The following is a 72089-nucleotide window of genomic DNA, read 5'->3' as shown; positions in this document are numbered from 1 at the left end:
GTACTGAAATTGTACAGATTCTCATCAAAAACTGGAAGACAGTGTCTAATAACAAAATTGCCCCCAAAATGGCTTGGTGGAGGCAATTTAGCTTCTGACTGGTTATTGACAAGAAACCATTAAGAAGCTTTTTCACTGTGGTTTGAAGAATTCAGTGCAGTACTGACAATGGCATTCAGGTTTGAAGGCTGTGAACCTAGCATTCACTTACTCCTGTACTTAATCTACTGTGTGTCCTGCACAGATTTTCCTTACCTAATAAAGAAATTTCCTTTCAGTCTTACTCCATAGGTGCCACACTTCCTTCTCATGACTTTTTTAACAGCTTGTTTGAAGTCTTTGTTCCTGAAGCTGTAGATAAATGGGTTCAGCAATGGGGTGACCACGGTATAGAAGACAGAAATGATCTTGTTGATTTCAGGTGACACATGAGCATTGGGGCGCACATACATAGAGATCATAGTCCCATAGTAAATAGTGACAACAGCCAGGTGGGAGCCACATGTAGAAAAGGTCTTCATCCGTCCAGAAGCTGAGGAAATTCTCAGTATGGAGGACACAATAAAAACATAGGACACAAGTGTCAGAAAAAAACAAAGGCACAGAACAACAACTGAAAGGATGAAGATGGCCATTTCAGTAGTATAAACACTGGAACATGAAAGCAGCATGAGTGGCGGGAGGTCACAGAAAAAATGGTTGATCTCGTTGGGCCCACAGAAATCCAACTTGGAAATCATCAGGGAAGGCAGAAAGCCTGTGCCCACCCCTGTCAACCAGGAGATTGCCACCAACTTTGTGCAGATTTCAGGACTCATGAGGAAGGAGTAGTGGAGTGGGCTGCAGATGGCCAGATATCGGTCATAAGCCATCACGGCCAGGAGAAAGCATTCAGTAGCCCCAAAGAACACAAAGAAGTATAGCTGTGCCATACAGGCGGAGAAGGAGATGGCTTGGCCCTGGGAGAGCAGGTTGGCTAGGAGAAGGGGCACAGTGGTGGATGTGTACCAGAGCTCCAGAAAGGAGAGGTGTTTGAGGAATGTGTACATTGGTGAGTGCAGTCGCTGGTCCTGGCTCACCACTGTGATGATAACGACATTCCCTGTGATGGTGAGGAAGTAGATGACCAGGAAAATGGCAATGAGTAGGATCTGCCACTGAAGAAGGTTCTGGAATCCTAACAGTTGAAACTCAGTGACACTGGACACATTTTGGTGCTCCATTGCCTGTGGGTGGGGGGTGGAAAACATTTTGGAAAAGCACAGTACACAAGCCATAACAATATTTAGAACTATCTGTGTTTGGAACTTCAGGAATTAATTTTTTCCTAATAGTTTAGAGTTTTATTTGTGGCTATTTAGAAGGGCAAATGCATAATTCCAGCTCTTTTCTGTAAGAATACATTTTGAAATCACAAGCTGATTGTGAAGATTAGATCCTGTAAAGAGACTCAAGTTTTCTGTGTTGGAATTGTCTGAAATCTAGAAGTCTCAATCCAAAAAAAATAGAAAAAAAAAGGACTCTGATCAGTAGATCTTAAGTGTGCTCACCAGAAAAGAAAAAGAAAAAATTTTAATTATTTGAGGTGATAGATAAGTTAATTAGATCGATTGTGATTTCACAGTATATACATATATCAAAACATCAAGTTGTACACCTTAAATATATACAATATTTATTTGTCAATTATACCTCAATAAAGTTATAAACAGACCTCACAAACTAACAATAACAACAAAGGTCTTTAAAAAATCACACACATATGGGATCAAATGTCTTTCTTTTCTCATATATGGATTTTGTCTGGAAAAGAGAACAGACACTTGCATCTTCTATGACATTCTGAGAAAGTTTATTCATTCTTCTCTCAAACAATATTTATCAATACCTGCTGTGTGTGTGTGTGTGTGTGTGTGTGTGTGTGTGTGTGTGTGAAGCCTTGTGCTGAGCTAACCTGTATCTTATCCACCAGTGTCCTTTCTTGCCCAGTTAGATACTGTACTTGTGTTCAGCCACTGCAATCACTTCCTCGTGTACACCTCTCCTTCCTTTCATTTAATTCATTGTCTAACACAGTTTTGGATAAATTCACTGTCAACCTGCCATATGTGAGCTTCATGCAATGGAGGGGGTGAGACACAACACATGATATTGCCACCTTAAAATTCCTAACCAATAAACTGGTGTATTCTTTGTGCTACAGAGCAATCATTCTCCATTTCCCTCATATACTCACTTTTCCAGTCTCCTAAATGACTATTTCATTTATGCTCTTCTCTTTCCAATCTTTCAAAACATCCTTGTCTATCTGTACCTTCAACAAGAAACCTATTTTACTAAATAAAACTGAAATCTTCTAACGAGAATATCTGCAAATTCCCCCACATATCACCTTTTGTTCTAGTGCATCCACTTCCTCCATCTCCCTCTGAATAAAGTCTGTGCCCACCCCCGTGGGCATGAGGTGCCACCGGAAGATACTGCAGGTGTTACACCATCGTCATCCCCTGAATCAAGAGCCCTCTTTCTGCTGGTCATTTCCTCAGCAGGCCTACTGACTGGTTTTATCTCTCTTTTAAAAAGACAAAAAGGAATGTCTTGATGCTATCCTGTTCTCCATTAAATGCTGCCTGTATTGTCTGCTCACTCTTTTCTTTCTTTTTTCCCTTTCTGAAAGCATCTGTTTCAGCTCCCCTATTGCTCTGCTTCCTATCTCTCCTGAATCCAAAGCAATCAGGGTTTTCTTCTGGCTACTACCACAAACTGCTCTGCCATGTTGTCCTCACCCTCCAATCATGCATCCTCATTCCTAATTGTTGTGATCTGTCAGCAGCATCCACAGTTGTTCTGTCCCTCTTCTGGGATGACTCTAGTCACCTGATATCCATGATCTACAGATCTGGATTTTCAGGTTTATATGACCCCAGGATTGAGTACCTTAATCTACCTCACTTCCTTTTTGGTTTCAGGCAGTCTTTTGACTTTAAATGCCATCATTTAGCTCTCAACCATTAAATTTATATATCAAGCTTGAATATAAGCTTTCTGTAAACCACAGCCCTATTTGAAAAGCACTCACATGTCTAAGCTGCATCTGAAATTTAAGTTACCTACCCTACCTAACCAGCATTATGGATATACTCAGCCTTCCTAGTGCAGTACCTCCATCTATTTAACGGCCACTCCATCCTCCTACTTGCTCAATTCTTGTTTCTGTGAGACCCAATATCTAATTTTTCAGTGAAGTCAGCTGACTCCACCTGAGAATATAAGCACACTCTGATCCGATCACTATATCACTATTCACTAACATCCCGTGCTCCCTGGAAAGAGCATCACTATCTCTCACCGAGATTGTTGCAACAGTCTCCTTGCAGCTCCTCCATTTCCACACTGCCTGCTCAATAAAGCAGCCAAAATTAAATTCTTTGAACATGCAATAGCTTACACAGGGAACATGAAAGTACTATGAATTGTTCCTGTAAAGGAATAAAACACTATGACCAAACAATCACTTTATGCACCTATTAGGAATCAACTGGTCTGTTAATTGGCTGTTTTTGTTTTTCATCTCTGTTGTAGTTTACCATTTTTGCTGTGTTCTGTTTTCTCCTCTCCGACTTGGGCAAATCACTGGGAATATTATCTCCATGTGATCATGAAATGTTTACATTGAGTGAAATTGATATCTTAGCAAATCTATGCATTGGCTACCAAAACCACAATATTGAATATGTCATGCCATGTATATTGAAGTCTATGGTACTCAATTTCTTAAATAAAGCTAAAGAGAGAGAGAGAGAGAGTGAGAGAGAGAGAGAGAGAGAAAGAAAGCCATAGCCTTAACAGTTTTCTGAGCCCTATTTGTTCTTTCCTCCCATTGCCTCTCCAATCTCTTAGTCTACTTTCCTCCTTGTCCATTCACCTCCCAGCACTCTGGTTTCCTTAGTATTCCTCGAACTACCCAGGACATACCACCTTTTCCACTTAATAAGTTCAGTTCCCTGGGATGTTGTCTCTGAACATTTCTATGGGGCTCATTCTCATGTCTTTTCAGCCAGCTCAGATGTCACCTTCTCTGTTCTTAGAGCTTCTGACATGGATTCAAGGTAAAAGTATTCGGTGTATCTTGGTTTGAAGGCAGAATATTGCAACAATTCTAGCTTGAAACCATTGGTTGAACAACTAACAGATGCTAGAATACTGTTATTTAATCTACATAGATCATCTTGTACAGAAAGAGGAAGATATGATAGCGGATTTCTGGAGACACAGCTATGCTCACAGACTCTCTTAGTAAAATAACAATGTTATCTTGCAGAATGGTCTCCCCCCACCCTCTCTTGGCTTTCTCTCATTTTTTGTAAAAATGTTACCATGAGACTCAATTTAAAATGAACAGTAAATGTATTATATTAATAAAATAAACATGTGGAACAATGAGGGCTAGGTTTGGAAGATGGCAATAAAATCAAAACAGCAGTGTAATACAATAGACAATGTTTACAGGGCATTTGGCTGAATGTCCTGGTTAACTAAAAGTCCTTTGCTCAGTACACATTCAAATGCACGAGAACACCCAACTTTGTTAATCACCATTCATTGCTTACTTTCAGCAATGAGTAGCTAATCACATCTTAAAATATTAACTACTTAAACACTCATAATTACCTTAATTATATAGAACTGAAAAAAAATCTGCCTCCAATAATACTGAGTCTGCTTAACTATAGTAAACTAGATTTAATATTGTGGAATTCTTTAAAACTATATGAAAATAAACATAATCAGGAATGCTATTGTTCTTCTATGCAGTCTTTCCTAGAGTGAACTAAGTGACCTTTTGACTTTTCAAGAACACTTTCTTGGTTACTTTTCTGTTACTATAGTTTTATATGCTAGCCAGTTACAGGCAAAATCTTTGCACTGTTTCCATATAGACAGAGCATCTGTAGAGTCTAAAATTGCCTTGATAAGAATAAGGAGGAATAATTTATTAGGTCGAAGTAATTTTAAATTTAACATCTTCAGTGACAACAACCAAAACAAGAAAATTTATGTCATTTGACACTAAAACATGTAACACTTTGATTTCCTTCTGAAAAAAAATTGCATTTATCTGTAGGAACCACCCCTACCTCTCCATTTTCTCAGTATCCAGAGCACTAAATTATTCCAGGATCTTCCTTGCCTTCCTCTAACCCAAATTTGGACTGTGCATTCACTGTGAGAATAGAATTTGCCATCTTCTGCTGGCATTTGACAGAAAGCAGACTTCTTTGAACAACCCTGGGTTTCTTGGGGACCTGTCCCTTCCATGAATCCTGTTCCCCAGATGTTCTTCTGTAATTTGCTAGTCGAGTTAGTAAACAATGAAATCAACCTTCTGAGATTAAACTCTGCCCACTGAGACTTAGATGTTGCTAAAACACCTGGGGTTGATGTGATTTTTACATTCTTTGTGAAATGGATTTGTTTATTTAACTTAGTATAAGTACCAATAATGTTGAATAAAAACCGAATCAAACAAAAGGGTATTTCTCTAAAATCCAGCAAGCAGGCAATTAGTGATTGACCTATTCTGAGCAATGAAAGTTCGATGGCTGCTTTTATTGGCTGCATTTCACCATCATACTTTAATTACAGGTGTGGCTAAATTTAAGAAAAAAATGATCACTGCAAGCTAATCCATTCATTCAATTAAAGCAATCTGTACCAATGTACCAAAGCTCATTCTAGTGTCAATTTGTCAATTTAACAAAGCAAGTGCAATACATGAATTGCTCTGAAAGGATATCTCACTTGGAGTTTTAGAAGATGAGTTGGAAAAGAAAAGATTCTGTGATATTTTGAAAATATACATTTGGTTTTCATCCCAATCTCCTGACATACAATTTATAAACTTCTTAGAATCTCCAAAGTGATAAGTTAGTTACAGTTCTTTTCTTATGCTAATGATGGCTGCTAACCCCTAGGTAGTTTCAGGATAGGGGGCTGGTCACAGAAAAGACTGAGGTGTCCGGCCGACCCGTGGCGCACTCAGGAGAGTGAGGCGCTGGGAGCGCTGCAGCACTCCCGCCGCGGGTTTGGATCCTATATAGGGATGGCCGGTTCACTCGGTGTGGCCGGTCACACACACACACACAAAAAAATTTGAAAAAAAAATTAAGAAAAGACTGAGGTGTGACTTTTAGTCCCATCTCCAACCTCTGAGGAGGGGTGAGGGGCTGCAGGTTAAGTTCACTACCAGTGCCCAGTGATTTAATCAATCATGCCTATGCAATGAAGCTTGCATAAAAACTCATGAGAACTGGGTTCAGAGAGCTTCTGGACAGCTGAACTCACCCTTGTGCTGGGAAGGTGGTGCACCTCAACTCCATGAGAAAGGAAGCTCCTATGCCCTGCACCCTTCTAGACCTGGCTTTATGTATCTCTTTATCTGTCTGTTTCTCTGTATCCTTTAAGATAGCCTTTGTAACAAACCAGTAAAAGCGAGTGTTTCCCTGAGTTTTGCGAGCCACTCCAGCAAACTAATTGAACCCATGGAGGGGGTTGTGGAAACGCTGATTTAGATTTATAGCTCCTTGGTTAGAAGTTCCAGAGGTCTGGGCTTGCAACTGACATCTGAAGGGCGTGACAGTCTTGGGGACTGAGCCTTTATAACAGGCTGAACAGAAGTGGCTTCATTTTATTAAACTTCTAAATTAAGAAGGTTTTTTAAAAAAATTTTTATTTATTTATTTTTTATTTTACTCTTGTAACCGGAACCACATAGCTTGCAGCTGGGCATTAAAACAGAATGGTTCTTGTTCACATGATTGTTAGAACATAATGACTTTTGCTCACACTGTACACACAATAATTATAGAAGAAACTGTTAGCCCAGGTGGCCATTCTTTGCTAGCTTACTAACTAGATTTTTTAAAACATTAACAGGAACTGAATCTGTTACTTGATGTCATGCAGGATGGTCAACATGATTCAGCTCCCAGCCGAGAAGTTCTTTGCTGTTTATGTGCAATTGTATGATTATGCCTGCACGTTCCTGTTTAGATCACCATGAATCGGCCCCCCTACCACCTGTCCCTATCAAACCCTTTGCCATGTCTTGGAGAAGCAGAGAGGGTCATTGAGACATAAGTCTGCCATTTCCTCAGGCTGCCAGCTTCCTGATTAAAGGAACCTTTCCTTACACTGACACTTGTCTCCCAATTATTAGCTATTGAGTGCTGAGCAAACGGACTTTTGGGGTTTTGGTAACACCTCAACTTGTGGGATCTTATGTCCAGGTAGATAGCACCAGAATTAAATCAGAAGACACCCAGCTAGTGTCCGCAGAAGAACTGATGGCTTGTTTGCCAGTGAGAAAAAGTCGCCACACATTTGGTTACAGAAGTCAGACACTGGTCTTCTGTGTGGATTCTTGTTGAGTAAGAGAGTACACAAAAAACTGTTTGTGTTTTGTTTTTCGAAACAGATTCTCAACCCATTCCTAATATGACAGGATTTAAAAAAACAAAAAACAAATAAAAAACCTCCAAGTGTGTGGAAGTTTGTCTAATTAAGAAAAGCTAGTTTATTAATATTTTAAAATTAAATTTGGATCTTTTAGTTTACAAAGTTTAAAGGATTAAATAAATAAATGAAGAAAATCATACTTATTTTGTTTGGTTCTCAGTCATTCATTTATTCAACAAAATTCACATTTAACACCTACTATACGCATAGGGATCTTTCGGAATTGGGATATGCCATTGAGTCCATAAACATTATTGTCTAATGGAGTCGGATGACATCATTTCTTATTTATTGATGTTTGATTTAATTAATGTGCATTTTTTTCAAAATGATATGATTCATGTGTACATTTTTTAGAAAAATTGGAAAAGAAAAGAAAATACAGACAAAAATGTATCTTTTAATATACCAATAGTGTTACCGGACTCAGGTCCTGCTGCCCAATCCCTTGAAAAGGAAAGGAAAAAAACTCAAAATCAAACGGTTGGTGTTAGAAAAGCAGATGTATTCAACTGAAGGAGATGGTAGGCTGTCTCATCTCAAAGATTTACATTTACTGAGGGGTTTTTAAAGGACAGGTTGAAGAAATGAAATGTGGGAGGTGAAAAGCAGGAGAGAAGGAGATGTGAGCTATGAGGGGTCTGTCTCTATGGGTCAGGTACAAGGACTTGCCAAGGCCTCATCTGGTTTCTGTTCTCATCTTCTCTGTTATTTCAGGACCCTGCAAGTGAGAGACGCCTGATTTGGGCAATCAATCAGTCAGGAGAGACCCTCCCAAGGAACAACGAGACCACGGCTCCGGATGCAATTAGCAAGAGGTTTTATTGAACACACGGGTACCCGGGCGGCTCAGTCTCTCGGTAGACTGGCGCGCCGAGTAGAGTTTTTGAGCTTGTTTTATAGCAAAAAGCGCGGGTACAGAAGCGAGAAGCAAGGTAATTGGTCGGTTTAAACAAGGCCAGGGAAAAAGCGCGGGTCATGTGGGAGTTCTTGAAACAGCTGAAGGGCGCCCTGGAAACTGCTGTTGATTTTTTTTTTTTTTACTAGGGTATTTTTCTGTGCCTTGCGGAATGGCGTTACTGCGGCTAGCTTGGAAAACACTTCTTTCATTCCCCCATTTCTCTTGTGGGAAGCTCTAATCTTAGAGCGAATTTAGAGGTTGTCTTCGTTGTCTAGGGTCTGATATTTTTGTCTAAGGACCAGAATTTTTACTGCACTTACCCTGTCATTGATGAACTGGACTAACCTATTGATGATGCAGGGCCCGAGGGTGAACAACAGAAGGAGGAGCAATAGGGGCCCGGCGATGGTTGATAGGAGGGTAGTGAACCAAGGGGAGTTATTGAACCACCCTTCATACCAGTTTTGGTTTTTCTGGCGCTCCAACTGTCTTTTATCTAGTCTCTCTTTGAGTTTTCTCATGGAGTCTCGCACCACACCTGAGTGGTCTACATAAAAACAGCACTCTTCTCTTAGGGCCGCGCAGAGGCCTCCTTCTCTTAGAAACAGTAGGTCAAGGCCTCTTCTATTTTGGAGTACTACCTCCGATAGGGAAGTCAGCGAGTCCTCCAGCTTGCTGATTGAGTCCTGGAGGACCCGGAGGTCAGTATCCATGGCGGTCTGGAGGCTGGCTAGGCCTTGTTGGAGGTCTATGGGCCCTTTAACTAGGGCGGATGCGCCAGTACCTATACCTGCTGCGACCCCCAACCCCAGAAGAACAGCTAGGGTAAGTGAGACAGGCTCTCTTTTAACCCTGGGGTGAGGATCGTCATAGGCCTGCAACAAAGTTTCTTCAGAATGGTAATAGATGCGAGGGACCAGCTGGATCAGGATACAGAAATCTTTAGACTGATTAAAAACTGAGGTGGAGAGGCAGGGGGTGAGGCCGGTGCTGCAGGCCCACCAGCTATGGTTGGTGGGGAGCAGGTACTGATGTTCCGTGGAGGAGTTGATGGGTAGGGTCTGATTGCAAAGATGCTGATGGGTAGAGGGCACCTTTCCTATGCACGACCCGTGTCCTGAGACCTCAGTGAGGGTAAGCTTTCCTTGGCTCTCCCAGCGGCACTGGGTATAGTTGGAGGTATAAGTGAAGGCCCCTCCTAAGGAGGCAACTCCTTCATAATAAGGGGGACCCAAGGCCAAACAGAGCCAGCAAGACTTCGTGGCGTCTGGGTCGGTAGCATTTAAGGCTAGGAAGGCCCCCCTCACAAGGCCAAAGAGTCTGTCGCCCGTGGTGGGAGACAGGGTGTTCAGGACAACACTTCCCTCCAGTACCGTGGGGACTTGGCTAGGAGCCGCCGAGGGTTGAGAGATGGGCGGCGCTTCCCTCGTTGGGGAAGGGGGGTTTTTGTTAGGGGGTCCTTGTTTCGCAAGGACGGAGTTGGGGCCCACTGTCTCAGCTGGCTTGCTGGTGATCTCTAACCGAATGGTCAACTGTACGCCTGGATATCCAGACACATAGAATCCCAATCCCCAGGTTTTTCCTATTATCCACTCTTTGGATTGCCGTCCTTGTTCTGTGAAATTTATTTTAAGGGGGTTACACCAGCCGGTTTTTTCACAGGTTGCCAGTAGGGCACCCCATGATCGCTCTGTGTCATTCCATTTTACAGTTATGAGGTCCCAGGAGGACGTAGGTTGCCAATAAACAGTCCCCGTGGTTTCACAACCCCATTCTTTACAATACAGGGATTCTAGCCCTCCACACCTTCTAGCTTCTGAAAGGGACCGGCCATCCCGGGGACACACGTAGAAGGTGGAACTTGCCATTCTGGTCCTAGCCTTAGGGTAGCTGCATCCTATGGCTCCCCAGGTGATCTGTCTATAAGCGTTCTCATAGTTTGAGTCAGGGGGTCTGACTCTCTTAGAGGTTGATACATCGGTTTCTGGGATATCCCAGGACTCAAGACCGGCCGCCAGGGCACATACATCAGGTGTAAGAATGGGCCACCAAGTCCAAGGGGGCTGGACTTTCTCTGTCTTCCAGACAACGTTCCCAGTTTGGGACAGTACCTGCCAGGTGAGGGTCACAGGCTGGTGAGGGTTTTCACTCCAACTCGTTCTGCCGCCGCCGAAAACGCAGCTTAAGAGGATGATCAGTCTTTTCCAGCTCCCAGGACTCATCTGGTGCCGAGGGTGGTGCAGGCTTGAGGTGAGAAGCATGGACCCAGGCAGCGATACCGTCGACTTTTACTGCGGTCGGGGTGGTCAGCAACACCAGGTACGGGCCTTTCCACCGAGGCTCAAGGCTGCTGGGTCGGTGGCGTCTGACAAGCACTCGGTCTCCGACCTGGAACGGGTGGGGGATTGTCACGGTACCGGGCTTGTACACCTCCTTGATCTGGTCCCAGATCTGGGTCCTCACAACTTCTAAAGCCTTTAAATGAGTAAATAAGACAGGGAGAAAATTATCATTGGGACCCAATGTCCCTCCAGACTCGAGTATGGGGGGCGGTCCCCCATAGAGAATTTCATAAGGAGTTAGACCAAACTGGCCAGGGGTATTCCTGGCTCTGAGCAGCGCTAAGGGAAGGAGGGCCACCCAGTCTTTTCCACCGGTCTCTAAGGCTAATTTGGTTAAGGTCTCTTTGATTGTCCTGTTCATTCTTTCTACCTGACCTGAGCTCTGGGGTCTATACGCACAGTGTAACTTCCAATTTATCCCCAGTTGAGTGGCCAGTCCCTGACTTATCTGAGCAACAAAGGCTGGGCCATTGTCTGACCCGAGTACCTTAGGGATCCCGAAGCGGGGTAGAATTTCCTCTAATATCTTTTTGCAGACGGTCAGGGCCGTTTCAGTTTTGGTAGGAAAAGCTTCTACCCATCCGGAAAAAGTGTCTATGAATACCAGCAGATACCTGTTTCCATACCGGCCAGGCTTTACCTCTGTGAAGTCTACCTCCCAGTACACGCCGGGTCGATCTCCTCGTTGTCTCTTTCCGATCTCTCGGTAGGTTGGGACCGCATTAGTCATGACACAAGCCTGACACCGACTGGTGACCTCGCGAACTACAGACTGGAGGTTCGGGATGAGGAGGCTGGTGCGGTTTACTAATTGGAGAAGCTTTTCTGGTCCTAAGTGTGTCAACTGATGCAACCGCTGAATAAATTCTTTCCCCCGGTCAGGGGTGAGCTCTCTTGGCTCGGCCTTAACCTGGGCGGGTTCGATTAGCTCTTGAGGTTTTGTAGTTTCTGCCAGCACTCTGGTCGACAGGGCGGCTTGTTTTGCAGCCTCGTCGGCCCTCCGGTTCCCGGTGGCCACAGGGTCATTTCCCCTCTGGTGGCCGGGGCAGTGGATAATGGCGACCTGCTTAGGGAGGTGAATGGCCTCTAGCAGGGCCAAAATTTCTTCCTTGTTTTTAATGTCTTTTCCCGCAGAAGTGAGCAACCCCCTCTGTTTATATATTGCCCCATGAATGTGAGCAGTGGCAAAAGCATACCTGCTGTCGGTGTAGATGTTGATGTTTTTTCCTTCGGCCAGGCGTAATGCCTGCGTCAAAGCCACTAGTTCGGCCTTCTGGGCTGACGTACCTTCTGGCAGGCTGCTTGTCCACACCGTCCGCTTGCCATCTACGATGGCGGCCCCTGCTCTCCGCTTACCCTCCGCGATGAAACTGCTACCGTCCGTATACCAGGCTGGCACCCCGGGCAATGGCTGGTCCTTCAGGTCTCGTCGAGTTCCAGTTTCTTCGGCGAGGATCTCTGAGCACCTGTGTACTGGGGTGGCTTCCGATTCGACTGGTAGGAGGGTAGCTGGGTTCAGGATGGCAGGGGGTGCAAACGATATCCTTTCATTTAGCAGCAGGCTCTGGTAATGAGTCATCCTGGCATTGGTCATCCACCGGTCGGGGGGCTGCCGCACAATGCTTTCGAGGCTATGGGGAGCAATCACAGTCACATTCTGTCCCAAGGTTAACTTATCAGCGTCCTTGAGAAGGAGTGCCACGGCTGCAACCGCTTTCAGGCAGGTTGGCCACCCGCTAGCCACCGGATCCAATTTTTTTGATAGGTAAGCTACTGGCCGCCGCCAGGGTCCTAAAGTCTGAGTAAGCACTCCCCGGGCCACACCGGCTCTCTCATCTACGTATAGAGTAAATGGTTTGGTGAGGTCTGGGAGGGCCAAAGCGGGGGCTGACAGCAAGGCTTTTCTTATGTGGTCAAAAGCTTTTTGATGTTCCTCAGTCCAGGTAAAAGGGATGCTTTCCTTTGTTAAGGGATACAGGGGTGCAGCTAGGGAAGCAAACCCAGGGATCCAGAGCCTGCAGAATCCTGCAGTGCCCAGAAATTCACGGACCTGTCTGGGGGTCGTGGGAGCGGGGATCTTCATAACAGTAGCCTTTCGGGCCGGGGTCAGCCATCTTTTTCCCCCCTTGAGTAGGTACCCCAGATAGGTGACCTCTCTTTGGCAGAGCTGGGCCTTTTTAGCCGATACCCGGTACCCTAATTTACTCAATTCCTGTAGGAGCTTCTGTGTCCCTTCTTTGCAGTCTCTATATGTGGGGGCTGCCACCAAGAGGTCGTCTACATATTGGAGTAGCACTACCTGAGGGTTGAGGGCCCTAAAGGGGGCCAAATCTCGGTGGAGGGCCTCGTCGAAGAGAGTGGGAGAGTTCTTGAACCCTTGGGGCAGCCGTGTCCAGGTCAACTGACCTGTGTTACCTTTTTCTGGGTCTTTCCACTCGAACGCGAATAGCGGCTGGCTGCTGGGGTGTAGCTTGAGGCAGAAAAAGGCATCCTTGAGATCTAAGACTGAATACCAAGTGTGGCTGGGCGGAAGGGAACTCAGAAGGCTGTAAGGGTTTGGGACGGTGGGATGAATATCCTGTACCCTTTTATTAATTTCTCTCAGGTCTTGGACTGGCCGATAGTCATTGGTCCCTGGCTTTTTTACAGGTAGTAGAGGGGTATTCCAGGGCGATTGACAGGGCACCAAGACCCCTAGGTCTAAGAACCTCTGGATGTGGGGTCTGATACCTTCCCGGGCTTCCTTGCTCATTGGATATTGTCGAACAGCCACCGGTGAGGCACCTGATCTTAGTTCCACTACCACTGGTGGGACTTGATTGGCCAGTCCCATGCCTGCCCTCTCTGCCCATACAGTGGGAAAAAGTTGGAGCCAGGATGGGTCGATAGAGGAGGGACCTGGCTTTTCATGTAGCCGGTATTCTTCTTCTAGGTTCAGGGTCAGGCACAGTGTAGGGCGGTCTTCCCATGTTACTTGTGGGCCCTCAGCAGAAAACTGGATCTGGGCCTTTAGTTTGGTTAAGAGGTCCCTACCCAACAAAGGGGCGGGGCACTCGGGTATGACCAGAAAGGAGTGGGTCACCTGTTTATGTCCAGCCTTTAAAAGTCTCTTTGTGGTCCAGGGGTAGACTTTGCTCCCTGTTGCTCCTTGTACGACTGTCCGTCTGGACCCTACCCTTCCCAGGGGTTGGGTCAAAACTGAATGTTCAGCCCCGGTATCGACCAGGAACTCAATGGGAGTCCCCTCCACAGTCAGCGTTATCCTGGGTTCGGGGAGGGGGTCCGAACCTTGACTCCCCTAGTCATCTAGGGACAGAACTTTGGCTTCTCTGACGTTTTTCTTTCGGGGACATTCTCTTGCCCAGTGACCCTTTTCTTTACAGTATGCGCACTGGTCTTTGTCCAGAGGAGATCTTTTATCCCTAGGTGTCTTTCTTGCCTGGTTGCTCAGATTCCCTGTCTGCCTATCTCTAAAACCTTTTTCACTTACCATTGCGGCCAAAATCCTAGTCAAGTTTTTTTCTTGGCGCTTATCGCGCCGCCTTTCTCTCTCTTCTGCCTCTTTTTTTTCTCTTTCTTCTCTTTCTTCTTCTGTCTCCCTTTTGTGGTACACCTTTTCTGCCTCCCTCACTAAATCTTGCAAGGAATAATCTTGGAGCCCCTCTAGCCTCTGTAACTTTTTTCTAATATCTGGGGCTGACTGTCCGATGAAGGCCATGGTAACTGCAGCCTGCTGCCCCTCAGAAGAGGGCTCAAACGGAGTGTATCTCCTATAGGCCTCCATTAGGCGTTCTAAGAAAACCGAAGGGGGTTCTGCCGGTCCTTGTAAGACCTCTCTTACCTTAGCCAAATTGGTGGGGCGCCGAGCTGCCCCTTTGAGACCTGCCACTAGAGTCCGGCGGTAGACCAGGAGACGCTCCCTACCTGCGGCTGTGTTGTAGTCCCACTGAGGTCGATTGAGGGGGAAGGCCTCATTAATGAGGTTGTCGAGTTGAGTAGGGGCCCCGTTGTCCCCCAGGACATTCTTGCGGGCCTCAAGGAGAATCCTTTCTCGTTCCTCCGTGGTGAAGAGAATCTGTAGGAGCTGTTGGCAATCGTCCCAGGTGGGCTGATGAGAAAACATAAGAGACTCAAGGAGCCCCGTGAGTCCTGCTGGATTTTCAGAAAAAGAAGGATGATTAGATTTCCAATTATAAAGATCTGCTGAAGAGAAAGGCCAATATTGCAGAGGGACTAGGCCGTTGGGCTCGGCTGGGGGTCCTATGGCTCGGAGGGGTAAAATCACAGTGGAGTCAGGACCCGAGTCGTCTGCCGGACTGCGGGCACGGCGACTCCTGGTCCCCGCGGCTGGTCCCTCAGGATCGGAAATATCGGGCGCCTGGACCGGCGCCGGTCCGACCGCCTGAGGGGCCAGAGGAGGTGGCAGGGCTGCCGGATAGGGCGGGGGCTCAGAGAGAAGGAGCGAGTCGTCGGTTGCCGGGTAGATGGGGGGTCGGGGAGGAGCGGATGGCCTCTCTGGACTGGAGACGACAGCGACCTTGACAGAGGGCGGCATCCATGGTGGGGGACTCTGGGCGAGGTCTTGCCACACCACGATATATGGAACTTGGTCCGGGTGTCCCCCGATTTCCTGAAAGACAATCCTTTTAACTGCGGAAATGACAGAGACATTAAAAGTTCCTTCCGGCGGCCACCCGACACCGAACGTGGGCCACTCGGAGGAACAAAAGGTCCGCCATTTTCCCTTTCTGATTTCCACGGACAGATTGTGAGCCCTTGCTCTCACGTCCCTCCAGTGATCTAGAGTGAGGGAGAGAGGGGTAGAGTTATTTTGTCCCATTTCGAAGAGAGGGACCACGACACAGAGGCCTATCAGGAACAAAACAAAAAGAAACCAGAAACGGCGGCGAGATCGAGTAGCGTAGAGACAAAAGAAGGAGTCAGATGGCAGAGCGCGCCTCTCTAGACGCGGCAGTGGGATCAGAACATAATGATCCTCTCCTGAGGGGTCCACCAGGCGTCCCTGGTCCTCCCCTGATCCTGGGACGTCTCCCAGGATTACCGGGCGGTGAGCCCCCGAACACGTCTGTTCGCTACTCACACGTCGCTCCCAGAGCGATCAGCCCGGAACAAACTGAAACCAAAATGCGCGCACTCAGAGGGACAGTCAGAGTTACGGAGTCAGACACAGAAACGAGACACGGAGCGATCGCTGGCCAGCTTACCTCCCGTTGGTGGGTCGGTGGTCCTTGGGTGGGGGTCTGATCCCGGACGAGCCCCCAAATGAGAGACGCCTGATTTGGGCAATCAATCAGTCAGGAGAGACCCTCCCAAGGAACAACGAGACCACGGCTCCGGATGCAATTAGCAAGAGGTTTTATTGAACACACGGGTACCCGGGCGGCTCAGTCTCTCGGTAGACTGGCGCGCCGAGTAGAGTTTTTGAGCTTGTTTTATAGCAAAAAGCGCGGGTACAGAAGCGAGAAGCAAGGTAATTGGTCGGTTTAAACAAGGCCAGGGAAAAAGCGCGGGTCATGTGGGAGTTCTTGAAACAGCTGAAGGGCGCCCTGGAAACTGCTGTTGATTTTTTTTTTTTTTACTAGGGTATTTTTCTGTGCCTTGCGGAATGGCGTTACTGCGGCTAGCTTGGAAAACACTTCTTTCACAAGATTTTGATTTGCACGGGTATACTTGGCTGGTGCCCAAGGTCAGCTTCAGTCATTTGACCTTGATCATTTCTCAAAACACTACAAGTCCCAAAGAAAGAACTATTAGGTTTGCAAAGTACTAATTAGCTTCTTGGCTTTGTTTTTCTACTTAGCAATTGAGATAAGAAAGTCTGGGGACGGGAAGAAAGAGCGGAGAGAAAAAAAACTGTCTTTTAAAAAACCTTCCCTCCTCTGCAGTCCAGGCAGCTTCAGGTCCCAACATGGCTTCAGTCCTGCTCACTCCAACAACTCCCCACTGTCAGTAGTTCCTTCCATTTCTATGGAATGGGCCGCTGGCTCATCTGACTGATTTGAGCTGTTTTCAGGGCACAGTAGGGGTTAATGTGGAATGGAACTATCTGACATGATGGAGGATATAGCTTTTGGTGCCCAGCTGGAGTGGTGGATGGACCAAGGGCATTTGCTTATTTATCATCTTAACAGTTGATTAACAGCTTACTCATAGTTAGCAAACTATACATTATTAGTACCTGTGAAAATAGAATAATCAGGCACTCTTGCCTCAGGCCCAGTTGGGAGTAGTGTGGCACATTGTTTGTTTTCAAATTGTGTGTGGGTGGAATTAGTGTGCATGTGCAGCATTGCCATCTTGGCTGGCATATACTGCTTGGGGCGTCTGCTTTGCATAGCCGTGCTCTCTGACCTATGGCACCAACGACCTTTTGGCCAGTTACCTAGCTCATAGACCTAAATGTGAGGTGTCTGGTGACCCAGCCTGGCATGTGAGGGGTCTGGTGACCCATCCTGGCATGTGAAGGGTTTGTGACCCAGTCTGGACAATGGACTTGAGGGGTCTGTGAGCTCCAGAGCCAGCCTGAGCGCTACAATTGGTGACATCGGCAGGTTTCTGACATTAGCAGAGCTCTACATTAGTACATCAAGTCTTTTAAGAACGTACATGAATCCTTTGTTTAGGAACAGGACACCTCATCCAAGTTGTGAGCACCCTCTTCAAGGCCAGGAAACTTTACAGAACTGCTTTTGTAGACAAGACATTATTTCCCCCTTTTTGATCAATGCATTCCTCATAAAAGCATTGATGATCAATTTCTTGATTTTAAAAGTATGTATTTAAAGTTTCCCATTGTCTTATGCATCTGAATGAAATCTATTTTCTGGTCCTCAAAAGGATGGATTCCCTTATATTGTACTTTTTGTCCCATGTAAGTGCAATCAGCTCTGCTGTTTGAGCTGAGATACCAGTTGGGAGGGCCATGGGCCTCTATTTCCTCAGTTAAATTCACCATATCGTATCCATGGAGCTCTTAATCCTGCCCTGATTACACCAATTGTAAAGCTCTTGGCTACTGTCAACTTCACCAATTGTAGTGCTCTTAATCCTGCCCGATTACACCAATTGTGAAGTCAAGGCTAAGCTCTGGAATCCTGTTCGTGATGCCAATTGTCTAGCTCCATGATCACATTAGTTGTCAGGCTCTTTTACCTGCCTGTAATCCTGCACCGACTGGGCCAATTGTTGAGCTAGGGCTGGGTCTGGCCCAGTCAGCAGGTTTATGGGCAGGTAAAAGAGCTCCACAATTGGCGACGCCAGCAGTATTCTGACATTAGCCTTGCAGTAGTGCCACACCCTCTCTGTGCTCCATGAAGCTGCTGCATTGATTAATAATTCCCAGTCTCTCTTAGGCAATAGCTGGTCTAAAAGATCCAGCCCACTGGAATAGACTGCATCCATAACTTCAAGGCAGTCATGCATTAATTAGGCTGTGTTCTGTGCCACTGGTGGGCAGTGGGGTGGTTGGATTCAGGTTAGTGGTTGTCTGTAAGACTATATTGGAATTATCCAAAGGAATTGCCTGATATTGCCCATATGCCCAGCAGTAAGCCAGCAACCTCCCTGTTGTTCTAAAAGAGTCAGCATCTGGTGGGACACACACACTGCAACAGGTTTTCCCAAAGTAAAATTTTTCTGCTTTTTGTAACATATCACAGGTGGCAGCTACAGCCCTTAAACAAAGTGGCCATCCCTTGGTTGTTTGTTCTAGCTGCTTAAAGAAGTGTGCTATTGGTTCGGGTACAGTTCCAAGTAACTGGATTAAAAGCCCCAGTCCAAATCCTTGTTTTTTGTGTACATACAGGCTGAAAGGCTTTTGAGTCTTGGGAAGGCCTTAAGCAGGAGCCATCATCAATTTTCCTTCATGGTTTCAAGTGCCTGCTGGCACTCTTTAGTCCAACATAGAGGCTCAGTGTCTAGCCCCTTTAATGCCCCAAATAAGGGTTCTACTATTAGCCTATAATTTGGAATCCAGATGTAATAAAATCTGGCCATTCCCCCAAACCCTTACAATTGTCTCCTATTGCTTGGGACTTATTGCTGCTGTACTTATCTTTCTTTCAAAGAGAAGGTTGCACTTTTCCTTACTTAGTGAAAAACCTAGGAAGTTAACTTTTTTCTTACAAATTGGGGCTTTGGAAGAAGAAACTCTATATCCACATTCAGCCAAATGATTTAAGGTGATAATGGTGTTCTTTAAGCATTTGTGAAAAGTAGGCCTAGCAATAAGCAGATCATCTGCATATTGCAATAAGTTTCCTTCATCCGCTGAAAGGGTTTTAAGTCTCTAGCTAGCACCTTGCCAAATATTGCCAGAGAATTTCCAAATCCCTGAGATGACACAGTCCAGCCACACTGGAAAACAGTTTTTTTCTGTTTTTGTTTTTTTAATCTTACCATTTAAAGGCAAGCAACAATTGTGCCTCCTCTTCTACTGATAGGCAGAAAAATGTATCCTTAAATCCAAAACTGAAAACGGACCATAATCTCCCAGTATGGTCATCAGTAATGAACGAGGACTTGGAACAGTGGTGTGGATATCTTCTACCATCTTATTCATAGCTCTGAGGTCTTGCATAAAGTGACACTCACTAGTATGAGGCTTCTTACTGGCAACATATTGGTATTATAGGGAGATTGACAAGACCAAAAAAGTCCATGTTTCAAAAACTTCTACAGCACAGGCTGAATACAATCTAAGGCTTCCCTTTTCAGGGGATATTTCTTTTTTTTCCTAGGAACTCCTGCTCCTATCTTCAGTTCTATAGATACGGGAGTTATATTTTTGGCTCAGTCAGGGACCCCATCAGGTCAAACTGTTTTACTCACTTGATTGCAGACTTTGGGTGGAAACAGTTCACATTTTTGGAGGTCTGACTCCTGTAAGGAGCATCTGGAACTGTAAGTCTTGGAGGCACTCATCTCTGCATATATTGTTTCTCAGGAGAAAAAGTCACTTTGCATAGTAAATCTCTTCCTAGCAAATGGATGGGACACTCAAGCATATACAAAAAGCTGTGTCTCAATGTTATGTCCCCCAGGTGGCACTCTAGAGGTCAAAGAAAAGGCTTTTGTTGGGGCCTACCTCTAACCCCTATTATGGAAACTGTCTTCCCAGCACTTTTAGCTAGTTTAGTGTTTAAGAATGAGTGACTGGCTCCAGTCTCCAGTAGAAAATCAATTAATTTGTTCCCCACTGTCAATTGTACTTTGGGCCTCTGTGGGGAAAGAATTAGTAGCTCTGAAAGGTTTAGTGGAGCCCCCTGGTCCCCTCACTCATCATCAGAGATGTCTTCCAGTTCCATCATTATTTGGGTCCCAATTAGGCTCAAGCAGGGGCACAGCCCCTGCAGAATCTGGGGTTCCATTAGATGCTCTTGATGGAGGTGGTGAGCCTCACCTTTTGCTTTATCTATAGCAAGTCAGCTCTCATTGGCTGTTAATACAGTTCTCATTAAGGCCTGCACATCTGCCCACATGGGTCCACAAGTATTAAATCACTGGTAAAGAGTTAAGTCATTTTCTGCGGATCATCTCCACATGGAGGGTTTGAATGCTTCCAACTTAAAACGTCCAAGGTAGAGAAAGGCGTATGTTGGGAAAATAGAATAGTTTGGTCAGGACCCTCACCTCAGGTCCATCTGGGTCTGGTTTTAGCACATCCTTTGTAAGCAAATTGTGTGTGTGTGTGTGGAGTTAGTGCGCATGTGTGCCAATGTATCTTTTTAGTTTTGCTGCTATTCTTGTTTTCTGAGAGAGAGAGAGAGAGAGAGAGAGAGAGAGAGAGATTGAGACGGAAGAGTTTTAGCAATGCAGGTAGGTGGGCATCTGCCTCAGGCGTCCTCCCGGTGCGGCCATGCTTTCGAACAAATGCTCCAAGGACCATTTGGCCAGTTACATAGCTCATAGACCTGCGTGAAGGGGTCTAGTGAACCAGCCTGGTATGTGAAGGGTCTGGGGACCCAGCCTGGTATGTGAAGGGTTTGTGACCCAGTCTGTGAATGGGCTTGAGGGGTCTGTGAGCTCCAGTCCCAGCCCTAGCTTAGCAAGTGGCCCAGTCAGTACAGGATTACAGGCAGGTAAAAGAGCCCGACATCCAGCGTGGTCATGTAGCTAGACAATTGGTATCACAAACAGGATTAAGAGTTCTACAATTGGCAAGATAAGGAAATAAAGGGCATCCAGATTGGAAAGGATGAAGTCAAACTGTCCCTGTTTGCAGATGACATGATCCTATATATTGAACAGCCTAAAACCTCTACAAAAAAACTGCTGGAATTGATAAATGATTTCAGCACAGTAGCAGGATACAAAAAAAATCAACACACAAAAATCAGTAGCATTTCTATTCTCCAATAGTGAACATGCAGAACGAGAAATCAAGAAAGCCTGCCCATTTACAATAGCCACCAAAAAAATAAAATACTTAGGAATAGAGTTAACCAAGGAGGTGAAAAATCTCTATAATGAGAACTACAAACCACTGCTGAGAGAAATTAGAGAGGATACAAGAAGGTGGAAAGATATCCCATGCTCTTGGATTGGAAGAATCAACATAGTGAAAATGTCCATACTACCCAAAGTGATATACAAATTCAATGCAATCCCCATCAAAATTCCAAAGACATTTTTCTCAGAAATGGAAAAACTATCCAGACATTTATATGGAACAATAAAAGACCACGCATAGCCAAAGCAATGCTGAGCAAAAAAAATAAAGCTGGAGGCATAACACTACCTGACTTTAAACTATACTACAAAGCTATAATAACCAAAACAGTATGGTACTGGCATAAAAACAGACACACTGACCAATGGAATAGAATAGAGAATCCAGAAATCAACCCACAAACTTACTTCCATCTGATCTTCGACAAAGGCACCAAGCCTATTCACTGGGGAAGGGACTGCCTCTTCAGCAAATGGTGATGGGATAACTGGATATCCATGTGCAGGAGAATGAAACTAGATCCATACCTCTCACCGTATACTAAAATCAACTCAAAGTGGATTAAGGATTTAAATATACACCCTGAAGCAATAAAACTTCTTAAAGAAAACATAGGAGAAACACTTCAAGAAATAGGACTGGGCACAGACTTCATGAATATGATCCCAAAAGCACGGGCAACCAAAGGAAAAATAAACAAATGGGATTATATCAAACTAAAAAGCTTCTGCACAGCAAAAGAAACAATTCACAGAGTTAAAAGACAACCAACAGAGTGGGAGAAAATATTTGCAAAATATACATCTGACAAAGGATTAATATCCAGAATATATAAGGAACTCAAACAACTTTACAAGAAGAAAACAAGCAACCCAATTAAAAAATGGGCAAAAGAGCTAAGTAGGCATTTCTCTAAGGAAGATATACAAATGGCCAACAGACATATGAAAAAATGCTCAACATCACTCAGCATCCAGGAAATGCAAATCAAAACCACATTGAGATACCATCTAACCCCAGTTAGGATGGCTAAAATCCAAAAGACTCTGAACGATAAATGCTGGTGAGGTTGCGGAAAAAAAGGAACTCTCATACACCGTTGGTGGTACTGCAAAATGGTGCAGCCTCTATGGAAAATGGTATGGAGGTTCCCAAACAATTGCAAATAGATCTACCATACGACCCAGCTATCCCACTGTTGGGAATATACCCAGAGGAATGGAAATCATCAAGTCGAAGGTATACCTGTTCCCCAATGTTCACAGCACTCTTTACAATAGCCAAGAGTTGGAACCAGCCCAAATGTCCATCATCAGATGAGTGGATACGGAAAATGTGGTACATCTACACAATGGAATAGTACTCAGTTATAAAAACGAATGAAATACTGCCATTTGCAACAACAGGGATGGACCTTGAGAGAATTATATTAAGTGAAACAAGTCAGGCACAGAAAGAGAAATACCACATGTTCTCACTTATTGGTGGGAGCTAAAAATTAATAAATAAATTCACACACACACACACACACACACACACACACACACACACACACACACACACACAAAACCGGGGGGGGGGAAGATATAACAACCACAATTACTCGAAGTTGATACGACAAGCAAACAGAAAGGACATTGTTGGGGGGGAGAGGGGGAGGGAGAAGGGAGAGAGGTTTTGGTGATGGGGAGCAATAATCAGCCACAATGTATATCGACAAAATAAAATTTAAAAAAAATAATAATAAAATAAAATAAATAAAAGGACAAAAAAAAAAAAAAAAAAGTCCCAGAAGACAAGGAAAGGAAGGAAAGGAGAAAACACTGATTGAAAACCTCTCTTTCAGTTGTAGAAACTTTAGGTATGGTTGCTCATTTATTCCTCATGACTCCTGTAAGGTATTGATTGTCATTTTGTGGAAAGGATATCTGAGGCTAAGAGATTTCAGGCAGCTTCCTTGTTAAGAAGAGATGGAGCCTAGGACCGTCTCTGATGTCTGTAACACTGTTGTCTTCCCCACAGACCCAGGAACCATGTCTTTATAATACTTGATCCCAGAAAGTTTCCAGTTTGGGAGTTCAAATAAGAAAGAGATGATTCTAAAGAACGTACTAAGTCTGAATTTTACTGGCAAAAATCACTCTTTTATTCCAAACAACTTCCTGAACTACACAGCTGTTTCTCTTTTGAATCCTTTGTGGCTAAGTTAAGCAATATTTGCCCAAATGCTAATCCTTAGATTATGCATCTCTTAATCAATTTGGCTGTAATTAGGTTGAGCCTACAAATTGTCATTTCAGCAATAATGATTGTCTTTAAGAGGCAGCAAGAAAAGCATCAGCATCATTTTTTGCTATTTCATACCTCTGCAACAACACTCCTTGCCTGTGATGGGTGGCAGAGACAGGGGAGCATGGGGCATTGCTCTTATTTCATTCCTACAAGCGGGTGACTGGTGGGCATGTAATAACATTGTTCTGGGCATGGGCTTTGGTTTAAGGTTAGCTTCTGTTTTCATGTTTGCTTCTCTGGCTTGCCTCCCTATTTGAGGCAAAGGACATTTATATCATCTGCTGCACCCTGCTAAACATAACATTGTGCATCAAAAATTAATAAATAAGATTTTATGAAAAAAAAAAGAGTTCTACAATTGGCAATGTCAATAGGATTCCAGACATTAGCCTTAGCCCCAGCTCCACAGCATATATGACAAGAAAAATCCTGCAGGTTGGCCCGGCACATTCAGTCCTCCAACTGGGAATTGGTGGAGTGAAAATTGCCCCCTTATGCTGGGGTATGCACCTGGGCCAAAATAGATCCTCTGCTGGGTCTTAGAAGGAGAGGCCTTTCCGAGGCCCTGGCCATATTGGAGTGGGATTGATGCCCCACTTAATTCATCATCAGGAAGCTCTGGGGCCACCATTTGAAGCTGAGGTGTCTCAAACAGTGGCTCAGGAAAAGGTGCCACTGCAGGTCCCATAGGACTCAAAGCCTCTAACAACTATTGATTTTCTATTTTATTATCCTTTTTTCCTCACTGTCTGATAAAGGGGAATAATAAGGTGGCTTGTCAGACAGTTTGGAGGAGCCACCTCATTGAACCATCAGTTTGGACCCTGATCCTCCTCTCAAAGAGTCCTATTTATGTAAAAGCATAAAAGACTAAAAATAAAGTATTTGATCCCATTTGCCTTGTCTCTGGCAAAACCATTCCAATTGTACCAAGGTGTGATAATTAAGAGATCCATTTTGTGGCCACCTTTCTCCAGAGTCTAACACATACATAGGTGACACATTCATTCTTGCAATAGAGCGTCATTCCTGTCTTAGTCATGGGTGCATAACTAAAAGCTGGCTAGTCTTCCAGAATACAGCCAAAACTAGCTTCTTGGCCTTGTTTTCCTACTTAGCAAGTGAGATAAGAAAGTCAGGGGATGGAAGAAAGAGTGGAGAGAAAAAAACTCTTTTTAAAAATCCTCCCCTGCCTCTGCACCCCAGGCAGCTTCAGTTCCCAACGTGGCTTCAGTCCTGCTCACTCCAACAATAGTACTGTCTTCCCGAGTTAGGCACCTAATGTCTTGTCTTCCAAAATCTTTTTGCGATTCCCACATTGGATAATACAATTGGGTTACTACTATATTGACTGCATCTTGGCTTTTTCTGCCCCTTATTTTATATAGCCTGTATCTTGGCTTTTTAAAAAATTGTTACTTTTACAGTTAATTTCCAACATAGGTTTTTTTTCTTCTCCTGTTAAATTTTAGGGGAAAAAACTTAAACACCATTTATGGATTGCATAATAGGCCATTGTTTGATGTGGGATTTTCATATCTCATCTCAAATCTAGCTCTTGTGATATGGGCATGTTTGTAGAAAAAGGCATGATAGAGCCTGCAAAGCAGACTATGCATCAACTTTCTCTGACAGCTGCAGAAACAGAATAACAGATCTGTGCATATCAGCCACAGCCGGATTAATGGAGATGGAAGCATGCTCAGGCCTACAAAGACCATCATTGCCTACACATGAGGGAGATACAACCAGAGGGTATTCGGAACATAATCAGTGTACATCACCACAACCACAAGTGGTCAGGCTTCACAAATTAGCCCAGCCTCCCAATAAGAGCAGGTCATGGCAGATAGTGGGTGTCGGTAAGCTACCCTCAGCATGTCTTGACATGGGTTGACATCTCTTTTCTGTGGCAAGAAGATGATAGGTGAATAAACATCACTTCTAAAGGTGAAGAGTATATTGATGATAAAAGCATACACTGTGAAATATGTAAATTACAAGGGACAGCACACATTTGTAGGTTTCTAATAGTATTAATGCCATAAACTCTTAGGCACCCATGACCCACTAGAAGAACTTAATTTTATTTATTTAAAGTCCCTGTTCAATGCTCCTCTCTCACTTGGTTATCTTTCCCCACTCTCCTGGCCCAAGTAACTTGGGTATTATTTCCAAAAGCCTTTCATTTCCCGTGAGCACCATGGCTTCTAATGGTTTATTAAGGTAGTATCATATCTTAGGAATGTTTGAATATGCCATTTGATAATGCCATTTCCTGTACATTTCATTACAGAGAGGATCTAAAATCCTATTATTGATTTCTCATTTTGAACATTATAACCTTATGTTTGACTATAATTTATTTCATACTAATAAATATTTATGTTAAGTTAAATATAATCCTTCATTTATGTATATCACACTACAACAGCACATTTACTGATATTTATTTTCAAATATTCAGATTTTATCTAGAAATATTTCAAGAATTCTTCTTTTATATTTCCCAGTAAAGTTGCTTCTAAACTTTTCTTCACAGATACACAGCTAATTCATTTATCAGTGCACAGAGAAATTTGAAATTCTGTAACTGTTTATCATCATGATATTATGGGTATTATGAAAACTTAAATATTTAATGGTAATTTTAAATCTAGCCAAATGTTGCTAAAAGTTATTACAACTTAAAAGAAGTGATAGCGTTTCATTGTAGTAATAAGCTACCTTCATTTTATAAAACATAAAAATGGTGATGATATTATTATAATAATATACCTGGCGTTCGGGGGTATTTATTTAGTTTGAGTCAGTGCTAAATGCTTTACACACATTACTATTTCACCTTCACAACAAGTCTACGTGTTGAGTATCAATTTACAAGCAAGAAACCTGAGGCCCGGAAAGGAAGTAATTAACTCAAGGCCAGCTAGCTCAAGGTTACTGTGTTACTACACGTTCCACCCAGAATATCTGTATATAGAAGTCATATTGCAAATACAACTCTTTCCTGCTTCTCCAGTTGTAGAGAATGGTAACGCCCTGCCTTTCCAAATATACCTGTTCACAAAATAATAAAGGGGAAGCAATCTTGTATTTAGGTCAGTAGAAGTCTCACACAGTATGCACTGGGGACAGAACGCCTTTATGCAGGCTTCGTGAAGCACACTGTCCTTGCTTTTGAGAAGCAAAAACAGTGCTTGAGAAGCCGCTAGATAATGTGGTATGTACTGCATGGAGGATGTTGTGTGGTTTTAGAATTATGCCAAGAGAACAGTAAGGACAAAGAAGTGGAGGGTTTTCATATGATTTAGAGAAAACAATAGAAGATAAATATGGATCATTTTAAAAAGAGGAATTAAATGGTTTTGCAAGAGGAATTAAAATTGCTAATTCACAATAAAAGTAGAAATGCCATTAATGGAGCCTTTAGGAAAATATGTTTTGGTTAAATAAAAGGAAGAACACTCTAAAACTCAGGCTTAATGTTATTCAGAAGATTATCACTTGGTTAGATATTATAAAAGGGAATAATGATTTGATAGAGAAGGTCGATACCCAAGTGTTCTCTAAAATTTAATTCCATGATTTCATAGATAGAAATTAATTTGAACTAACTTAGGAGCACAGTTTCTTGACAAAATCTAAATTCAGCTTTGTCAGTATAGACATTGCCTCTGCGTAGAGACAAAGTGGAGGGGATTTTCTAAAGTGCAGTAATTAAGGCTGTGATTCGAAAAAAGCTACCACCTCTCTTGAATCCCATCCTAATACTATACCATTGCTTACTATGGTGAGAACTTGATGTATGATGGATAGAGTCAGGGGTCCAAGAATTCTAAGTCCAGCAGTCTACATGGCTGGAAAAGTTATTTTCAAATATATTAGCTTCATTTTAACTTTCTTATAAAGTGAGAACAGGAATCATCTAAACCTTATACCTCATTGCTTGCTGTCTTCTCTATGTGTTTATGTGTATGGTGTGGGAATTCATGGCCTTTATGAACCATCTTAGCATTATCTTTTCAGTAGAGTGATAATTACATTATATATTTTTAGAATTTCTAAAATTCCAAGGTCAAACTTTGGCAGGATGGCTGTTTTTAATTTATAACCACTCTCTGGACTCAAGTACCTGAATCCAGCTGGTGAATTAGTTGAAAAAATCAGCCACTGAAGATAAATAACCAATCTAGGAATACATACTTATTCTTTTTAAGTCGATTACATCTGGAAATCAGCACGTAATTTGTTATTATGTTCATAAACCTCCTGACACAAAATTAGGGAGAAAGCCCTTACTTCTGCAGACCTCCATGTTAAACACAATGGAGATAAGAAAGCTTCAAAACAATTAGCCCTTTCAGACAACTGAACAAAGTATGTCCCCAAAGATTTCTCTTCCTTTTCTTTTTTCCAGATGCATAATGTGATTGGGGAGCCAGGGTTTGAATGAGCATTTGTTGAATATGTATTAGATTCCAGACACTTTACGTACAATACCCCACATAAGCCTTGTAAAAGGAATCATTTTTGCAGTGAGTACAAAGGCAGAGAGGCTTACATGACTCACTAGGATCACAGAGTGGGTATATCAGAGCACTGGTGTTTGAACACAGGTTTGTTTCAGCTTCAGACCATTGTCTTTTGCCTGAATGCACGGTTTTCAGGAAAATTATTGAAACTACAGCTGCTATAGTAGTAGAATCAAGCTCAGAGGGGCACCAAAAGGAAATGAGTAAATGTTAGTTATACAAATGACATAAGGCCACTGGTTGTGCTAGGAATTCAGGAGCAGCCAGAGAGACAAACAAGGAAGGAACCTTACACCTGAATTGGAGATCTCCCTCCACAGAAGTGGTGAGGCAGGGTCAGAGGGCAATGGGGTTGAAAAGGGAAGCCCTCTGCAGGGGGCCTGGGGAGAGTGTTCAGGATATAGCCCCAGGATTGATACCTCTGCTTTTCAGACAAATTTGAATTTTAAAATTAAATTTAAAAATTTTTACTTTTAAGAGGCTCAGCTCGGATCATGTTACCTCCTGTACTTATTTACTTTGAAAATGTGTTCATTTCTTTAAAAATTGGGGTTTAACTTTGTAATCTTTTTTTTTTTTTTTTTTTGTGAGTGCTTTGCATCTTGCTGTTTCTGCTACTGGGAAATCCCCTTCAAATATCATCATGAGATGTTTCCTGATTTTCCTCCCACCCTGCCACCAATTAATCCAATAAATATGCTTCTTACCTTCCTGTAAATCTTATAGAAAGCAGAAATAAAATCCTCTTTCATGATTTTTCATTTTTTTTTCTTCTTGTGCTATAATGCTGTGTTTGCAGAAGACCCTTGAACTCACAGACATTCTTAGCATGGGCATGTCATAAAAGTACAAAGTGCCAGTACATATTTTTGTATCAAGCTGATTTACAACAATAGCACAATATAAAAAACTGGACTAATGCTAGACCATTCACTGTGGATGTGAGGAAGTCTATATACCTGAAAAAAAAAATGCCTCTGTGTCTTTCTCCTATGCATTTTACATAGAACAAAAATGGAATTGGGGGGTTGAGATATCAGGGCAAACTCATTGAAGAACTTTTCATAGACCTTCCTTGGAGAAGTGGCCAGAAAGCCATAGCATGTCTGTTTTTACATTTATCATATGGAACAATAGGATCTATGGAAATGCAGTTGGGTCTGGGCTACTTCTAAAAGTTGTTAGAAAATCCCACAACTTTGCTGTTCCATCCCACCCATCCCCAGCCACCCTAGAGCATTCCTGAGGATAGAGAAAGCCTCTAATTCAGTGACCACAGGGTTTCAATGCAGACACAACCACCAGGGAAGACAGCAAGGTCAGATACCACATTCAATGAAGATAATTATGAAAGTCTGTCGTTGATATCCATTGCCTACCAATAAAAATTGAACTTTTGTGTAGCATGCAAAACTAGCAATTATCTGGTCTGCCTCAAATGCCAACTAAGTTGGAGCCACATAGAACTAGGGAAGGTTCCAAGACACACCACAGTTTTTAATCCTCTGCTGGACTTTGTATGTGTTGTTTTCTCTGACTGATTACTCTAGAACTACAGAGGCAGGCTTGAAATTTCAGGTCTCTGGAGCACTGAATTCAAATAGAAATTCCTTTGTGAACGTTCTCAGAACCCTTTCCCCATGCTCTTGTGTGGCATCTTCATTCTGGTTCTTGCATCTTATATTATATGTCCCCTCTGTGCTTTTATTCTGTCCGTGCGCCAGTTCTTCCCTGCAGTAGGACACGAACTCCAGGCTCCTGTTCTTAATTAGCTCTGTGTCTTAATTAACACGTGGTTCCTGACTCCTAAAACACTCTATTGAACAAGTAGACAGATGTCTGTGATCAGCCCACCAGGAGCATCATCCAACAATGGACCTGTAATAATAGGATTTGTTCATACACTTGCTCAAGATTCCAATTCCTCACATCGAAAATATGGATGGAGTTTACACCATCTCCTTCAGAGAGTGATTGTATCTCTCATACAACACATTGCATTTAATAACTTATTACAGAAGCTATACACTGAGCCCTTATTCTGTGCAGGCCCGGTGTAGAGATGTTGAAATAAAAATATTAACAGGATACATTTTTTCCTCTGGTTCAGTCAAATTATGTGAAAAAGAATGTAAATTGCTCTTTAAATATAACAGAGGGCTGGCCTGTTAGCTCGGTGGGTTAAAGTGCAATGTTATACCACCAAGTTCAAGGGTTTGGATCCTACATAATGCAAATAAATAAATACATAAAACATTATGATATAAATGTACCTTTGTTAAAATGCACATATACTGCTTGGAGCTCATGTGTGTGGAAAGCAAGACAAAGGTGAGCATTTATTCTTCTGTGTCCATCTCTTGTAGACCTCTTGGTTCACTCTCACCATCACAGTCATCAGGAGCTGTCTGTGCTTTAAACTTTCTCTCTGAATTCCTTCCATGGAAGCACACAGGTACACTAGATCCCAGCAACCCTAATTCAGATAGGGAAAGTTCAGCCTGTGCCCACAGGGACCATCAACCTTAGCTCAACCGTAATTCCAGATAGCTCCTGGGGAAAATAAATAAATAAAAATGCAGGGTTTATGACCTCACAATCATTAGGATGCAACTATCAAAAAGTGTTGGTGAGGATGTGGAGAAATAGGAAAACTTGTGCGCTGTTGGTGGGAATATAAGATGTACAGCAACTGTGAACAACCGTATGGAGGTTCCCGAAGAAATTAAAAATAGAATTACTTATGATCCAGCAATTCCACTTCTGGGTATGTACCCAAGCAAATTGAAAGCAGGGTCTCAAAGAGATATTTGTACACCCGTGTTCACGGCAGCATTATTCACAACAGTTGAAATGTGAAAGCAACCCAAGTGGCCATAAAGGAATGGATAAGCAAAATTTGGTATACATATACAAAGAACTTTTATTCAGCCTTAAAAATGAAGGATATTCTGCAATGTGCTATGACATGAATGAATCTTGAGGACATTATATGCTATGTGAAATAAGTCAGTCACAAAAAGACAAATAATGTGATTCACTTATATCGGGTACCCAGAGTAGTCAAACTCATGGAGACAGAAAGTGGAGTGGTGATTGCTAGGGACTGGGGTGGGGGAGCCGAGGAAAGAAATGGAAGTTATTCTTTAATGGGTAAAGAGTTTCAGTTTTAAAAGATGCAAGGAATTCAAAAGATGGTTGTGTAACATTATGAATGTATTTAACATCATTGAACTGTACACTTAAAAATAGTTAAGACTGTAAACTTTTCGTACTTTACCACAGTAAAAAATTGGGAGGAAAAATGCAAACAAACAGCTGTTCTTTTAAAAACCACAAGCAGGGGAGAAAATGCTGAGTCAGCGGCTGTTGCTCTTGAGGTTTGCACTGACTTCATTTCTCCCCCACTGTGAATTGGACTGAGCTTGGGTCGTGGAGCTGGGAGATTGTGAATCCCCAAAGCGGAGGCAAAGGGTGTGGCCACAAAGAGAGGACAGCCTTGGTGAAAAGGGTTCATGGGTAAGGAAGAAAATACTGCTGTCCTGAAGAAACAGTTTCAGGAACCCACAGCCACGATGCCAACCAGGTTAAGAACGAGAGCAGGGAGGAATGTTCAGATGATGGTGGATTCCATATTTCAATGAATTAACAGGATGTCAGAGAAGTCAGGACACAAATGGAGAGGAGTTTTAGAGAAGGAGGATGGTGGGGAGTGGGGGAGGTAAAAGATTTGCAACCATGCACCCTGTAAATGAGTTGGGGATGGAGTTAAGATAGGATTAAGCAGGGGTGCATCAGAGTGTGGTTGTATCAGCATAAACAAAGAAGTGCTTTATTCACCCCAGCGGAAAGATCACAAAAAAAATACAATTTTAAGTTACGTTCCCCTATTAAAGAGGAAAGTGCTTGGGGAGGCACTTGACATAGCATTTGTAAATATGGTGACACCTAGTTATTAACCAGTCCGGTGCTGACCTCCATGGATGTGCTGTAAGGGAAATTGTGTTCCTAAAGAACAGTGGTATAGATCTTATCCCTAGCCTACCAGTGAAAGAGACAAGACAGCTTAAGCTTAATTCTAGAACCAGTGGGGGAAGAAGGAGTGAGCTCCCCCACTTCCCCACACCCTCCTGAAAAGCACTGTGACCCTCACAAAAACCGGTGACCTTTCCTTAGCCTCCAGGCACTAAGAAATCTAAATTCAAGTGAGCCTGGTGATTAATTCATCCATACATTTGAGAAAAAATTTTGCTTTATTGGGTCTCAAGATAAATATTTGTACAATAGAAAAATGTTCTGCATCTGCCAGAGTCATGAGGACAAAGAGAAAGGTCATGCAGAAAAATTTGTACCTCACGTTTGATCTCATATTATGATACTATCACCTTTGAAATTCTCTCCTTTATTAGCTTCCAGGACAACTGTCCTGATTCTGTTCATTCACTCATGCACTTGTTTATTCGACTTGTATTTACTGAGAATCTGTGTATGCCAGTCATTCTGTAAGGTGCTGACTCACCCTCCTTCTCCCATTCTTTTTGCTATTTCTTTTTTCAATACTCAATTCAATTTACTTGCTACATTCTGGGACCTATATTAAGCATACAATGTCTATTAGCTCATCTAATCTTCTGAACAGTCTTGTGAGAGTGGCATTATCACTCACTGCATTTGAGAGGAAATGCAGCATGGGAAGGTGGCACAGCTCACCTCAAACCTCTCAGCAGGTGGCACCAACTTCAGGCTGGAGCCAGGCTCTGCTTCTCTTTTGCTAAGCCCTCAACCCTTTTGCTTTCTTCTCTAGCGCGACATCTTTGATGTTTTGCTCACACCTATGTTTGTTCTTAAAGAATCTATCCATTGTCATGATCCACCTAACCTTTAAGCCCGTGACACATCTCTGGGTCAATTGGGTCCATCCTGCTCCCTCCTTCAGTTCACTTTGTGTCCTCTGTGCCCTCTGGCTGCTCAGGCTTGCGGAGCCCCCCGTACCACCACTTTCCTTCTTGCCGGCTTGTACTTGCCCTTCAGATGTTAGCTCAGAGACCCTCAAGAGTCTGACCCTGATCCCACAGACTAGTTCAGAGTCCTTTATTTTGTTTCTGCAGGATTGGTGAGGGGCCTTTTCCCCAACTATTTGTTTGTAATTACGGCCTGCTCTCATATCCATGGGTTGCACACCTGTGGATTCAGCCAACCACCTATCGAAGATATTTTTAAAAATTGCATCTGTACTGAACATATACAGACTTTTTTCTTATTATTATTCCCTAATCCACAGAGTGTAACAACTATTTACATAGAATTCACATTATCAGGTATGAAAAGTAATCTAGAGATGATTTAAAGTATACAAAAGAATACATGTAGGTTATATGCGTTTTACACAAGGGATTTGAGCACTGAGGATTTGGGTATCTGCGGAGGGTCCTAGAACTAATCCCCTAAGGATACCGACAGAGGACTGTACATGTTTGCACGACTCCACATGAACCTCTCACAGCTGATCTTAGTTTTCCTTGAGAGATAGGGCCTTATCTCTCTTCCTCACCCTCCTGCCTTCTGAAACTGCATGCTGCAGCACCTGAAACTCCATAGCTAACAACAAACATAAATGTGCGGTAAAGAGTGGTGAGGAATGATTGAATGATTAACCAGAGGCTGCCCCACCATCACTTCAAACTCATCCATGGTGAAATTACATTTCACTCAGATGACGGACACTTCTCCGAACATGTCTACTTTCTGGATGACCTTAATGACGTCACCAAACTTACCCTGATTCCGCCTCCCCTTGGCGGATCACATCCTGTCAAATTATCTTGCTCCTTCCTTGTCTGTCTCAGCTTCCGCACGTGCAGCACTGATAGGCTATGCTTGAATGATTCCTTCCAGCAAATATCTCGCCTACAGCTCTGTCACCTCCAATCTAAACACAGGTGTGTATTCATCGTAGGACCTTCACTGAACTGGGTCAGATATTCATTTACATATTCACAATTGTTGTTGGGCTCTAGACCTATCATTAGCATAGACATTCGTGTGCAGGCATCTATCTCCCTATTAGCCGGTGTGTCATTTCTTTATCGTGAGATAGTTGGTGGAAGACAGAAAAAATTGATGTCTGGAAAAAAGGCTTTAAAAAATGACCATGTCTTACAAGGAAAAAATAAAATAAAATAATGATCATACCATGAGCCGTGAGAAGACCACGGAATAGTTCGGTAAATAATGAAAGAAAGGAGCTCAGCAATTCTCCAAGTCGACTGAGAGTGACAATTTGGAATGAGAGACTTCATTAAGGTGCACCATGAGGGATGGATCCCAGTGAGAAATGCTCAGTGTCCCAGGAGGCCTGGGTCACTAGTGTTAATTTATACCTGTGGTGAAGGGTGTCTGAGTGGCAGCTTCTCATCAGCAGTGGCTCATTTGGACCCTTAGCCACAGCCAGCAGATAAAGCCCATCCTGGCCTGCCTCTCCCTCTCCGGAGGCTGTGGGGTTCCTCCCTTGAATGACAGACGGCGAGAGGAGATAGTGCGGGCGGCTGGAAAGGCCGCGCCACTAGCGGCGGGGCCAGGCGAGGCCGGCCCGGCCATGGCCTCCGGGGCTCCCGGGGAGCGGCTGCGCGAGGAGGCCAGGTGCCCGGTGTGCCTGGACTTCCTGCAGGACCCGGTCAGCGTCGACTGCGGCCACAGCTTCTGCCGCAGGTGCATCTCCGAGCTGTGCGACAAGTGCGACAGCGCGCAGGGCGGCGTGTACGCCTGTCCGCAGTGCCGGGGCCCCTTCCGGCCCGCGGGTTTCCGGCCCAACCGGCAGCTGGCCAGCCTGGTGGACAGCGTGCGGCAGCTGCGGCCGGGCGCGGGGCCCGCGGGGGCGCCACCGTGCGCGCGGCACGGCGAGGACCTGAGCCGCTTCTGCGAGGAGGACCAGGTGGCGCTGTGCTGGGTCTGCGACGCCACCGCGGAGCACAGGAGCCACCGCACGGCGCCGCTGCAGGAGGCCGCCGCCTGCTACCAGGTGGGAGCCGCTGCGCCGTCCTCGGGCAGGGCGCACCCGGAAAGGCTGCTGCGACAGAGGGGCAGGCTGAGCCGGGGTGCGAAGTGACTTGCGCAGCGACAGAGCCAAAGGGTCCTCCCCGGCCTCCTGCCTCCTGCTCCCCTTGCCCTGCACCCACCCCAGCTCCTCCGTCGCAGCTCACGCTCAGACGGGGCCCCAGCCTTCGCTGGTGGCGAACTCCCTTAGGGACTCCTGCTCAGGAGCCCAAACGCACCGTCACTTCAGGCTGCCCGCCTCTCCCCCGAAGCCTTCCTGGCTCTTTAATTTCATGCTGGTCTTATTTTTCCCGATGCTGATCGTCTGAGCTCCGGTGGGGAGGGCTGGGCGGTCCGGCTGGTTACCGGTGTACATCTTTATTGTAAAGGCGTCCTAATAACTTTCATTCGTACAAAGTTTTGCTTTTTCATAGTGTTTATCTCTGCGTTAATTAATATTAATTAATTAACAGCCCTCAGTTTGGGGCATTTGTTAAGAATAGAGTCTGGCGGGCTCTGTCCCTGCCACCTTTAAAGTCTGAGCAGGCTTGCCTCCCCTGACGCAGGAGGTACACAGGCCACGCGCTGGCAAATATTTGAAAACTTATAATTTGGAAATCCTCAGTGAAGAGTGACGTGTATTGGAGTATTTGTTCCCCAAAGGTGGCAACTGTGAAACTGTGTAGGATTCTTCCTCCTGGTGCTCTTCAAAAGTTTGTGGACATATTCTGAGCACATTTAAATTCCCGACATTTGGAACAGCTACTAGCACAAAGGAGGCCGGAGTCATCTTTAATCTTTAATCTACTGACATATGTAACTAAAGTGCTATCACACTAATAAATTGCAAATACTAGCTTTCTCAGATTTTTATTTATGTATTTATTTTGTTCGTTTGGTTACTTAATCAGGTTTGGGTATATTTTCCCTCTGGAAACTTCCCTCTGGATCTATCTGAAAATATTTCTCTTGGTTTTTCTTCTTGATTTCAGTTGTCATCTACAAAATTCACGTACTAGGTACTTTCTAGCTAGACTTGCGATATATAGGATCTCATATGTATGTTTTTTTTTTTTTTAATCCAGAAAGTACCACATGGCTAGTGAAATATTTCTAAAGACATTCTCTATATTTTCATAGTTCCTTAATTAAATAACAAATAAATATTATCTAATTTCCTGAGCCTGTCAGTCAAGACTTTCTAGGGCCCTAAGTTATGTATCCACAGTTCTTGTCTTAACCAACCATGAGATTCAGCAAAATTAGCCTAATCACTGTTGGCCCCAAATGTGCCACACTGTTTTTTCACCTCCTTGCTTTTGCTCACAATTTCTGGGTCTGAGGGAACTTTTCTACATCTAAAAGTGTCAAAATTCTGTATTTCTTGCACACACTGAAATAAATGCCACCCACCCCATCCTGTCAAATGGCACCACAAATTCTACTGTTGTTTTATGTGCAACACCATCTACAGCTATATAATATCCTCCTTTTAGAGGCAATGATGTGTATGTAGGACTTATTGATTAACTTTGGGAATAGAAATTTTTTTCCCTATTAAAATTGTGTTTATGTGTGTATCTTTGTGAGTTTAAATAAAATACACATATTTACCTCTAGCAAGGGTCGTATTGTTGAAGGGAGATGTAGTTTTCATTGGATTACTTTTTTACTCATTGTAAGATTTACAACATACTTTTTTTTTTTAATTTTAAGCATGTGAATCCACAACATTTCTTTTGGCCTAATAATACTACTAGTGATAGATTCTTTTATTATCATTAAGTAGTAAATAATTTTTAGAAATTGAAATATAGATAGATATAAAAATAGCATGTCTTTAACCTAGCACCAATAGATGATATTTTATCTAATAACATTTTTCTTTACCTTCAGCTAGTTTTTATGTATTCGTTACAAGCACTTTTCTTTCAAAATTGGTGTTGTTTTATAGAATATACTCTTTTACATGACATTATAATTGTATTTCTTGTCATTAAATATTCTGCAACAGTTTATTTTAATTATATCCTGTTAACATAAAACATTTTTTTACTCCATTGTGTTTAACTACAGTTTTACTTTTGTAGATAATGATGCAATGAACATATTTTTAGATAAATCTTTGATTGTGTCTGGTATTAAATACATTTATGTTTAGTTTAGTTATTAATGAGGTGGAGCATGTTTATATGCTTTCTCTCTTTTCTTTTTTTTTCCTAAAAGATGACCAGTAAGGGGATCTTAACCCTTGACTTGGTGTTATCAGCACCACACTCTCCCAAGTGAGCCACGGTCGAGCCCTCTTGTTTATATGCTTTCTAAGGACTGTTTCAGATTATCTTTGTATTTCCTCACACATCTGGGTGTATCTATAATGATTTTAGTATATGTTCCCAAACAGGTAAAGCTCCAAATGGCTCTGGAACTTGTGAGGCAAGAGATGCAAGAGGCCTTGACTCAGGAAGCTAACATGGGGAGGAAGACTGTCATTTGGAAGGTAATAGAATATGGGCGCTTCAGGAGTCTTGCCCATCTGAAGGATCCAGAATTGGGTCAATAAATCCTTCTTCCACCATCTCGCATTCCCCAATACTTATATTTCATCCACATACTTCCTCAAGAAAAACATCTCTGTGCCATCCAGGAACATCCCGTCCCCCCAAATTATATGGTCCACTTTTGTTCTTTCTATTGATACTACCCATTCCAAATTATAAATAAATAGCTTTACTGTCTTAATTTGACTGTAAAACCTATTGCTGTATCCCCAGAACAGAATCTCATACTGTCACTACTAGTTTAAAAAAGTATTTGTTAGATAGATGAAATATTGAGCACTTCACAACTTTATAGCACGTGCAGTACAACTAATGGTGGTCATCTTACATAGAGAAAGATTATCAGAACTTTCAGCCTCCTTTCAGTATTCATATCCATATTCCCTCTTTTCCACACCTCACCTGCGAACACTCACACACACTCACACACACACACACAGACACACACTCCACACACACACACACACACACACACACACACACACACACACACACACACACACACAGTAGTTCTCAACCTGGGGTGATTTTGCGCCCCTCATCAAGAAACATTTTGCAGTGTCTGGAGACATTTTTGAATGTCACAACTTGAGTGTGCAGTGTGCCACTGCCGTCTTGTGAGTGGAGCCAGGAATGCTGCTAAACACCGTACAACGCACAGGGCAGTCTCGAGTCTCCACACCAAACAACAAAGAAATTATCTGGTGAAAATGTCTGTATTGTTAAGATTGAGAAACTATCTATAGAAACTGTGTTTATAGTTCTATAAATTTACACAATGTCTTATATGATATAGGATATATTTTATAGGTTATTTCTACTCTTTCTCTTTCTCCAAGTAGTCATTCTTCTGCGATCATTCTCTACATTTTCCTTATTATTTTCTTCTTTCTTCCTCTGAAAATTTAGTCTTCAACTCTGTCCTCAGACAGATGTTTCCAAAGAACCATTTTTTGCTGTATTTTTCTTCTCGGATAAGTCTTATGCTTTCCTATCACTATGTATATTATAGGTAAAGTTAAATATTAATTGACAATTTTATGTTCTTTTTAGTCTAATAATCCGAGTCAGCTGTTTTAAATTCTGGCCTGAACATAGACTGAAATCAGAATCCCCATATCCAAGGTCTGGATTACTACATTTTTTAAAACGCTCCATTGATTATTATAGAGATGCTATTAAGATCCCTGGGCAAAGCCAAGTAAACCGACATAATCTTTGCCATCAATAATGTATCCATGTGAGTCAAATGCAACAAACACAGGTTGGATAAAAATAAACTCTAAATTCTAAAACAATACTTTTTTTCCTACGTGTGCAGATATAATTTTAATACAGTTGAGTATCCTTTATCCAAAATGTTTCAGACCAGAAGTGTTTTGGATTTTGGATTTTTTTCGAATTTTTGAATACTTGTATTATATATACTTACCAGTTCAGCATCACAAATCCAAGTTTGGGATTTTGGAGTCTTTCAGATTTTGAGGTTTTGGATTGGGGTGCTCGACCTGTACTCAATAGGATGTGTGAAAGGAAAATGAACTGCAACCAAACCACTCGCACCACATCATCTCTCATGCCCTGAATGTGGCTCCACTCGTTTCCAGTGGCCGAGTTATTAACTCCACTGCTCAACAGCACAGCCACCCCCAGTATGGGGGAGAGTTGCTTATATTTAAATGAGCCATACCTTTTAAAAATCTAAATGTGAAATTCAGAGTTGGTTGATTTTAGAAAAAGGCCAAGATTGTATGAATCTGTTGTTTTAGAAAATGGTAGAAGGCAGAGATAGAAAATTGGAGGAAGGAACTGAGTCTTACAGGATTTGGAGAGAACCATTGTTAGAGTTTAAAAAAAGTGATAGCTTATGCCTTTTAGTCAAATCAAGAAGTTACAATGTTTAAAAACAAGGCTGAGAATTCAAGGTGTAGATACTCTGGGAGGATAATTTGCCTCTCATATTCAGTTTAAAGCTACCTTCTTACATACTAACCTGAGAGAATTAAATTTAGATATAATAAACTTGTAGCAAAATACGTTCCTTAGGTCTGTTAAAAAATTGTAGATGTGAGACTTGGGAGGAAATCAGGACTAATTCTCTGAAGTTAACTCTGAAATAAGTGGCCCGAGGATCATTTTGTTCTTTCTTTTCTGTACAGAGAACATTGACCTTAAGGTTGGTTTTGCAATTACCATATTCTGAAAGAAAGTTCATGTTTTCTAATCTCTCAGCCTTTTCTTATTCACCTTTACAAATCCAGGTCTCTCTAATCTCTGTTTATAATTCAGTTGTTTTCTAGTGCTTCTAGCGACTAATGTATATATTAATAGTAAATAGAAACTTCTATTGTGTTACTACACCATGATATTCACTGTGCTCAACTCTAATCCACATATTCCTCTTTTCCCCGCATTTTATATATGATGTTGAAACTTGAATATAAAAGTTCCTTGGCCCCAAGCCTATGGCAAAATGGGAACCCAAATCTAACAGTCTTTCTCAAACTCTAAGTTTGAATATTCTACCAGGTCACTTCTCATATGAGTGGTGCCTGGATTCTGCATCTTGTGAGAATGCAGCCATTCAGTCCACAGAGTTATAGAGCTGAGGGAACTCTGGACATTGCGTTCTCCTGCTCCACCATCTTATACATGTAGGGGGAGACTCAGACACCTTGCCCCAATCACTGATGATGTGATCCATTATTTCACTCCAGGAAAAAGTGGAAATGCAGAGGCAGTGCTTCAGGTTGGAGTTTGAGAAGTATCGTGGCTTTCTGGCCCTGGAGGAGCAACTCCAGCTGAGGCGGCTGGAGCAGGAGGAGCGATCGACCCTGCAGAGGCTGCGGGAGAGCAAGAACCGGCTGGTGCAGCAGAACAAGGCCCTGAAGGAGCTGGCCGAGGAGCTGGAGGAGAGGTGCCAGCGCCCAGCCCTGGGTCTGCTGGAGGTGAGGCCGAGTGTGGGAAGGGTAGCAGAAATGAGACCAAGAGGACAGAAACAAGAGGACAGTGACATTTCCAGACACCGACTTGGGCATTTATGCTCTTTAGCAAAAGAGTACCCTATAATTTATTTGGAAAGCATCTTAATCCTAAATCTAGCATCAGAATCAGAAGGGACCCTAGAGCATCATACAGCTTATATTAAAGACAAAAAACCTAAATTTTTAAAAAATTAAAATTAATTTAATGGTTTATGAAAACTTTAAACAGTTAGGAAAAAGACAATCAAATTTACACTATCCTGGCTGTGAAACAGTCTGTCAATGATAATATTGCTCTTTCTCAGCGATGTCAATCCAAAAAGTCTTTGGTAACCCATTTCAGGTATAAATAGCCAAAAGTATGAACAGTGCCTTAAATTGTTGCACTTGAAATTTTCATGTTAAATTTTAAGGTGTATTGATTGTACATATTTATGGGGTACAGAGTTATACTTCAGTACATGTATACACTGTGTAAAGATCAAATCAGAGTATTTAGCATATTCATAATTGTAAAACTTAATCATTTCTTTGTGATGAGAACGTTTGTTACTGACAGGCCAGGCTCGGCTTGCCCTCTCACATTAAACGAATGACCTGAAAGTCCAAAAGTTGGTGCAAAGATTGGAAGGTTTATTCAGATTACCGATACTCAACTAAATGTCTAACCAAGCAAACAAAGAGAAAAGTGAAGCAGTGGGGTCCAGTTTATCCTAGTCCCAATCGGTGGGGCCAACCTATTCTATTAACAGTAATTGATAAAAGCAGTTCTCCCCACTGTTTTCAGCATAAAGAAGAAAAGTATCGACTAGATTTAAATCAGAAAAACAAAGCATAGCCAGGAGCCCTCCAGGGTTCACCTATATAGAAATGGATACAATCCAACCAAACAGAAGAGGGCTCAGAAAAATCAGAGAAAGGTAAAGAGAATAACCATTGTCTTGTCAGAAGTTAGGCCAGGGACTCCAGGAGAGATCTACCAGCAGCAGAGACATGGGAGCAAAATAGTCCCAGTGGCCGCTTGCATCTTGCAGCTAGAATCTTCTCTGGTGCTCAAAGCTTTCCAGTTTTCACCAGTGACTAAATTAAGCTCCCGGATTCCAAAGTCATAGAAATGAACAATGTACCCAACAGTAAAGCAAGCAATGCTTTATTAAAATAGGGGATAGACTTATGCAGAAGGGTGGTAGCAACAGTAAAGCTAGCCTCCCAAGGGGAGCTGTTTAGGGTCTTTTATAAGGAAAGGAGTTAAGGGGTGGCAGGCCAGTGTCACTGGAGGTAGTCTGTTCTGTTCTTCCTGGTTGCGTCATGTGTGCATGCTCAGTAGCACATGAACACCACTGTCACCCCAGGAGGGTCATTGTAGCAGTCACCTTGATGCTTTGTGCACAGGTGGGAATTCCTAAAGGGGTCTTAAAGTTAATCTGTAACTTTTACAATTACAGTAAACAAGTCTTGGGGAGGGGTTTTGCAACTCAGTAAATATCTGTTTCCCCTCTCAGTCTATTTTGTCAGGACAGCCCTTGGGGTAATCATTTGCCCTGGGGGGTCTCATGACAGAGCAGTGGAAAAGTAACAAAATGTCCTCTGCAGGGAAAATGAAATCAGTTTGGTTCTCAGGCCTAGCCTTACTCGTTTCACATTTGAGCTCCTCTCTTCTGGCCATTTGAGAACATGTAATAAGTTATTGTTAGTTATAGATGCCTAGCTCTACTATATAGCACTAGAAATTATTTTTCCTATCTAGCTGTAATTTTGTGTCCATTAACCAACTTCTCTCACTCCCTTTCTCCTTCCACTTTTCAACCTCTAATAACCATGATTCTACTCTCTACTTCTAAAAATTCACCTTTTCTTTTCTTTTTAGCTCCCACATATGAGTGAGAACATGCTGTATTTTTTTGTGCCTGATTTATTTCATTTAACATAAGGTCTTCCAGGCTAAAAAAACTGACCAAAACAAAACAAAACAAAAGAAAATAATGTACACTGTTCCTACATGTGTAATATTTGCAGTTCACTTTTCTTGTTTTGACATGATAAGTATGCACTGGCAATAAAAAATAAATAAAAAAAATTTAAGGTGAATGCTAATTTCCTAGCCCATGTGGCATGCCCAGTCCAGGCATGGTGGGGAGGGAGTACATGGACTCCCACGCAGCTCTCACTATTTACTTGTACTCGAGATTACAGAGCAGAAGGAAAAATAACAGAGAAACAAATAATTGTTTTTAATCCCTCATGAAGATATTAAACCCCAGTTGAACAGGGAAAGCCATGGTATTAGTTGGTGGATGCGTGTTATCTTGATAGAATCACCTGCAGCAGGAATTTATGTGGGCACACTTTTCTGTGTCTCATCCCCAGCGACTCATTCAGGAAATTTGGTACTAAGTAATTTATATTCTCAGTTAGTAGCTGCCTGACAGATTGTACTTTGTCTGACTTAGCTCTAGACACTGAAAATGACATAGTTATAAATAACTATATTAACTATCTGTATAACATTTACAATTACTAAACAATACTGGTCACATAGTGGGGGAATTATTAAATGAGTAGGTTTATAAAGCATTTTTATTTACAAAGCATTTTCATTTAATTTTTCACATTTTATTTTCAAAATATATATATAAAAGTAAAATTTATGTTCTTTTATTATTAGCATTATTAGTATTATTGCTATGCCCATTTCCTTATAAGTGAATGAAGGGTCAGAAAGAAATTAACTTTCTAAATAGTAGATATCAAATAAACATAGTACTTTGACATTTTTAATAATAATATTCATTGCTTTACTTCACCATATCTCCATAACATCTTATTTAGAATAAGCATTTCTTAGCACAAAATAAATGTTAAAATAATTTATAATACAAATCTTAGGGAGAATATATTCTTAAATAATTTATGTTTATTTTTATGCTGTCCTTTGCTTTTCTTCTTTAGTACCAATAAACTATATCTTCCTGACAATGCCTAAGACCAAGTCCTGTCATTCCCATGCAGGGGAAGATGAATTATACCCTGCTTTTATGCTCTATCAAAATTTATCTGGCTGGTGACTGTTTTTAGAGGAAGGAGTGAAGTGTATCACAGGAGAGTTTTTTAATAATCGACTTTGAGATAATAGGTTGCTAGATATTAGTGACTTCCTTTTTTATCTGCTTTGTTAACCTACTCTTATGGGTAGCTCTGATGTGTCGGTTCAATGAATTGGCAATTTGGGGTTCTCTTATAAAGACTTTGAGAGTAACATTTTATGTCTGTACTTACCATTGTTCCTCAAATAAATTCCACAAATATTTAGGATCCATTTTTACCATAATTCCATCTGTAATAGGTGCAGAACATAAATCTCTGTTAAAACGTCCAAGTGCCAGAATTATCAATTCAGAAAATACATTGATAGATGCCATAGAAATTAACCTAAAGTTTTTGTAGCTGATTCTATTCCAATTACTAATGATTCTGCTATATCAGATGTGTGAGAAAATTAAATGACAGCCTATTTTGGGCTTTAATGAAAAGAAATTTACTGTCCCTTGTGTCTAGCTCAGCTGTTTTTGTTTCTCTTTCACTTTCAGGGTGTGAGAGGAGCCTTGAGCAGGTCCGTTTACTTTCTGAATCAGTGAAGGGGCTGGGAGAGGCAGAGGAGGAAGGTGTATAACCCAACTGAAATCTGACTGTTCTCTGCTCTCCTCAGAAGTAAGGCTGTCACACGGCTCGAACCAGACACCATCCCCACGGAGCTGAAGGCGGTATGTCGCATCCCTGGCATGAGGGAAATGTTGAGGAAGTTCCAAGGTAGGTTGCATCATAGGAGAACTCTGATGCCTGGGTTTGGCTGTTATTGCATTTTGTTACTGTGCTAGTCAGGCTGCAGTAACTAACAGAACCCAAAGTCTTCATGGCCAAAATGAGCAAGATTTTTCTGAACAGCCTACTGTTGATTGATTACTGAATTGTGGAGACTTTTGTGTCACAACCTCTCACTCTGAGATCCATGCTGACAGAGCTCCATCTCCTTCTGGGTGCTGTTGGTGATAGAAAAGGGTAAGGTGATTAAAGAGATAGGGAGGAAAAGGGCTATTTTTTCCCCTATTCTCTTACATAGTCAGTACAACACATCTCTGGTCATGAAAGTATGTGGAGATTTCTCCCCACCAACAGCCAATCTGTTACCAACCTAGACCTAGAATGCCAGGTTCTTTGGGAGTCAATGTCATGGAAATGAACACTGAACCCATAGTGAGAGTGAGCAAGCTACGTTTGTTGAAAGATAGCTTGTGCACAAGGGGCCAACATGAAAGAGGAGTGTTGCTCCCCGATTGTTTAGTGTGAGGGGTTTTTTAAGGCAAAAGAGTTGGGTATGGGAAAGAGGGTGAGGTCTCCGGTCTCATGATTGGGGTCTTCCTCAGTTGGTCAGGGTGTTCTGTTTTCACCTTCATCAGGTGGGGACCTCATTTTCTCTTGAGGTCTGTAAAAGAATGCTTACACAAGGGGGTTAAGCAAACTTGGGTAATGACATGCTTGTGGGAAAGAGATACACCAACATGTTTAGGGCTTATCTTTAACCCCTGTCCTCTCTGGTGTTTCCTGGAACAGGATGTGGTCTGTTGCCTTGAGGGTCTCTGCTGCATTTCCAGCACAGAGACTACTGCTGGGTTCTCAGAGCAGACAACAAAATGGAGTCTCTCCTGTCAGCCCTATCCTTACTTCTGCCTCACATCCATTCTGCAGCAGATTCTCCAGCTGGGTGTCTTCTGATTCAATTCAATTCTGACACTATATACATGAAGATAGCATCAGACCCCACAGATTGAGGGCTCAGTCCCAGAAGACTTCCCCCACTTTAGATGCCAGTTGCAAGCGCAGATTGTGCCTGTGCTCCTGAAAAACTGGCTGCAAATCGGGTTTCCCATAACCCCCTCCTGGGTTCGACTAATGTGCTAAAGTGGCTTACAGACCTCAGAGAAAAACGTCCTTGCATTTACCATTTTTATAAAGGATATTATAGAGAATGCAGATGAACAGCCAGATGGAAGAGACAAATAGGACATTGTATGGGAGCTTCCATTCCCCTTCCGTGTTCCCTTTCTGGGCGTGCCACCCTCCAGACACCTCGTGTTCAGCTGTAGGGAAGCCCTTAGAACATAGTCTCTTTGAGTTTTATGGAAGCTTCATGATGTAGGAATGATTGATGAAATCACTGGTTATTGGTTCATTAACTCAACCTTCAGCCGTCTCAGAGGTGAGGGAGGGTGTGTAGAACCGAAAGTGGCAGCCTCTACATGGTCGGTCCCCTGGCATTCATCTTATTAACATGCAAAAAGGCCTTCTTGTAGCTCTGTCGAGTCTAAGGACTTTAGGAGCCACATGTCAAGAATTGTGGGTGAAAACCAAATATGTATTTTACAGTATCACAGTTATAGAGCCTGAAAGGCCTTCATGGTGAATGTCTGCCCCGGAGATTTCATTGGCCAAAGTGAAGCACATGGCTATGCCAAACTGTAAAATAGTTGGGAGAGTGCACCATGCCCCGGAGAATGAGGACTGGGATATTCGTGAACAATCCTAAAGAATATCAGAGTCCCAGACACCCATACAGTCTGCATTTGGTTAGAACAATGGGCTTGAAAGCCTAGTTCATACCTTATTAGCTGTGATATGAGTAACATAATTTCCAGTAAATTTCCATTTCCTTGTTTATAAAATGCAAAAAAAAACACATTGTTTGGAGGACTAAATTAAACATATTTGACCCCCCCCAAAAAAAACTCATCAGTATGAAAGCGTTGCAGAGTATCAGTTAACAAGAAGTTTGGTTCAATTTATTGGCTAACATTTGATAAGTTGCTTGAATTGGTGAGTCAGTAAAGCCAAAGATATTCAATCAACTATTTTTATGTAGAAATAACTAATGTCATAAATTAATTACTTTGTTCAGTCTGATTATGTCATTCTTTAAAACAGTATAGGTTCAATATTTTTTTTTCATTTTTTACATATAATTTATGCCAATTTATGTAAACAAACTGTGGCTAAGTAGTGGCTTCACCGATTACGTGGAAAAAGTTTTGTCCCATCATGAGAAAAGCCACCTCAGCAATACTGCTCAGTGACTCCACCCGTGCTCTGATGGGCAGATGAATATAGTGTGGGTCGGATTTTGGACTATTTGCAGAATACATACCTGTTAAGCATCCCTGATCCAGAAATCTGAAATCCGAAGTGCTCCAATGAGCATTTCCTTTGAGCGTCGTGTGGGCCCTCAAACAGTTTCAGATTTTGGAGCATTTTGGGTTTTGGATGTTTGTATTGGTGATGCTCAATCTGTATATACTAACCTCATGACTTGATGAAAATCATTAGGGCACATTCAGACCCAGTGACCTCATATTCCCATTTTCTTTTTTTCTTTTCTTTTTTTTTTTTTTTACTGAATGAAATAATCAATTCAATCAATATTGTATATTTTATGCCAGATACTCTTATAACATATCATTGAACAACAACAAACATCTTGCAAATATTTACTTAAGTTAAGCAAAATACACAGAGTATGAGAAGATGATACAGAATTTTGAAGGAAAAAAAAAAAGAGTATGAGAAGGGAGACCAGAAGTTCTAATTTTGAATAAGGTGTGATAAAGAAAGACCTCACCCAGTAGGGATAACTCAGCAAATATCTGATTTGGAGGAGAGCACTCAGGCAGCAGAAACAACGACCAGTGATACCTGGTGGACGTGTTCCGGTGTTCCGGGCTCTGTGCAGACACCAGTACAGAGCGAGTGGGGGATGGGGGAGAAGCCAGGGAGGGTCCAGATAGGCAGGACACAGTGAGCAAGATTCTCTGTCTCTGAGTGAAGCAGGAAATCACTTTTAAGCTGTACATAGAAAAAAAGCAGGATTGGACTAATGTTTTATGAGCATTACTCTGAATGCTTTATTGAGAATAAATTACAGAGAGGCAAAGATTGAAGTGAGAAACATGGTTAGCGGCCATTGCAATAACTTCAGGAGAGATGATTATGGATTGGAACAGGTGTTAGTACTGGAGAAACTGAGAAAGAGAGATTCTTGGTATATTTTGAAGACTGAGCTGGTAAGATGTACTGTTGGATTAGTTATAACATGTCATGCAAAGAAGAAAGCCATGAATGATTCCAAGGTTTTGGGTCTCTAGAACTAGCATAATGAAGTTGACGTTTACACTGATGGGTAAAGTTGCTGGTGAGGCAGAAGGTGAGTTAGGTTTTGGACATGTTGATGTTGCTAAATATCCAAGTGCTGATGTCAGGTAGTCAGATGCATTTACAAATATCGAGTTTGAGGAGGAAAGTCTAAGCTAGAGATATGCATTTGGAATCAGTCAGCATATGGATGTGATTTAATTAATGCATTGAGCCAGCCAACTTAAGGACACACACGGAGTAAGCTCAGAGAGAGAGAAGAGGTCCCAGTCTTGAGACCAAGGTTTCTGCAGTGGTAGGGATAGAGGAGAAAAGGAGAGAACAGCAAAGGAAACCAAAGAGTAGGGAGTAGAGAGGGGGGAAAGCATGGATGACTGGTACCTTTGGAAAAGAGAAAGGAGGTTTTTCAGGACAAGTGGATTCTCAACCGTGTTGAGTGCTACAGAGAAATCATGTAAGGTGAACTCTGACAAGTAACCATTCATCAGTATGGAGGTCGCTGGGAAGATGGACATGAGCAGTTTGGGTGGGGGATGGTTCTGTCATGATGAGCAATTGAGTTTAATAGAGAAGGGGTAGGTAGCCATTAAAAGCCATTCCATAGATCTCTTTTTATAAATGAAAAGACGAATGTGCTGGAGCAGGAACGGTGTGTAACGTTCCATAACATATGTTAAATAAACCTTACAGAATTCCATGGAGACCTACATTTCAATCCCTGTTATTGATTACTGCTAGAGTTTGGGGAAACACATAAACTCTTTGACTCTTCATCTCTTCATCTCTAATGCAGGAATAGGAACGGCTATGTTGAGGGCTGTTACATGGGTTGATATAGATAATGTGCATGCAGTGCCTAGTTATGTGACCACTAAGGTTTGGGCATCAATAATATTTCACTAGAAGTGGTTTAAAAATGAGTAAGATTAACGGTAGTAGTAGCAGTAGTTGTGGTAGTAGTATTTGTTATAATATTAAAAATAAAACTATGTTAACGAATTTACTACTTTTGAATAAATATAAGGAAATACTCTGAATATGTTACATCCACCCTTCACTGAGATTTCATGTCTAGATGTATTTGTTTATTATGTAGACAGGTCAAATGTCACATCAATCTTGCTGGAACTTCACAGTGTCGTTATTAGGTTTTTATTTCTATGTAACAAATTACCACAAACTTAGCTGCTTAAAACCACACCAATCTATTAGCTCATAATTCTGAAGATCAGATATCTAGGTGGGATCAGCTGGCTCCTCTGCTTTGGTTTTCACAAGGCCAAAGTCAAGATGTTGGTCAGTCTGAACTTCTTTGAAGGGTCTGGGGAAGAGTCTACTTCCAGGTTTATTCGGGTCATTGTCATAATGTAGTTCCTTACAATTGCTGGACTGCAATCCCTATTTTCCTGCTGTTGGTTGGAGGCCACTCTCAGCTCTAAAGATCACCTGCCTTTCTCCTCATGTGATCCTTCATTCTCAAAGCTGGCAGTGATATATCAAATCCAAATCTCTCTGATTTTCCTCTCTGCCACCAACCCAATAGCTAGAGAAACCTTTCTGATTTTAAAAGGTCATGCAATTAAATTAGACCCACCCAGATAATTTCTCTCTTGTGATATAATGTAACATATCATGAGGGCAACACTAAGGTGTGCAGGTCATGGGGTCCACTTTAAAGTTCTGCCAACCACAATAATATAACTTTGAAAGCAGTGGATTTGGTTTTAATAAAATTTTCCTTTAGGTTTTGAGAGAAAAAATCCTCAAGGAGTTTATAAATTTTATGTTAAATGCATAAGATCCTCCTAAGTGCACCCAAATGCTTTTGATGTAAAAGAAAGGAATCTAAATGATTATGCATTTGGTTTGTCATAGCATCAATGGTATGTTTTCTATTGGGAGTGATCATGACTTCTGGATTTTGCAGAATACATTAGAGAGTAACGGCGAATATGCTGAAGGACCTGCAAGGTTCTGAAATACTTATTTGTTTTCCCTTGGGAGTTATTAGAGAGAGACGAATGAGGAACTGGATGACTTTTCTCCTCAGTGACTTACTAAGTTTTTACTAGTCCTTTCTGTCCTTTTACATGTCCCACAAAATTCTTTCCACAGTTGATGTAAAGCTGGATCCTGCCACGGCTCATCCGAGCCTTCTCTTGACCGCTGACCTGCGCAGTGTGCAGGATGGGGAACTGTGGAGGGACGTCCCCAACAACCCCGAGCGATTTGACACATGGCCCTGTATCCTGGGATTGCAGACCTTCTCGTCAGGAAGGCATTACTGGGAGGTTGTGGTGGGAGAAAGATCAGAGTGGGGTTTAGGCATCTGTCAAGACACAGTGCCAAGAAAGGGGGACACCACCCCGTCTCCTGAGAACGGGGTCTGGGCCATGTGGCTGCTGAAAGGGAGTGAGTACATGGTCCTGGCCTCCCCATCGGTGCCTGTCCTCCCACTGGAACGGCCTCGCTGCATCGGGATCTTCTTGGACTATGAAGCCGGGGAAATCTCATTGTACAACGTCACAAACGGGTCTTACATCTGTACATTTAACCAGCTGTTCTCTGGTATCCTCCGGCCTTATTTTTTCATCTGTGACACAATTCCTCTTAATTTGCCACCTATGACAGAAGCAGAATCAGGAAATTGTGCATCCAGGGGTCATCCTGACCCTGCATCTAATGTGAGAGATGGTCATTCCTAAAAGTCTCTTCCCAAGATACCTTCCTAGCCTGACAGAGGTTCCTGGAGGGGAGTGAAGGATACACGTGCTGTTTCCACACATGTTCCCATTGAGGTCAGCACTTTATTCCTTGTGGCTGTGGCAATGTTCCCATAGGGACAAAAGAGAAAATATAAAATAGAAATGAAGGAATCTCATCAAATTCTATTTCCAAATGGCTCCATAAACTTTCTTGATGGGTCTCTTTAAATTAATGACCTTGTATTAAGCAAATATGTCTATACATTCACTATAATTCTTCATTCTTTTGAATATCTTTTCATTCCAAACCTTCCATATATTGATAATTAAAAATGGCAGTTCTGAAGTTGGTTCCGAACAGTCTGATATCGTTCAAGTGTCAGATCCGTAATCCCACTTCTCTTCCTCTTTTTCTTCTCTTCTGCTTTTTCTCTTTTTGTCTCTCTGTCTCTTTCTTGTTTATTTTTATTTTTTTGCTATATACCTCATTGTTTAACCTCATTTCCTTCTAGATTAATATGTTCAGAACCATTCCTATATACACTCATGTTTCCTATTACTAGATTCAATTACATTCTAAATTCTCTTTATTTTGGGATGTATTTTTGGGGATTATGAAATTTATTAATGTGAATCTAATATCACTGATTTCTAGACTTTTTCTTATCTTGGGATACATTTTTTGTTAAAGTAGGACTTTCTCAGAAATTTGGTTCAACCAGTTCTTTCAGCTAGACATTTATTAGTTAGTTATAAGACTTCAAATAAACACACCTCTCTCTCTCTCTGTCTTGGCTACTGGTTAGTGTTCCTGTACGTGGAACAATGATACTGGCCTCACAGCGTTGTGGTAAATATTTAAAGTCATAAAGGATTCAATTTTGCTGTTTAGATACAATGTAAAGATGATTATAATGAAATGATGAGAAGATTTAATTTATTTTTAAAGTATATTCTGTACCTTTCCAACATAATTCTTAAAAGTCATTGAAGGCTAAATTTGCTGCCATCTTTCTCTGTATCTGTGCCTAATAAATAATTGCTAAGCAAATGCTAAAGTGCTTAAATGCTAACCAAATATGTATTAATGGCAATTTTATTTAACGCTGTCCTGATGATAATCTACCAAAGGTTTAATCCTCCTATTTAAGTCCAGGGAGATATCTTTGACTGACATCATTCACTTACCTTGCAATCATGTTATTAATATAGCTCTCTTTCTAGATTTTTTAATTGTCTGAACATAAGCGGACACTTCTCCTCCCTGTCTCTCATTTGCAAACAGAAAATAACCTACCCTTACATACTTCTTGTTCATATTTTACAGTCCATTCATGCCCCAGGCCTCTTGGATGCACAGTTTGGTTAGGGAAGGTGAGCTTTAGCTCAACAGTAGAGCCCCTTCCTCAAGGGTCTCAGGAAGGACTGTGTCACTGGTTTGAGACCGAACCTTCCCTGGGGGCTGCACCTGTTCCCTGGGAAGGACACTACCTACACGTGCCCTCTACCCTCTTCATAAGGTGAAAAAGTGAGTCCCAGGAATACGTCTTCCCCACCATGTAACCTGACAGCCTGGTCTCCACTGTCACTCTCGAGTCTTGTCACCTTATTGCACATTTTATTGTGGTTATGTAAGTCACTAAATCCACGTAAGTCTTTATTCCTTGCTTTCTAAGCTTCACAAAGCTTTATGTGTCTTCTGTTATGAACCCCTCCTCCTTCCCAGTTTACAAAAGGTTTCTACTATTCCCTCTGGAATTCTAATTCATTACCAGCAAAATCCTCCAAATTCATACCTATTTCCTGCTCTTCCTCGTCATTCCTTCTGAATGCTAGCCTTATATATTCGAGTATCCACTTGCCATCAAAATAGACATTTTAAACTCAATATGCCTAAAACTTAACCCTAAGTTTCTCCCCAAGTCTCCCTCTAACTGGAAAAAATAAATAAATAATCACAGGCTTCTCCATCTCAGTGGATGGCGCTTCTGTTTTCAGTTGCTTAAGTTAAACATCTGGTTGGTTCCTGTCTTGCTTTCACCATATGCCACATCCAGTCCATCAGCAAACCCTGCTGGCTCTGCCTGCAGAATGTACCCAGAGCTCAGCCAGCCCTGACCGCTCCACGGCTGTAACCACAGTCATTACCACATTCCTTTCCTAACAGTAGTCCTGGCTGGGCTCCAGCCCCTCCCACATTCATTCCCAACATCACAGCTGAGCTGATCCTTTTAGCACACAAGACCATTGCAGTGACCTCCTCCTATTCAACCCAAAGTTAAAATCTTCACAGTGAATCCTCAGTTCCTAGAGGTTCCGAACCCCAATCCCTTCTGACTCTTTCTTCCTCCCCTTCTTAACATAGGGCCTTCCCTCTAGCTGTGGCTTCTGCTTGAAATACTCTTTCTCTTGATGTCCCCCTGACCCACCTCCTTTTCTCCTTTAAGCTTGTGCTCAAATCCACCTTCTCAGTGAGAACTGCACAGCCCTACCCACCCCTGAACCCACCCAGAACTCACCTTCCCAGTCCCCCTCACTGAGCTCAGTGGAGCCTCTTTTGTCCTGTATAGTACATATCAACTTCTAATGTATTATATTGTTCTCTTATTTATTAGATTTATTCTTATTTATGTATTTATATATGTTTTGCCTTTTTGTGATACAATGTAAGCACCATGAGGAAAGGGATCTGTGTCTGTTGACAGTGACATATCCCAAGTACACCAAACACTGGTTTCTATGTGATTATCAATCAATGCACATTTGTTGAATGAATAAATGATTGCCTATCCAGAGAGCAGAATTAAATGATGGACCTGAAAGTGTTATTATTTTATTATTATTATTAATTATAAATAATTATATATAAATTAATACTTTTACATAATTAATATATTATTATTTTTGTAACTAGACAATAAAGTTCAATGCCAATCAAGTCCAATGCCAAGTGCTAAATGAGTAAAATCAATTTTTAGGTATAGAGAAAGTTTGAATAGAAGGCTATTTTTGTAAAGATGATGGATTTTAGTGTCACAATAACTTCGCATGCCCAGGTGCAGTCCCATCGAGTCTTCTGTAGTTTGACACCTTTGAATTATGCTTCGTCTCATATAACAGGAGCCACCTCGGAAAAGTTTTTTTTTCATTTTAGGTGATTTTATTTTATTTTACTTTTCATAGAAGAATACTTGACAATTAAAGGTTGTATATATTTAAAGTACACAATTTGATAATTTGAAATGCATATACATTGTGAAATAATTACAATAAAACTACTTAATATTAATTAAATAATTCATTAAATCATATAGCTGCCCCTCTGTGTGTGTGTAGTGAAAACACTTAAGTTCTACCCTGTTAATGAATTGCAAGTATACAATATTGTTAGTGATAGTGGCATTGTTGCGTATTAGATCTCCATGACTCACTCATCGTGCATAACTGAAACTTTGTATGCTTTGACCAACATCTCCCCATTTCCCCATCCCTTTACCCCTTGATAACCATCATTCCATTCTGCTTCTATGAATCTATTTTAGATTCTACAGAAAAGTGAGATTATGTAGTTCACACATACATTCACTAGGAATGTGGGGAACTTTGTATACACTTATATAGACTAAAACCTTTTTAAAAAAACACTACCTCTTGCATGCTTTATGTGCCTCTCTTCATCTGACCTAGACGATAAAGCCGTGCCCTCTGCATTGGGATGTCTTGGGTCTGCTTTCTTCCCCATCACTTCTCTACCACTGTGCATCCCTCAGTTATTATACATCAGACTTTTTTCTAGCCCATATTATCTTTTTCTTTTTTGTGACATATCCTTAAGCACTGCTCTGACAATTACCAATCAAATCCTCTTCTTTTCTGTAAAGACTAATGAAAAAGTCAATCCCCAAATTTCAAGTCTAGTGTTTCCTAAGCTACAACTCTGCAGAACTATGTCTATACAAACGAAGTATATCCGGAAGACTGGATGATTTATTCAAATAATTAATTTGATCAGCGCCTCCCCCTGCCAATCAAGTGACTGGTTTATTAAGCAAACTAACTAAGTAAACATATTTTTCAAGCATGTTGAGAAGGTCCTGGATGAAGGGAAGTGGAAGGAGGGGGATATGTGGAGCTGGTTGGGAGTGGGAAGTAAAACAGCCTCATTAGCCAGCAAATGTAAGGGAACAATGTAGAGTGGTGATTTCAACTCTTAGCATCCCAAAGGGCAGAGAAATTGGGAACACTGGGATTTATTAAATCTGTCTGCTCTTCAAGCACTGACCGTTCAATGCATGCTTTCGGTGTGCTCCTGGGACCCTCTGTGGAGCTGTTCTGGTATACGGGAGGAGAGGATGGATGTGGTCTGCATATATGTAGCATACATGTTCTACAAATGTACAAATTATACACATTCACCTATATGGAATATTGTCTTTAATTCCTAATTCTATGACTACATGTACTCAAAAGTACGCACCCAATCAATCATTTTGGTAAATTTTTTTGTAAACTGATTCAAACTAATCAGCCTGATTTTTCTCCGATGCTGCCTGGCTGATTGCAATGACTCAGTTTCTATTCACTCACTCCCTCACTCCCTCCCTCCCTCCCTCCCTCCCTCACTCACTCACTCACTCATTTATTTATTTATTTATTTAAATTGTCAGCCTTGTGGTGTCATTTTTGCCTCTACAAGAGCATTAAAAACATAGATACATACACACCACCTAATTAATCAGGAAATTCATGATACTTGCTCAATTTCCCCCTAATTAGTTTTTGAAACTGAAGTATAAACCCATGTATGCTGACATCTTCCTTTCAAATCCAAAAGTAAAAATAAAAAAAAAATAGGTACCCTTTTAGCTTAATTTAATAATAAACTTTCTGTTAACCAATGTACCTGTGAAATTTTTTCACTATCTAGGACAACAAATTTTTTCTAGTTTATATATGAAACTATTACTAAAAAGATGTCAAAATACTTTTGCCCTATTTTCAGTAGGTCTAAGGAGATGAAGAAAAGAAAGAAAGAAGGAAGGAAGGGAGGCAGGGAGGGAGTGAGGGAGGAAGGAAGGAAAGATCCTGTTCTTGATAAGGTGAAGCTGATTGTGTCTCAGTTATTTTTTTCTTTTTTAGTCACATAATAATTCTTCAAAACAGGGGAAAGGAACAAATGGCCCATTGGTATTTATGTTTTTAGAACAACAATGGACTGAGTCCCCAATTTTACATGAGGTAGTAAATCCTTTTTATATCAAGGGACAAATCCTCATGGTCCTCATTTTCCATCTGGCCCCTATGGGAGATTGGAGTGTTTAATGTGATGAACCACTGCAAAGTGCTTCAGTGGATGTGCTAATAACCCCTGTGGGTTGGAGCTTTCCCCGGAGTTTGGCGATGCTTATGAATCAAGACCACCATCAGGGTCCATCTCCAATCCTTCCTCAGGAGAGTTGCATCAATCTGAAATTGCAATAAATCCCCCTGCACAAATATTGTGGTCCACTGGCTTTATAGAAGAATAGGCCAAGCCTGGGAAAGGCACCTGTATTTCCTCCCACATCTGGAAAGCACCTGGCTGCAGCGCCTGTGTGCACCCAGGAGGGAGGAAGACATTGCATGATCCCACTGAGATCCTCCCACTAGATCTACACCTTCTGCCTTCTGACTTCCATGGTACCTAGCAGCATGCAAGTAAAAATGGTGAGTAGATTTCTGGATTTAGGAGATCAACTCAGAGGTCTGCACTTCTCAGTTGGTTTGTTAAATAAAGAAGCCATATGGAGTGCCTCAAAAGTAAAGAAACATTTTAAAATGAAGAACATCAGCCTTGCTCTTGAAAAGTTTATAGATTATAATAGACACACCAAGACACAAATGTACACACAAACACCTACATCAAAACTCATTTAGTTAGCAGTAAATTTACCAATGCAAAATTATTTTTAAATGATGAAATATAAAAGTACTGAGGAGACAACATATGAAGAAACACAAAATATAAATTTTTGCAGTTTTTTTAAAATGATGACATTGGTGCTTTTTAAACAAAAAAAGATTTGTTGGGCAGAAATAAGAAAATGAGATCTGATATGTGAACTTTATTTAGACAGAAAAAAAGTATCAATGAAAAGGGAGTTATCAGCATCTTGGAGAGAGAAATGGGTAACCCATCAGCTTGTAACTGGAATGGTCTAGACCCATGCCCTGCTCTGAAAACATAGATCCCACATCCTGCTATTGTAGCCACACTTTTTGTGAGTTTAAAGCTCCTTAATCTTCAGGATTTAAAATTAATTTTAAAAGATTTAAACTTTAAAAATGAACTAAAATCTTTAATCATATGACTTTTACCCATCCTCCAGGAACTAAACAAACAAACAAACAAACAAAACGAACCACATGTTGTTGACTTTTTGTTTGAGTGTGCCCATTTCTAACATGGAGTATTTGGGGGCAATAGCTGTTCAGGCTGTTTGTTCACCATCCACAGGAGAAATAAATTTTAATTTTGATACACTATCAACACATGCACTCCCAAATATGTAAGTTAAACAAATATTTTTACAAAGCAATAGTTTTCCTTCATGCAGGTGAGCTGCTCCATATCTTCAATTTCATGCAACATCATGTCTGAAACACTGTCTGTCTTTAGTCATTAGACTCATTTCTTGCCCTTTCCAAATGTCCTCACTCATATTTGTGGGGAAAATCTCCCTAGTTTAGTGCTTGGTTCTGCCTTTCAGTGTTTCTAGCTTTGAGTCATGAAGAGGAAGAACCTCCCCAAGGTAGGGAAGACTCGAACTGCCACCTGAATTAGTTAACCAATGAATTGCTCATTCATTGAGCTGAGCTCCTACTCTGTGCCTGTGTATTAAAGATAAAAAGATGGGTATTGCCCAATCTCTCCCCTCACCAGGAGAGGAACTTGGAAAGAGTGGCGACAAATCCACACGAAATACAGAGCAATTTGTTATGTGCAGGAAAAGGTGCCTAATTAGGTTAAATACAGAAGCTGTAGAAAGTGCTTATTAAGTGTAAACTATAAGGGACACGGAGAGTTGTAAATACTGGGCCATAATGCGGAAAAGGGTCTCTACATAGAAGGAAGAAAACTCATCATATTCCTTCCAAAGTTTAAACTTAAGGAGAGAAAATATGTGTCCCTTCCCAAAACTTTTCAGAAAGTGAAGGTACAGTGGATTCCTTGTGATAGACCCTTTCCTTCCATGGAGAGAGGTGTGTGCTAGCAATAGGGCTTGTGGACGCTCCTTTCTAGAGCTGCTGGCCAAACAACATGTGCTTATACACACATTACTGAATGCCTGAAAGAATGGTTCTCATCTATTTTTTTTTAAGAGGAGAAATGAGGCAACATCTTGGTTAAGAGCTAACAGTATGTGAGGCACTATTATTAACATTCTCTTTAAATTGTTGCCAACTTTCCCACGAGAAGTCACGCTTACCCCTCATCACAGTTGAGAAAAGAGATTCGGAAGGTGATCTGAATTCTAATTATCCTGAAAACCAAACTTTTGTCCTTTACTGTATTCGGTCCTATTTTCACTCATTCTCACTTTTCTCTTGTTTCACAGTATTCACAATTTTAGGACCATGAAACTGTGCAGTGGTTTGTTTTAAAATACTATTGTATTATTATGGTGATTGAAATTTTGTCTTTTTTTTCTTTCTGCCTTCCTACCTTTCTTCTTCTTTTCCTTCTTTTTTCAGTTTGTTAAGTTTTAAAAGATAAAAATTTACTAAGGGGAATAGAGCAGTGATCTCTGAAAAGGAGGGATGACAAAATTAAAAAGATATATTAACAAATTAAATTAAACAAAATTATTCATAGGGAAATTTCCTAAATATCATATTGTCTATACTACATATATACACATGTGTTCTTTTTAAGTTTCAAAATAATTCATGATTATTGGTTATGATATTATAAAGAAGGAATATGTAAAAATGAAAGCCTCCCTTAATATCCATCTCACTCTCTACAAGTGAGTCTTTTTAATATTTCAGTGCATACTTCTAGATATTGTTCTATTTTAATACACATAACATATATATATATATGCATACACACATATATAACAAGAGTCTGTGAGCAAAAAAAAAAAGAAAAGGAAGTATGCTACATATAATCTCACTGTATATTTTGCTTTCCACTTGTTTGAAATTAATTTTTTAATAAAATTTCATGTGACATCACATACATATACTTATTTTATTTTAGTAATTATTTGTTTTCAGTTCATAATGGTGTCTCAATGAAATCATGCCTATAACTTTAAACATATACATTTTTCTGAATATTATCTATTTCAACCAATGCTATAATGAAGATTCTTGAGGATGTGTATTTACTTATTGATGGTTAAAGGGAGGGCAGATTTCTAGATATGGAATTAATGGGTCAAGAAGATCCCACATGTTTTTAAATGTTATGGAAGACAGCTGTTTCTTTTGGTCAAATAATATGTACAATGTCAAGGAATATATGTTTTTTAAACAATGATGTTTTTTTAAGGTCTCTTCAAAGATACTTGTCCAATTTAAACTCCTATCAAGAGTTCTTGAGAATGGGCTTATTTCCCCACACTTTTCAAGGTTCTGGATATTACCACACTTTTCAATGTTTACATATCTAAAAAGCAAATATCTTTATGTTTTAATTTTTATATCCTTAATAATTGAGAACATTTCCAATGTTTATAAATCACATTTTTGTAAATCATTCATTTCCCTGAGAACTGCTTCTTCAAGTCATTACCTATTTTCATTTTGTTACATGCTTTTCTTGTCCATTTTTTGAAAAAAATTGAACAAGGTAGACTTTCAACTGTTTTATGCATTTTTCTACTATTGTTGGTTTTTTTTTTTTTTTTTAGATTTTGTTAGTAGTGTTTCTTAGAATGCAGACTTTTTAAATATGCAATAAAATTTATTCATATTTTGCTTCATAGCTTTAGAGAATTGTAACTTCTTGTGAGGTCTACTTAAATCCATGGTCAGAGAAAAAAAAGAAAAGACTATTATGCTTTCATGTAGTATTTGTATGTTTTTAATGTTTAAATAAATACTTTGAAATTTGTCTTTGTATAAAGAATACATGCAAGTTCCTTGTCAGTTTTCATGTTTGAATTACTGTATTTTCAGAGTATGCTTACATATGCACCAATATAGTTTCTCTTTATTGACTTGTTTTTTTTTTTTCCTTCAGAATTTCTCTGCCTAACCTCATGGACTCATTTTCCTATCCTCTGTTTTTATGATATGTCTATTTTATTTACCATACATGGAAATTTTTATATTCATCAAACCTTAGTATATTTTATAAATCTACATTTTTAAAAGTCTCAAAACATAATTGCAAAATAAATGAGGTAGATTTGATTAGTATTATTTTAGATGAGAAAACTATGAAAAGGTAAATGAGCTTTCCAAGATCTCAAAACTGTGGCACATTGGTTAAGGGATTCTAACAGAGGAGTTTGGAGCTGTCGCCTAAAATGTATTTAATCTGTCCCTTTACATTTGTCTGTAAGACTTGTCATTTATCTCTTCAAACATGGTTTGCTTCAAATGTGACACAGTCTTGGAATTAGAATTTGATAGAGGTTTCTGCACATATATGTGAATTATTGCATTAAGGTTCTATTACAAAATTTTTCTGTTACAAGTTTTTTTTGATTTTTTTCCCCCCTTAAGTTGTATATATTACTTTGGAAGAAAAAAAATCATATACTCTATTTCTTCAATTCCAAACCCAATGAAGGCAGCAAGAGAAAGAGAGATGTTATGTGTATGTTGCTTGAATAATATTCTGTTGTCTCATACATTATTTATCTAATTAGGAAATTAAACATTATCTTGAGAATAATAACCAAATGAGTGAAGTGTTTCTTTGGGATCAAGAGCAGATGATGTATTCTACATACACTGGATATTACCTAAATACTATTTACTGATTATTTCAGGGCTGGTTTTGGGTCTTTGGGGTTTTGACAGGAGCTCAGGTACTTGGGTCTCTAGAAGAATCAATGGTTGGGCCATAGCAGGAGTCATCTTTGGCTTCACTGGATTTAGAGGCAGTACCAGCAGATGTTAAGGACAAAGACTCTAAGCCATGTGTCCTGGGTTCAAAGTCAGCTCTGCTTCTTTCTACATATGACAATTTGCTTAACACATGTGTTTCAGTTTTCTTTTCTATAAATTGGTTATAATAAAGATAGTGCCTACATTGTCATTGGGGTTAAATGAGTAAATAAATGTCAAAAGCATAGAAAAATGCCTGGCTAATCGTAAGTGCTCCTTTAATAATGGGTGATCATGTTAATAGCATCCATATTTCTCTTCAAGTGCAGTAGAGATGGATGGAACCAATGACAGCACCCAAAACCATTTCATCCTTCTGGGGTTTTCTGACCGCCCCCATCTGCAGAGGGGGATCCTCTTTGTGGTCATCTTGATAGCATATCTCCTGACCCTTCTGGGCAACACCACCATCATCCTGGTGTACTGGCTGGACCCTCACCTGCACACTCCAATGTACTTCTTCCTCACCCACCTGTCTTTTCTGGACCTCAGTTTTACCACCAGCTCCATTTCTCAGCTGCTCTATAACCTTCATGGACAGGACAAGACCATCAGCTACACTGGCTGTGCCATCCAGCTCTTCCTGTTCCTGGGTCTTGGCGGTGTTGAGTGCCTGCTCCTGGCCGTCATGGCCTATGAACGGTTTGTGGCTGTCTGCAAGCCCCTGCACTACATGGTGATCATGAATCCAAGGCTCTACCTGGGCTTGGTGTCAGTGGCCTGGGGCTGTGTGTTGACCAACTCTTTTATCATGTCTCCAGTGACCCTGAGCTTACCCCAGTGTGGGTACCACAAGGTGGACCACTTCTTGTGTGAGATGCCAGCCCTGATCCAGATGGCCTACATCAACACTCTGGCCATCGAAGACACTGTCTTTGTCCTGGCAGTTGACATTGTCCTGTCACCCTTGGTGTTTATCCTGGTCTCCTACAGCTACATTGTGAAGGCTGTGTTACAAATTCGGTCAGCGTCAGGGAGGCAAAAGGCCTTGAACACCTGTGGCTCCTATCTCACTGTGGTCTCACTTTTCTATGGAAACATCATCTACATGTACATGCAACCGGGCAACAACTCCTCCCAGGACCAGGGCAAGTTCCTCACCCTCTTCTACAACATCGTCACCCCACTCCTCAATCCTCTGATCTATACATTATTTGATATTTGGCATCTATCATTCCTTTCAGTGTCACTGCTAACCCTAATACGATTTACAGGACATTTTGTACTTTTTTGAAAATCCTCATTTGAGATATCTGATTAGTCAGATACCAAATTTTGACATGTACTTGGAACTTTCTTATTTTCTGTGAAGATAAATTAATATATTTATTTATGTTAATATATAATAACAGTTGATTCCTCAATATTCTCTTTTTCAAAAAGTTGTTTCATTTTGCACATGGCATTATGCTAGCACTTACTGAATGTTAACTTTGTGGTACCTAATGAGTTAATAAATGTAAATGAATAATTATGTTGCCTGTCATAAGTATGTACTCAATAACAGGAATAGTAATTAATATACTATTTCTAGTAAGTTATAAAAATGAAGTGAATTGATGCCGTTACAGATTTGGGTTAGACACCATTACAAAATTAAACTTTTGCATTTCATTGTTTTGGTATATGTATTTATATTCACTCATATTTCTCTCATTTACGCTTGTATTAATAGCAAGAATGATAAATAAAAGTAGACTTTTATTTCTACTTTGGCATAGTCTCCTGAATCCACGCTCTATCCGGATGAAAATATTACATACTAAATCAAAATTTACATGTAGCTGAAAATTACTTACCAAGGAGACCCATTCCTGAACTGCTAAGTGTTGTGGTATGGATCATTTTAGTCAATAATATCCCTTCCCCTGGTTTTCCAAAGCCTCCTCTCTGAAGCCTTGGTCAGTTTTCATTGCTAAATCATATGATAATAGCTGGGTGATTTCACAATAAATGAAATATACATATGATTTATCCTTAATATCAGTGAGAGGGAGAAAGGGACTCAAATTGGCAACTCGATTGAAAAAGACTACAGAATGCAGAGCAATACAACAAAAAGCCATTTTCATTTCAGACTGAAATAAATATATCAGTAGGAACCTGTCCTTGTGAGAAAGTTGCTGCATTCATAAAATAATAATAACTTCTGTTTTCATTTGATCAGTGTGTAAAAAATATTTAGAAATGAGTATGATATTAGCTGTGGGCTTTTCATATATGGCCTTTATTTCATTGAGGTAAACTCCTTCTATACCTAGTTTTTTGAGTTTTTATCATGAAAGGGTTTTGAATTTCATGAAATGCTTTTTCTGAATCTATTGAGATTATTGTGTTATTTTTATCCATTCTATTAGTGTGATGCAACGCAATTATTAATTTGCCTATTTTGAACAATCTTCACAACTCGGGGGTAGTTACCACTAGGCGATGATGTATAATCCCTTCAACGTTTTGTTAAATTTGGTTTTCAAGTACTTTGTTCCAGATTTTTGTATCTATGACAGATCTGAAGGGAGAAATAGCAATACAATAAATGTGAATGTATCTCTCTCTCTCCATATATATGTATGTATATGTAAATAGATAGACAATTTAAAAATAGTTTATAAAGCCTCAAGTCTAATTAAATGTGTAAGTATAAAGAACACTTAAGTAAAAAGCACTTTTGCATGTACTATACTTTTAAGAAATATCAAAAAACAGTGCATTTAATAACTATTTAAAACAAGAGTAATGAAATGTTGTAGATAGAAATATTTTAAAAAATGATCTGGTCTACTTTTCTCATTTTAATTAAGAAACTGGTGGTGAGATAGTTAAAGCAGGTTAACTGATGTCACAATCTGAGGAAGAAGGAAAAATATTCGACAAATTCATCTGTCCAGTAAAGACTCAATTACACAATTAGGAATTCATTGTGACTTTTATTTTAGATCACAAAATTCAGTTGAAATCTGAATGTTTAGTCAAAAATCTCTGGAATTTCTGGAAAGGTCCCATGTCCTGTATATGTCCTTGTGGAGACTGAGTCAGTACAAAACAGACTGGGATTCTCCTACCACCTTTTCTTTTTTTTCAATTTATTTATTAATATTATTATTTTTTTACATTCTAAGATATTGCAGAGCAGTTGTGCAGGAGGGGGAAGGGAAGGAGGAAGGAAAGAGCGTGTGAGGAGTAGGAAGCAGGGGGTGCTTGGTCAAGGCCTGTGGCACCCCTCCTCATTCCAGCAGGGGAGACCAGGAGGCTTCCCGCATGGCTGGGTCATTGCTTGGCTGGATATAGGCTTCAAGGAAGCGTGGCTGAAACGCTTGGCCTCTCACCAACCCAGCCCAGGAGCCTGGGGTGCTTCCTGCCGTGTCTCAGTGGTCATCAAAGGGCTGTGTGTGGTAGTCAGGGGGGCATGACTGAGGCTCATTGCCCTCCCCCATTCCTGGCTTGGGAGCCCAGGGGGCTTCCAGTCATTCTAGGTTTTACAGGTGTTTTTGGTGGTGTTAGAACTTTACTAGGTAATATCAAACTTTCTCTCTGACCTGTGGGTTGGATATTTTGTTTTTTCTTTCAGTTCTGTGTTGGATTATTCACTGTTCCACCACCTAAACTCTGCACTGGAACTAATTTGCTCTTCTTTGCTTACTTCTCAAATGGAACTTCCTGTAGGGACCAGCACTGGAGCCCTGTAGTTGAACTAAACAGCTACTTTCCTTCTAGTTCCCTGGGGAAGGCTTATTGTGCAGCTAGTTTTTTGTTTTTTTTAAAAAAATATTTTATTTCATTTTATTTTGTCAATATAAAATGTGGTTGATTATTGTGGACAATTACCGAAACCTCCCTCCCGCCTCCCTCTCCCCACTCCCTCCCAACAATCTCCTTTCTGTTTGCTTGTCATATCAATTTCAAGGAATTGCAATTGTTATGTTTTCTTCGCCCCCAACCCCTGGGTTTTTTTTGGTTTGTTTTTTCATTTTTTTGTGAGTATTTATTTATTTATTTTTAGCTCTCACAAATAAGTGACAACATGTGGTATTTCACTTTCTGTGCCTGACACATTTCACTTAATATAATTCTCTCTAGGTCCATCCATGTCATTGCAAATGGTAGTATTTCATTCTTTTTTATAGCAGAGTAGTATCCATTGTGTAGATATAAAACAGTTTCCATATCCACTCATCTGATGATGGACATGTGGGCTGGTTCCAACTCTTGGCTTTTGTAAAGAGTGCTGCGATGAACATTGGGGAATAGGTATACCTTCAACTTGATGATTTCCATTCCTCTGGGTATATTCCCAGCAGTGGGATAGCTGGGTCATATGGTAGATCTATCTGCAATTGTATGAGGAGCCTCCATACCATTTTCCATCGAGGCTGCACCACTTTGCAGTCCCACCAACAATGTATGAGAGTCCCTTTTCCTCTGCAACCTCACCAGCATTTATCGTTCAGAGTCTTTTGGATATTAGCCGTCCTAACTAGGGTGAGATGGTATCTCAGTGTGGTTTTGATTTGCATTTCCCTGATGCCAAGTAATATTGAGCATTTTGTCATGTGTCTGTTGGCCATTCATATATCTTCCTTTGAGAAATGCCTATTTAGCTCTTTTGCCCATTTTTTAATTGGGTTCCTTGTTTTTTTCTTGTAAAGTTGTTTGAATTTCTTGTATATTCTGGATATTAATCCTTTGTCAGATGTATATTTTGCAAATATTTTCTCCCACTCTGTTGGTTGTCTTTTAACTCTGTTAATTGTTTCTTTTGCGGTGCAGAAGCTTTTTAGTTTGGTATAATCCCATATGTTTATTTTTCCTTTGGTTGCCCGTGCTTTGGGGGTCATATTCATGGAGTCTGTGTCCAGTCCTACTTCCTGAAGTGTTTTTCCTATATTTTCTTTAAGAAGTTTTATTGTTTCAGGGTGTACATTTAATTCTTAAATCCATTTTGAGTTGACTTTAGTGAAAAATTTCTATAATGAGAACTACAAACCACTGCTGAGAGAAATGAGAGAGGATACGAAAAGATGGAAAGATATCCCATGCTCTTGGATTGGAAAAATCAACATTGTGAAAATGTCCATACTAGCCAAAGTTATATACAAATTCAATGCAATCCCCATCAAAATTCCAATGACATTTTTCTCAGAAATGGAAAGAACTATCCAGACATATATATGGAATAACAAAAGACCATGCATAGCCAAAGCAATGCTAAGCAAAAAAAATAAAGCTGGAGGCATAACACTGCCTGACTTTAAACTATACTACAAAGCTATAATAACCAAAACAGTATGGTACTGGCATAGAAATAGACACACTGATCAATGGAATAGAATAGGGAATCCAGAAATCAAGCCACACACTTACAGCCATCTGATCTTTGAGAAAGGCACCAAGCCTGTACACTGGGGAAGAGACTGCCTCTTCAGTAAATGGTGCTGGTATAACTGGATATCAATATGCAGGAAAATGAAACGAGACCCATACTTCAGTTTTTAATTGTTGACCATGTATATACTTCTGGGTCTTGTGAGTTCTGGTACAGTTGTGTTGTTGGAAACTCTGGTCTGGGCCTGAGTTTTTTCTGCAAACTGGGTCTCTTGCAGTCATATATTTCTGACCGCTCTCCACTGAGTGGTCCTGTGATGATTGGAGGGCAGATCAGCTGCCCATGCTGTGCCCCAGTGTTCCCCCAATGGGCCTGTCTCCTCCACTGCCCAGACTCCAAACATTTCCCATAGGATGGGCCATGTGCCAGTCCCTTGCAATAACTCAACTGGACCCTGAATGGCTCCTTTTCTTCAGTTGTCTGTGGCCCCTTGCTCCTGTGTGGGTTCAAGACAAACTGGCTTATCCCAAAAAGAATACTGATGCAAGACCAATTAAAAGTATATAAAATTCCAAAGTGGATTATTACATAAAGGATCTTTGGATATATTCTTTTCACATAATTTTAAAAACCTAATTTGAAGAAACCCCATCAGACATCACTCTCCTGCACCATGAACAGAGGCCTGCACCATAAACAGAGGCCTGCACCATGAACCTATATTCACATCTCTCTCTCTCTCTCTCTCTCTCTCTCTCTCTCTCTCACACACACACACACACACACACACACACACACACACACACACACACACACACACACACACACACACACACACAAACACACACACACACACACACATGATGCCCGGTGCCACAGAGAAGCAGAGCAGGGATGCACTGGTGTCTCTGCAGCTTCCTGCCCTCAGAAGCGTGTGGGTCTTTCCAAGTGTCTCACCAGCATAGCTTTAGGCTGGCAGGGTGTTCAGAGTTTGCAGATGAAACAACGGAAAGGAAAATGTCTTGCCCTGAGACAAGCAGCAAGGATGGTCCACTAACCTGCAGGTCACACCATCAGGATGACTGCTGAGCAGCTGTAAAGCAACAGAAGGCAACTTCCCAGTGGGATATGTACAGAATATTGGGGCTTCCCCCCTCAGGGATGCAGGTCTGTGATCCCAGCTGCAGTGGGAAGCAGTATGATAGGCATACAAACACCATTTGCAATCAAAGGCAAGAGGGAGATGCAAAGTCTCTCCCACTTTTAAACAACTTTAGAAGAAAGGCTGTGCTGTGAAATGTGCTTAACGTCATTTCCATATAGACTGCACCATTGGGTTACACATAGCCCTAGACCTTCATTCAGCTACTACAACTACCACTACAACTGTTGACTATGATTACTAATATATTTACTATTTTACTTTCCTGGTTTACTTTTGTGTCTATACAGTAGTCAAACACCCTGTAAAGGAGGCTTAGGGAGAGGAATGCAGAAGTGGGTACCCAAGCATACCGTGACATGGATAAATTAACCCAGTTTCTAAACTCCAGTGACTTCACTAAGACCACCGGCCTGCGTGTTAGAGAGGATGATCCCAGAATGTTCTGCTTGTCTCCTAATTCATCCTCATGTCCAGCTCAACAGGCCCATAAGGCCAAGAGAAATCCACTCACCACCACCACTGGATTCCCTTGGACTGTGACATTACAGATGGACTGTGCTAGTCATTGATATTTTCTTAATAAAACTTACTATGGGAGGGATCTGATGAGATGCAGAATTGGTAGGAGATGAATGAATGAAAAAAGAGAAGAGGAAAAAAGAACAGAGGAGGAGAGGGGTGGGGAGGGGAAGACAAAAGCCGATTCTCTAGAGAATAAACCCTGTTGCCTTGAAAGCATTCTGCATCAGCAAATCCTGGAACAGAGTGAGGATTGAAGGGCCAGCCCAGAGGAACAAAAGTGGGGAATAAAGAAGGTGACATGTGGGAAAAAAGAGTGAAGAGAAATAAGGACTGGCAAGAGCAAAGGAAACGTGCAGAGCGAAGGCTCCAGAGAAGCAAGGGCCTTTCCTAACTTTGAGAACAGTCCTTTCACTACACTTAATTAATCATTACACAGGAACATAAATGCTTAAATGTACAGAAATACAGTCATACGCAACAAAAATGAGAACACATAAATTTAACATAGGATTGTCATCCTAGCACTGTCTGAGGACACAGGACGACACCATCTCCATTTCAACTCCTCCAGCCACGAACAAGTTTCTAGTAATGAAGCTCTCTTTTAGCTCCAGCTAAAATAAATGAGTGAAATGCAGAGGGAAGGAGAAAAAGTGCTCCAGAGGGAGAGGGGAGGGAAGACAGAACAGCAAGCAGCACAGCAACAGGAACAACTTCGTTCTCACGTGCCGGGGCCCTGCAGGCCGGGAAGCCCTCTGACACACCCAGCTCCAGGCTCTCCTGCAACTCCAGCCAATCTCATGTTCTCTGGATCCATCCACCAAGAGACTGTGACAGTTGACTGATTCAAAATGCTACAACATGAAAGAACAAAACTGTAAATAGAGTCCACCAGGCCCTGTTTCTGAAATCTCGGATCTCTATGAAAGCAGGGCCTGGGATGGATAGGTAGAGGCAGAGAATACGCTCATGAATGATAAAATCTCTCCCCTCTGTCAACTATAATAACCATCTGGATTTCCCCATCTTCCTGCCCCAAGCCTTCTGCTGCCAGTATCTAGACATTTTGATCACTTGGTGTGAATCGACAGTGATTCAGGCCTGGGTTGGGGAATCAGAGAGGGGGTGGAGACTGAAGAATCATCACGTGACAGCTTCCAACTGACCTTGTTCTCCGACTTCCCCTTCTGATGGTCTGTCCTGGGTGTGGTAACTGAGGTTTTGGGGGCTGGAGAGGGGTGCATCTTGCAATCGGTCTTCATGATGCTTTGGTCTCTGCAGTGCTGGTGTTCTCTCTGCATCGTTGCTGGATGCAAAATTCCCCAAGGCCTGAGCCTCGCCTTGTGTCCCAGCTCCCTGCCAGGGCCCTGCTCACACCACACACATCACTGGTGCTGCCCCAGACTGACTGCCCAAATGAACTTCTAGTACCTCTTTTCATCTCTGCGGTCATCTGTTTCCTCCCCTGCCTGCTCTGGTACATACGAGCTCCATGCTCCTGGACTTGTGTGATGAGCAGCCCTCTTCTTTATGTAGCCCCCTCCAAATACCACTTCTAAAGAGGTTTTTCATGTATCTGAGCCCCACACCTCTTCTACTGGCCAGCACAGATATCCTTCCCATCTGCCTGCTATTGGGTCTAGCACAGAGACACTGCAGAGAAGCTGGTGAATGGTTTCTGCTTCTCTAAAGTCCCCAGGATTCCATAATTGCTCTTTGGAAGCTGTAACATTGTTACAGAAACAGATCCCAGTGAACACCAGGCAGAAAGACTTTTCCCTTGTCAGGAATCCTGCCCCAGCCAGTTTCCAGGCTCACCAGCGTGGCTCTCTGTGCCCTCTGATCCTGTGGGGCCCAGTAGTGGAGAACACGTTCCTACACCAGGGAAATCCGCATCCTCCCTTGCAGCTCCCAATTTCCTATCTTCTGCTTTTATTTCCCAGGACTGTGAGAGAGCATCCAAAATATGATTTTATCAGTGCCTCGAATTCAGACCCAGTGTGTTACCTGACACATTCAGGTTTCCTTTGTGCCATTCCCGAGGAGTTCTATTATTGTAACCACATCTGTTATCCTTGATAACCCCCAAACTGACAGGAATACACTGTGTCTTACCCCAAGAAGCTCAGAGGACCCCACTTGCAGCCTAATGCTACCCACGGCATGTGGAGGAGCACAAGAGACGCTTTCCCTGACAAATGCCTGGCTGCTCCCTGCTTGTCAGTCAGTAGGTAGATGCTCATGGGCCTTGTAATTGGGCCACAGTGACCTGAGAGGGGTCAAGATTAATATCTGAGAGGGTACAGTCACCTCTTACTAACCACACATGCATGTCCACTGTCCCCTGAAGGGGCTGGAGGGCTCCTGAGCTACCCACTGATTGTCCACAATTGCAGTGCTGAGTGATAGAGTTCAATTCGTAAATCTAATTCCCAAAGATTCTAAAGCCACATCTAAGTTCATCAGCAGACTACAGTCATCAATTAATGGTGTCTGTCCTTGAGAGAGAGGAGCAGGACTTCATCAGCAGCCCTTAGTGCCAGCAAGTGAGGCACTAGTGTCTATTATCTGAGATCACTCGATATGCTGGAGAATGTGGCAGCTTAAATGACCTGCCAGGATCTGGTCAACTGATTGCAAATTGGCCTCAATCCTTTCCCTTTCCTCACCCACTATCCTTTCAAGTGGAGTCCACTACTTCACCCCTGGAATCTGGTCTGGCCTTGCAGTGAGAAGGCCAGTGGCCAGTTCTGAAGTCTTGCCGCCCTCCACATGCTCTACTGGAGTGCTGTGTCTGTCACAAGAACAAGGCCACACATGTCTGCTGAAGACCGAGAGACCACATGGAGCAAGGCCAGGTCGTCCCACCTGTGGCATCTGAGACCAGCCATTCCCCAGCTGAGCCAGCCAGTGGCTGCAGACACAGGTGAGCACTGCAGAAGAGCTGCCAGTGAGCTCAATGGAAATGCATTGTTTGGTGCCACTGGGCTTTGTATTTTCGTTTGCTTGTCTTACACAGCATTATGATAACAGTAGAGAATGGATAAAAATTTAGCAATAGATTGCATCCAGAAGAATCCTGCCATAACTGCTGACAATGAACGTCAGATTTTTTTTTTAACACTCTTGGCATAGCTGATTCAGTCCAAGTCTAGTGCTTCTCTATCTGTGTTGAAGTACCAGCTAATTTTTTTACATGTTACTTTATATATTTTTACATTTTGTTTGAAATAATGGCAGATTTACAAGAAGTTGAAGAAAATAGAATAGTACAGAGGATACAGGAGGCGCTCACTTTCCTGTGCTTGGGTTTCAGGACACACCTCTGGGTTTCCAGCCACTCCCTGAGGTCTCAGGCCCCCTCCTCTGAGCTCTCCCCAGGGGGAAAGTTACTGTTGCCAGTTAGACCTGTTTTCAGCACCAACCCAGGAAAATGAGACCACAGGGCTGGCTATGCAAATCCAGTGGCTGGGCATGCTCAATAGAGAGAGCACAGAATACTCTTGAATGCGCCTGGTGCATGGAACTGGGAACCACCCCTTAACTGAATGTTCATTACATAAACTATAAAAGTCAAATCCCAGCTGAAGGCGGGGCGCTGCTCACTGTCCTGGAGGCCACGGCTGAGGTGTGTACGTTTCACTTGGTGTCTAACTTGCTTTCAGCAGCAGCCGCTCCTTCTCTGGAGCCAGCCTGCGCTCTGTACTGAACTTTAAGTGTGTTTTTCTTGCTTTTGTGTTAGACTTGATCCCTGTACTGAACTTACTTCTGTGTTACACTTGGTGTGGGCCCTGCTCAGTGTCTGGATCATGCCGCACTTTCTCTGTGCAGACGGTATTTCTTATCTGTTCTATTAAACTTGTTCTCACCATCTACTGGGACTCTGCACTTGAATTCTTTCCTGGGGCAGAGTAAGAACTTGGTAAGAGGACTGGGTGGGTTGAGGCTGACTATTGTGGCCCTGGACCCTACCTTTGACATCAGGACCATGCAGTGTTTGCTCTTCTGTGCCTGACTCCCTTCACTGCACATCAAGAACCCCCTTCATACCCAATCAGCAGGAGGAGGAAGATGCATAAAAAGAATTGATGAGATGAGAAAAAAATAATAGGACAAGAACGTGTCACTCTTCTGACCTGTGTGAGAGGAGACCCTCAGGGAGTTCATTTGTCTATGTAATGGTGACATCTGTGAGAATGGAGTGACCAAGTCCAGTATTCACCAGCTGGGAGCCCTGATAGGTTTCTGCAGATGTCAGCAAAGGTACAGGTGGGGTCACGGGGTCATGGACAGGGTCTTAGGGCAGATACCAGCTATGACAGGTGTGCACGTGCGAGGTCTCAGTCTGCTCCTGGTCAGTGGCCCCCGCGACCAGCCAGATGAGCTGCCGACTCTGCCTCCACCACGCTTCCCTCCCTGTCCTTTTCCTTGGCC

At 41.6% G+C, this 72089-nt stretch overlaps 3 protein-coding genes across 3 annotated transcripts; 2 read left to right on the top strand and 1 right to left on the bottom strand.

The window, feature by feature from the left end:
• Window positions 1-251: 251 nt before the first annotated feature.
• On the bottom strand, window positions 252-1223 carry LOC134374743 (olfactory receptor 11L1-like). The gene has a single exon (XM_063092681.1). The coding sequence runs from the start codon at window positions 1221-1223 to the stop codon at window positions 252-254; it is 972 nt and encodes a 323-aa protein (XP_062948751.1).
• Window positions 1224-34654: 33431 nt separating this feature from the next.
• On the top strand, window positions 34655-50538 carry LOC134375981 (E3 ubiquitin-protein ligase TRIM58-like). The gene is made up of 6 exons (XM_063094692.1): window positions 34655-35077; window positions 37496-37591; window positions 40370-40600; window positions 44224-44246; window positions 44343-44443; window positions 49949-50538. The coding sequence occupies exons 1-6, from the start codon at window positions 34655-34657 to the stop codon at window positions 50536-50538; spliced, it is 1464 nt and encodes a 487-aa protein (XP_062950762.1).
• Window positions 50539-60919: 10381 nt separating this feature from the next.
• LOC134375980 (olfactory receptor 2W3-like) lies at window positions 60920-68046 on the top strand. The gene is made up of 2 exons (XM_063094691.1): window positions 60920-61797; window positions 67974-68046. The coding sequence occupies exons 1-2, from the start codon at window positions 60920-60922 to the stop codon at window positions 68044-68046; spliced, it is 951 nt and encodes a 316-aa protein (XP_062950761.1).
• The last annotated feature ends 4043 nt before the right edge of the window (window positions 68047-72089 follow it).

Source organism: Cynocephalus volans, chromosome 4, assembly GCF_027409185.1.
Source record: "Cynocephalus volans isolate mCynVol1 chromosome 4, mCynVol1.pri, whole genome shotgun sequence".
Classification (NCBI taxonomy): domain Eukaryota; kingdom Metazoa; phylum Chordata; class Mammalia; order Dermoptera; family Cynocephalidae; genus Cynocephalus; species Cynocephalus volans.
The sequence above is the reverse complement of the archived record's forward strand: the minus strand, read 5'-3'. Positions and strand labels throughout refer to the sequence as shown.

Coding starts and splice junctions, on each gene's coding strand:
- LOC134375980 (XM_063094691.1), top strand. CDS start 60,920: ATGGATGGAACCAATGACAGCACCCAAAACCATTTCATCCTTCTGGGG. Junction 61,798..67,973: donor AATCCTCTGATCTATACATT/ATTTGATATTTG, acceptor AAAAAGAGTGAA/GAGAAATAAGGACTGGCAAG.
- LOC134375981 (XM_063094692.1), top strand. CDS start 34,655: ATGGCCTCCGGGGCTCCCGGGGAGCGGCTGCGCGAGGAGGCCAGGTGC. Junction 35,078..37,495: donor AGGCCGCCGCCTGCTACCAG/GTGGGAGCCGCT, acceptor GTTCCCAAACAG/GTAAAGCTCCAAATGGCTCT. Junction 44,247..44,342: donor GTGAGAGGAGCCTTGAGCAG/GTCCGTTTACTT, acceptor TGCTCTCCTCAG/AAGTAAGGCTGTCACACGGC.
- LOC134374743 (XM_063092681.1), bottom strand. CDS start 1,223: ATGGAGCACCAAAATGTGTCCAGTGTCACTGAGTTTCAACTGTTAGGA.